Source organism: Rhinichthys klamathensis, unplaced genomic scaffold (assembly GCF_029890125.1).
Source record: "Rhinichthys klamathensis goyatoka isolate OS25496 unplaced genomic scaffold, OSU_Roscu_1.1 h1tg000032l_1, whole genome shotgun sequence".
In the NCBI taxonomy this organism is placed as follows: Eukaryota; Metazoa; Chordata; class Actinopteri; order Cypriniformes; family Leuciscidae; genus Rhinichthys; species Rhinichthys klamathensis.
In genome coordinates, this window is record NW_026606581.1 from 27,881 (window position 1) to 99,969 (window position 72,089).

Here is a 72,089-nt window from a genome sequence, read left to right on the forward strand (position 1 = left end):
TAGCGGCCGTGGCTTAATTACTTATTCAAAATAAGTACCTACTCAAGAATGTAAGAGATTTCGGACACAGCCTTCACAAATACTCTTTTATGTGTACTGTGAATTCTTCAGACACACTTCTTATGTCACATAGGCCTACTGTTTTTCGCCTACTATATAGTAGGGAAGTATGCGATTTTGGATGCAGCCTATATGCACGTATATTTTTTAGCCAGTTTTACCAAACTTTCTTTTTCCTTTCAGAATGCACTATTTCCAGAATAAAAACAGGTAAACTGCAGTCTAATCTCATTCACCTTGCATATGTGTTTTATTCTAAAGCAGCCTAATATTTTGTTGAATTTGTTCTGTAATTTGAACTGCCATGATCCGTTGGGTACAGTCATCTGTATAATGTTGCTAAAAGCTGCTGTTATTGGTTAATTCTGTATTTAGTCAATCACATGACTAAAGTGTATACTCGGAGTGGTTGATGTCATTGGGCATGAATGGTGTTGTCATGTGAATGGTAAAAATAAACTGACTTGCAAGTATCCACATGTCCACCATACATGTCCACACTCTGGAAACATCTCAAATCATATACCATACTGGATATAATCTCAGTTTTTGAATGTTTAGGAAATTCAACTGTCATTTGTTGGAAATGCATTAAGGAGATCACATGGAATTTGGAAGTAGGCCTGACTGTCAACAAAAATAATAAGACATTTTCTAAATATTTACATTTATATGAATATAGCAAATGATATAATAACTTTACGAAATGTAAGGGTCCAGTTCTCAGTTTGTATCAGACAAGAGCAGTAATAGACAAAACACTATTTTAAACAGCTGTGTTATTCTGCCACCTGCTGGTTATAAGTTGCGCTGCATGACTTGACTTGGTGTGCTGGACTGGTAACACTTTAGAATACGGTATCTTACTGCATGACTAATAAGGAATTATTAAAGAACTAGTAGGTAATTCTTCATTAACTACTTCTTCACTGTTGTTAACTACTACGGAAGATGTGTTAACTAATCAGTATGTAATAGAATGTTATGCTTGTGTTAAGTTACAGTTAGTTAATCAATAACTAATGAATTATGCCATACCTCCTGAAGAACTACTACTAATTATCTACTAATTAAGGTTCAAGAAAAATAACTAAGGAGTAACTAATGACCAGTTATACAAAACTAACCTTGCATCACCAAATCACTGTAAAATGTAGGCTACCGTGATTTTGCCGGAACTTGAATGGTGCAAAATAAGTTTAAAATGTATAAGAACTAAGTATAATAATATGCTTTTTACTTTTTAAGTACTTTAAAAATTAATTACCTTTGTACTTTTACTAAGGTAATTTTGAAAATGGCCTAATTATAATTTTACTGGAGTAATATTTTATTGTGGTATCTGTACTTTTACTCAAGCACTTGATTTGTGTACTTCTTCCACCACTACAATGCTAAAAAAAAGGATTATTGTAGTGACTACTGTGTATGACTGTTCATTAGTAGTTAATTAATTCATAGTTATTTTTCTTGAACCCTAATTAGTAGATAATTAGTAGTAGTTCTTCAGGAGGTATGACATAATTCATTAGTTACTGATTAACTAACTGTACTGATTAGTTAACACATCTTCCTTAGTAGTTAACAACAGTGAAGAAGTAGTTAATGAAGAATTACCTACTAGTTCTTTAATAATTCCTTATTAGTTATGCAGTAAGATACAGTACGGTATTCTAAAGTGTTACTGGTGTGCTTATAATAAACACAGTTTGCACAAAAATGTTGTTTATTTCTTTCTGAAACATTTTAGTTGGATGTTGATCTAAAGGTTTTTTATGTTACTACTTGTTTCAGAAAATATATTTATAAAAATAACATAATGTTTGCAAAATGATTAAATGGATGTTCCCTTAACGTTCGCATAACGTTTCTAACACATTTAAAAACGGATGTTTTGAACGTCCAGAGAACATTCAGAAATAACGTTTTCATAACTTACAGCCAACGTTAGCAAAACGTTGTTAGAATATTTTGGTAGATGGGTAGCAGGTTCATCTGATCTTGCCACACGTGGATGAAAAAAAAAGGTTTGAGGATTGTTTACAAATGTCATGCCGCACGTGACAGGGGCGTTTCCTTTGTGGAGCTCGACCCCCTTGTTTTTCCCCCTCCATTCATTTCTCATTCAGTACTTCCTGTGAAAGATAAACAAATGGCGCTCCGCACTTCAAACCAGAAAATGATTCAAAATGTAAGCCGAAAACGGAAATTTAAGAGTTCAAAATGCCCAGACAGAAGAAAAAATATAATGTTCGCTTTCCACCCGTGAGTATTTCTGTATTTCCAAGTTTTTATGCTTTGTGAATCCATAAACTCTGCTACTCAGATGAGCGTCACTGAACATCTCATCCTCCTGTTTTCCTCTTGGCCAGGGACGCATCAAGAAAATAATGCAAAAGGATACAGATGTCGGGCGAATCGCAACAGCTGTACCAGTCATCATATGTATCCTTTAAGCTCTAAATGTTGAATGCTGGTGGGTAATAATCGTTTGTTGTCAGGAGCCCTTTGCCAGTTGAATCGTTTGAAGCATGTATCCAAAAGAGTCGATTCCTCCACTCTGACTCTTCGATTCTTTTGTTCTAACGATTCCTCTTAGTTCATAATTATAGAACGTTGTGATTGGCTAAAAACAATGAAATAGCGTTCTAAGAACTAACCACAATACTTAGTTTAGTGGTTCCCAACATTTTTAGTCCAAATGCCACCGTAGATAAAATCGACTAAATCCTATCTAGTTTTATCATTACGGTTTGTTTTTTTTAAATGGCAATGAACCTAAAATAGGGCTCATTCTCTTTATATAAAATATCAAATCTGTTTTTATTTATTTATTTTGGGGCCTAAATTAGGCTGCATTTTCTTCATATAAAATATCCATCCCCTCCCCTCCCCTCCCATCACAATTCCTTCATTTTGCTGTTATGGTCCATAACTGCACATTTAGCTAAAGCTTTAGAAATGTTCCTCAGATCTCTTCTCAGCATGACCTGTAAAATAACCCAATCCAGGAAGAGCAGAGTGATGTCCATCAATCACATGTGAGGTTCAAAATAGGCATCCTCCTGTCTTAAATAACCATTCCTATGTACTGTCCACTGTTATGTGAGTATGTGTCCTCCTGTCCATCTGTTTCTGTTCTTTTATTATACTTGGATAATCATTGTAGGAAACAGTGCATCCATTCAGAGAGGTTGTTTGACTTCCTGAAGGATTTGGCAGATCAAGCCAACACTGCGTCAACATCAGAGTGCAAAACTAAGGGCAAATGGCAGTCACACAGGTACAGTATAATCTATTAAAATGTTCAGGTGCCCAGCAAATGAATGAAAGCAGATGCCATAGTTCAGGGCTGCCCAATCCTGTTCCTGGAGAAAGTTCAGCTTCAAACCTGATCCAACACAAAACTAAGATCTACAGACAGCAGGGTTAGATCTGAACTCGGCAGGATCTCCAGGAACAGGATTGGGCACACCTGCCATTGTCCATACAAGCAATCGATGACTAGGTACTTATTTTGAGTAAGTAATAACTTCACGACTGCTAAAAAATATGTTCTATATAGTATGAATGTGTGTAGTATGAATGTAATCTGGATGTACTACATTCAGCATGTGCCCTTATCATGTGACCTGCTACCAGCGTCAGTTACTTCACTTCACTGCCATTCATAAATCCTCTCCTGTGGCCTCATGGGATAGTAAAGTGTCCATCGTATGCACGAATTAGGTCATCTGGGTTATTTTTAACGCTTTTATGAGTACTGTGCATTCAGACACACTTCTTTTTGGACATACTGTTTTTCGCCTACTATATAGTAGGGAAGTATGTGATTGTGGATGCAGCCATTGTAATGAAATGATCTTCCTTTAGGAAACGGTGGCAAAGTGTGTCTATCAAGTCACCTGAGAGGGAGGAGCCACCCCAAAAAGCCACCAATGATCTGGTCATCAACAGTGATTCATCCAGTGTAAGTGACTGTGATGACATGTTACTGATACAAGGTTAAGAATTTTGATGAGAGATGTTTGTATTTTGAATGGGAGAATCTTTCATGGTGTGTTTTCTTGATCAGGAGTCTGAGCTGTTCATCTGCTTGGAAACTCATTCACCTTGACCGGGCTTCTGAAAAGGTGAGATTTATACCGATAAGTTCATGTGTATAACTAACATTTTAACTATATCAATCCAGTGATTAATTTTTCATTTTATTTTTTATTTAAGTTTCGCAAGACGCAACAATCTCTCACTGAAAACTGCAGTATTATTTTTGAAGACACAACAAGGTGTTAGTTATTCTTAGCATCTGACATAAATATTTAATTTTTAATTTGTGAAATTGCTCTGTTGTGGTATTATAATGACCATGAAATGAATTATATATTTTTTGTTTTCATACTTATTTCAAGGTTTCCAGGGAGTTTTAAATTCCGATAGGGAAGAAAATAATTTGTTTATTATATAATAGAGATTTTGTGATAGTGAGCAGCTCCACAATTTTTTTTTTTTCAGTTGGATTCACAATTAAAACTGTAGTTTGACCTGTCTTATGTTTATAATCTAACATGATTCTCTAAGCTGTGACTTATGTGTTACAATATTTATAGATCAAGGTAAATATTTATTATTTTCTTTTTCTACCATCTTTAAATGCAAGTCACTGGTTTTGTTAACCATTAATTATCCACAGTAGGTTGCAGGGTTCTTTAAGTGGCATATTGTATGACAAGGTCAATTGTATTTTATAGTGAATATTCTATAAAGTATATTTTAAGATGTCAATATTACACAATATTGTATAAATATGCATTTCTACTCTTAACCTAACTACTGTGATGAATGACAAAAGAGACAATATGTAGTAAAAAAAAAGTTTAAAACCAAGAATCTATTACAAATATTATTGCAAAATAATGGCTGAATAAAATATCTGAGGATGTTTCAAAGGTACTTTTATTTTAAGTAAATTATGTTCTTTGTATGGTCACAAAGTGTGATGCAGAACATATACAAGAAAATAAAAGTAAATAGGCTATAAACCTTTTTCTTGATCATAATTTGGGGCAATATATCCAATTTTTCTTCTGTTACTGAGGGCCTTTAAATTGTTTTGTTTTCCTTTTCAAGCATTTCAAACATAACAGCAGCTAAAACCAGGCAAGCCCTATAAAGGCTGAAATACAGTACTTTCAGTGATACAAAGCAAACAGAAAAGCAGTGATCTAAAAATATCCAGTTGTGCATTTGACATGATTTTCTTTTTAATATAGTCTGTTTGACAAAAGAAACAGGCTTTCCGCAGCTTGTTTTGTTTTATCAATGAATATAAATGGAGTAAAAATCAGATGTTCATAATACTATTAGATGAAATGACAAAAAAAAAAAACATGTACATGAATAATTCCGTTTCGATCAGAAAAAAAAACATTAAGTGGTCCGATATATATCTTTATTTTTCCTTATCCAAACCATCACGAAGATCCAATTTTTAATAACTGACAAAAGCCGCCCAGTGCATAAAAGGCACCATTCAACCCTGTGACCTTTGACAGAACAGGACAGAAGTGCCATCAGAGAGTTACCATGCTAAAACAAGTATTTTATATTACACACATACACAGATATTTCATATGACCCAAGTCTCCCCCCTTTAGCGCTCTTTTCATCTCGTTCAGTTCTGACTTTTTGATCTTTTTCTCTATTTCCTCTAAACTTCAAAATCATCCAAATAAAGAATCGTGACAATGGAACAATGTGATGCCTGCTGTTCAGTAGAGTCACACTTAGATCCTTCTCTTATTTGTAGGTGGAGCGAAATGAAAAATAAAAACAATAAAACAAAGAAAAGAGCCAAAAAGAGCGGCCGCTACATCCTGGCCTCAGCAGAGTCGTGCGCCGTAGCCAAATGTCTGTTTAATAGCGTGGCAGTAGTACCTCTGCCAGCCATCTCGTGTTCGTTCCTCTTCATTTTCAGGAACTGCCCGACACTCAATCTTTAACTCCGTCTCATTACCCTTGTCTGTGAAAGTCAATGTCACCGTCGCATAGTGCTCTGAAATGAAAAGGACAGACAGCGAAGGTGAATAACGTGCAGATGTTTCTCAAAGTCAACTGGCACACGGTAAATGAGAGAGCCGGTAAATATGATATTTATAATGTGACTTGCCAAAAAAAAAAAACTATGGAATTTCAGACTTAAACCACAATATACATGGTAAGAATTTCTTCTTCCGTCATATAGTGAACTAAACTACCTTTAAAAAGTTTGGGATCGGTAGAAGTCTATTCTGCTCACCAAAGCAGCATTTGTTTGATCAAAACAGTGATATTGTGAAATATTACAATTTAAAAATAGCAGCAAAGCTGAATTTTCATTATTCCAGTCTTCAGTGTCACATGTTCTTTCAGAAATCATTCTAATATGCTGATTTGGTGCTCAAGAAACATATTATAATTATCAATGTTGAAAATTCAAAAAGATGTTCGATAAAGGATTCGGTCTCTCTAAACTCCTCTTTCCAAAAGCCTCCTCTGCTCTGATCGGTTAAATGGTCCAGTCTGTTGTAATTGGTCTACTCTGCTCTGATTGGTCAAATGGCACAGTCTGTTGTGATTGGTCTACTCTGCTCTGATTGGTCAAATGGCACAGTCTGTTGTGATTGGTCTACTCTGCTCTGATTGGTCAAATGGCACAGTCTGTTGTGATTGGTCAGAAACCAAATGGCTGTTAGCATATCAGAATTTTAGCTCTTTCTCAGCATGTGCAGGGGTTAAAGTGGGCCGGAACGGTCCGGAACTGTGTTCCGGCACCTCAGATAAATAAATAAATAAATAAATAGATTCCTTAATCTCAACGAATCTCGCTGGTCCCGAGCTGGGCCGACCGACTGACCAACCTCCCTTCCTCCACGCTGAACGCGAGCGATTACAAATGCGTGAAATGCACTCACGGTGGTTGAGCGTGGTTAAGTTAGTTTTAGGTTCGATATTTCGCCTGACATTTGTTTTCCCTAGCCACTGTTCTATAGGGTCTTACAAAGATATCAATAGCAGGATTAGTTTTAACATTATGTAACCATTGTATATCGACATGAAATATTCTTTCAAAATCACCTACGTGCATTAATGCTGCATATTTATACCTGAGAATGCTTTGACGCGTTTGCACAGCGCATGATGAGGGAACGTCTGCCAATTCCACCAACTGCGTTAAACGTAGCCTATAATTTGTATTATTTAAAATTACTTTTCAAATTCCAAAGCTTGTAGAAGGTGGCAATACTGACCTGGTAGCCTTGAGTTAATTAACTTGTTTAAGAAAATGATTCATAAAACATATAAATATCAGTTAAGCCTATGTTTACTTTCTTCACTGACACAGACGAAAATGAAAAGACTATCAGTCAAAGTTCAGCTTTAGGGGGGGAAGAAATAAGCCAGGATAAGGAGACTGAGAGAAAAAGAAAGATGTAGATGAGGAGAGAGAAGGTATTGACAAAATAATCTAATGCCCACTCAATGACATGGTTTTAAAGCCATTTATTATCCATTTTTTGGGCCTCAAAAGTCTTAAATTGCACATTTGTAGGTCAGAGAAATCTAATTTTTCTTGTGGGGAGCGTGCCCCCGAACCCCACTAAATACCTTACATTTTAATGCACATGTCTGTGGGTGGGGCTGTGGATGATAATTATACCAAAAAGTATTGCTATACCACGATACTCAATATGTTGTCCCACGGTGAGCCATTTTTCCCTGTTGCACCTACACAAAATTTGAAGGATCCTCCACCTGCCAAATCCCACTTTAACCACTGAGCATGTGATACACAGTGATACCAACACCAACAATGGCTTTGGTTTTACCGTATCAATCTCATCCTTTGGAACGCATTAAAACAGTTGAAAACTTACTGACACCAAACTTTTAAATGTAGTGTATGTGACATTCTCACAAAATTTCCAGTGTTCAGTCTATTCTCTCCACACTAATAGCTCAGTTGCTGTATTTGAAAGTCTCTTAGCAGGCGAAAATTACATTGCTACTGTAGCAACCGATGTAGATAAACCAGATACTGAATACACAGTCTAAACAAATGTATCTGATTTCATAACTTGCAAAATGCCAGTGTGGACAGTCTATTGTCTGCAGTGAGAACAAAGCTGGTTTAACTTACCACAAGGCCATGTATTGTACCTCCATTTCATGACTATCTTCTGCTCAGGTACCTGTTAAATGCACAGTACGTGTTTTCAGAAATCAAATCATAAATCAACCATCACTGTCAATCATCAGTGAAAGTACTTTTATCTGAGATGTCATCATGTTTTGTAATTGGAAACTGAAGTCTCACCAGTTCCTGGAACTCTCCGTTCACGTTTCCGTCCAACAGGCGAAACTTCCCACCTTTTTCAGCCTCAACCATGGCACCACTGCGTGTGAAAGCCTGAACCATCTGTAACACACAATTTGGCATTCTTCTCAAACAAATGTAATCACTAATGAGAAGAGCTCTGTGCATTCAGTAATACGAGCCCAGGGAGTCTCACTATAGTGGAGATGCAACTAATGGCCTGTCAGCTGTGGTGGCGGCAGAAGACTCACCTCCTGATTGAGAAACACCCTGTAAAGCTCTTCTGGTGAGGTGAGGAAAGTGTCCTTTAACGAGAACTTGCAGGTGGGGATTTTTACCCCTGTGTTGGAAGGAGGAGGAGCAGCGCTACATGAGCCAATCTAAAAATACAATTACACACAAACGATGAGTTTTAGAATCAAATAGTTTGAGGAATCACTATGGTTGCATTTGATTGCCACATCGGAGCAGATCTGTCAAGCTACATTGAGCCCCACTGATAGTAAAAAAAAATTAACAAAGCCTATATTAAGGTGAGCAGATTTCTGAAAAAGAAACCAGGGGCATTTTCTAGTTCAGTGGTCAAAATGTAATTGAAATCTCACTTGTTATCTGTGAATTTAAAAACAGACAATACATTTTTGTATGTGTTTATTTTTTGGGTACCATATGCTGTTATTATAATTATGATCTTTCAAACTGACCCTAACTAGTTTTAAAACAATTCATCAAAAATCACATTATAGTTAGTAACCTTTTCAAATAGCAACAGATGTAAACATAACACAATTACAACTTTACACATTATAAAAATGAAAAAATACACATGATAAACTGTATTTAACTTTTTTATACATTTTATAATTGCATTTAATATTTCATGTTCACAAACTGTGAATATACAGTAGCCTATACAGCAGAGAGTATCTACAACAACACTATTTCTTGTAGATACAAGCCACTCATGATATCTAGTAGCCAGGACTTGTTTTCTGACATAAATACGCATGAACAAATGCCATAAGCCTGGATTTTCCTGTGAAATCCAAACTGACAGCTCAAACCATAAATCATTATTGTAGGCTTGATCGGATTGAATCAGGATAAAGAATATTTTTTTTATTAATTCCGTTCACTCTCAAGCACACTGTCTTCCATTAGTATTTTTAGCATTCCATTACATCATATAGCTGACATGATGATTTATCAAAAAACAATGGCACTAAAATATATCTGGACACTTAAGTATGTATAAACGTCTTAAAATACATTTTCAAATTGCATTATATATCAAAACAAATGCCATTTATATAATGAAAGACAGTAAATAATCTTTTTAATGATAAAACAATAGATTTAATGTTCAAAATTAGAGCTGACTTCATAAAGCCACCAAAAATTACATTTACTAATCATAGATTTTTTTTTAAATTGCATTAAAAGAGTTCAGAGAAAAGTTCCGGCATTATACATTTTAAGTATCTGTACTTTATCAGAGTATTTTTATTTTGGGAAACTTTTACTTTAGTGCATTGATGATATCATACTTTTTCCTACTCGTTCCTCTGTATTTTGAGCTGAAGAACTTGTCACTCACTCTGAGAAGCGTTAGCAGTGTCCGATTCTTTTCAATTAACCTGTTAAATCGGTTCGCAAATCGCACTGAACGATTTATTCGTGAATGGCAATTGTAAATGAAAGTCATATGTATGTCATGACTGTCATTATTAAAATATTTTTTTATACTAAATCTGCGGTAAAAGGGCGAGTTGTTTAAATCCATTGTATGAAATGCTTGAATGTGCACATGACCACATTTGTGTATCACCATCTGAACGGGGAAGATTTTAGGTAAAAACTAAACATAACGTTAAAATAAAGCAAATTAATGCCCATGCATCTTCCCCACTGCCGTAGCAGTTTCAAGTGATGTGAAACTAGTAAGGTTCGTCTTAAACTGGTAACATATTTTGCCCTATGTAATGTCCGTTTTATTTTGTATATTTATATTTGTCAACACATTTTGTTTTTCCTCATTTTTATATACTATATGGTATAGTGTTATTTTCACTTGTTCACACATGTGAATTATCAGTAGTAATTATCAGTGAATAACTTTGGTAATAATGTTTTCTTATTTGCAGATCAATACATTTAGTGTCTGCATAATCTTCCTTATTGACTAGTGCTGGTTACTTGACATCCACAATAATTCATAATGATTTCAGTCTGAGCAGTAAGCTATTTAAGCTATATTGAAGAAAATCGAGACACTTTAAGCCTCACCTGAGTTTTGCTTGTCTTAGTTGTTGCCTGGGCTGTTTGTTTCGTCACACCATTGGCTGTTGGCAGGATCATGCCCTGTGTGAACTCTACAACAGATAATAACAGATTATAGCAATCCACATCCAGCAGACAACGCTGCCACAGGATTGCCATCAGTTTTGACATCTCAGTGAGACGTACCTGTTTTGAGGAAGCCCACATAGCCGGCCAGCGCCGTGCGAATTTGATCGGCTCCCTCCCTCCTCATCAGAGAAAGCAGCGCCGTCTCAGGCTCATCTTTACAAAGACTCACACTGACCTGTGTGTGATCCCGAAAAAATACTCATTATCATCACTTACACAATCTATATACTCAGCATGGCTATTTAGTTATTCACATCTAGTAACAACTAGGGCTGTGCGATTAATCTTAATTTACTTTCGATTTCGGCTTCCAATGATTATGAAAACAAGATAATTGGTGTAAAACGATTATTGGACCACTGCAGCATTCCGTCTTAATAAATCTGCTGAAGTCTGTCATTAATGTTAATCAGACAACAAAAGATAAAGATAAAATCACTCACTGCTCTTGATTGAATCATTTTTGTAGTTGTAATAAGGATTAGGCCCCGTCCACACTACTGCGTTTTCATTTAAAAACGGAGACCTTTTGCTACGTTTGCACCTCCCGTCCACACTAAAAACGGCAAAAACGGAGACCCAAAACGGAGAAGTTTAGAAACGCTGCCGATCCGTTTTCCGTTTTGAATCTCCGGAGGGCGTTTTAGTGTAGACGGGTCAAAACGGAGGACTTTAGAAACGATGACGTAGTAGAGGCTCACGCTCGGCTCTATGATTGGGTGTCATCAGTCATGGCGTATATCTTTGCTAGCAGCTGTTGAACAAGTAAATTCTGCATTTTACAACGCTATAACTGCCTACATGCGCCGGAGTCAAGCTATTATTCGAGCGATCTGTGACCATTCCCGTGTGCAGCGGCGGCGTTGACCGTACATGGAGCGTCGGTTTGGGGTTAACCCAGAGCATGGTGGGATAATTTTATTAATGAAGTTGTGTTTACACCAGCACGCGCATGCCCAGTGTTGGTGAATGGTCACGTGATCCACGTTTTCAGTCATTTTAATGTGGACGGAGATCAATTCTAATACGCAGCTAAAACGCTGGTGTGGACGGAGATCGTATTCGTTTTAATTATCCGTTTCTAAACTAAAACGCAGTAGTGTGGATGGGGCCATAGTCTACAGTGTTTCCCCTAGGATATTTTCCAGGGGGGGTGGAAGACCCCCGTAACTGCTAGTGTCGTGGAGCGGGCGTGTTGGGACATATCTAAATTCTACTGTATAACAGTAAACCGAACTTTTATTTTGACGGGCTGCCGTGAAGACCTTTTGAGTTTCTGTGTTTATGACATGCTAGTTTTTCTCAAATTAAGCGGTTAAATGCTCACGAAGTGACTTTCAGAGCGCATCTAAAGTCTGAAGAGGACGTTCATGCATTTGTGTCCTCATATAGGCAAAAAAAAAACAATGCGAGCGTCACACGTGCTTCAGTGTGTGTGTTTGTGTGTGGTAAATAAAACTGCACGTCGGCTGCACCATTCATTCACACTGAACATGCAGGATTTGTATATAAATAGTCTTTGAGGTTTAATATATTCACACACTCTAGTCTATATCGCAATTTGATTTCAAGTGTACTGAACTGCTTTCTATTTATTCTTCAAAAAATGTACATAAGACTTTGATAATATCACCCACCAATAATTGTGTTAAATAATCATGATTATGATTTTTGCAATAATCGAGCAGCCCTAATAACAACAAAAATAACAACAACAAAAAAATAGATACTTTTGTTCCAGATACTTTAGATCAGTGGTTCTTAACCTTTTTGACTCCAAGGCCCCCCACTGTCCACAAGAATTTTCGAAGGCCCCATGACTTTTCCAGTTGTTTGTGATTTACTAAGGATTAAGGATAAGGCTTTTTTAAAAAATATTTTTACTCACAATTTCTAATACTTTGGAGCTTGGCTTAAAGGGTAAGTTCACCCAAAAATGAAAATTCTGTCAGTAATTACTCGCCCTCATGTTGTTCCTACCCCGTAAGACTTTCGTTCATCTTCGGAACACAAATTAAGATATTTTTGATGAAATCTGAGAGCTGGCTCACTCTGCCGGTCCAGAATAGTTAGTAAAGACATCGTTAAAATAGTCCGAGTGACTACAGTGGCTCAACCTTAAGTTTATCAAGCGACTAGAATACTTTTTGTGCACAAAAAAAACAAACTTTATTCAACTATTCATTTTCTTCTGTGTGGGCCTCTGATGTGAGTTTACGAGAGCACCACAACGCATGCGCGAGAACTGAGACAATGACGTTCACGATCATTTGATGGGAGAGTGTGAAAGGTAAGCCATTCATTTTTCGGCATTGGTAAGGCACTTTTACGTTTTCTCGTTGGTTTCTCACGATTCGGACATCCAGGAAATGCACACCTTAGAACCATTTTAAACACTACATCGAGACCCATCTGCGTCATCTTCTCAGTTCTCGTGAACTCGCGTCAAGAGGCCCACACAGAAGAAAATGAATAGTTGAATAAAGTCGTTATTTGTGTGCACAAAAAGTATTGTTCCAACCCCGTAAGACCTTCGTTCATCTTCGGAACACAAATTAAGATATTTTTGATGAAATCTGAGAGCTGGATCACTCCTCCATAGGCTTCTTCAGGGATTGAACTTGCCGGCCTCGAAAAATTATTAAAGACATTGTTAAAATAGTCCAAGTGACTACAGTGGCTCAATCTTAAGTTTATCAAGCGACGTGAATACTTTTTGTGCGCAAAAACAAACAAAAATAACGACTTTATTTCAACTATTCATGTCCATCTCCTTGGGCCTCGAGTCAGTTCACTAGTGTAATAGCGTAAGCTTCTGTTGTTGTACGTCACACGCATCACCCACATGACCAGCGTCGGCCAATAGTGAGCCTACGTGTGACGTAGCTCTACGGAATCACACTACGTTAACTGACTAGAGGCCCAAAGAGAAGGACATGAATAGTTGAAATAAAGTCGTTATTTTTGTTTGTTTTTGCGCACAAAAAGTATTCTCGTCGCTTGATAAACTTAAGATTGAGCCACTGTAGTCACTTGGACTATTTTAACGATGTCTTTAATAACTTTTCGAGGCCGGCAAGTTCAATCCCTGAAGAAGCCTATGGACTAGTATGGAGGAGTGATCCAGCTCTCAGATTTCATCAAAAATATCTTAATTCGTGTTCCGAAGATGAACGAAGGTCTTACGGGGTTGGAACAACATGAGGGTGAGTAATTACTGACAGCATTTTCATTTTTGGGTGAACTAACCCTTTAAGGTTGAGCCACTAGTCACTTGGACTATTTTAACAATGTTTTTACTAACTTTTCTTTCTGGACCGGCAGAATGAAATTGCCTAGAAGCCTATGAAGGAGTGATCCAGCTCTCAGATTTCATTAAAAATATCTTAATTTGTGTTCCGAAGATGAACGAAAGTCTTACGGGGTTGGAACAACATGAGGGTGAGAAATTACTGACAGAATTCTCATTTTTGGGTGAACTAACCCTTTAACTAGAAAATGTACAATCATTATAAAAGTGTAAATTTTATTTACATGACATTTCCAGGTCTAGAATTCAGACTTTAAAAATGAGGTCATATATCCAGGTCATCCAAGGGAATGGAAAAACTGGTTCTTTAAAAACAACAAATGAATTCAATTAAGAAATATCTTGATTTAAAATAATTTTAAGTCATCTGTCTTGAGGCCCCTCTGGAAGTTTGCTAAAGCCCCTTATCGGGCTCCGTCCGCTTAATTGAGAACCACTGCTGTGAACTGCAGCCAGCAACTTATTGCTTGTGCTCGCATTCCTGCGCATGTAACGTACAAGACTGAATGTGAATACTCACAACGATGTTCTTTTTCGCTCTTCGCTTAGAAGTAAAAAAAGAAATACCTTTGCAGCGATATACTTTTAACGAACATCCTGACACCGTCCACGTTACTGAGAGCAACGTTTCGATAAATATGTAAATATGTGCTGTGCGCTTTCCTTTTTTAATAAAAAAACAACAACAAAAATGACAGCTCTGAGAAAACAGTAGTTAAAGCATCTGATCATAGAGATGTGGATATGTTTGCACCAGCTCTGCGATTCACTGGCATCATGTCGACAGATGAGGTAAATAAAATTACACTGTTAGATTATAAATATGTTTGAGACTATAGACTATATAGATCTGACTATGTGAAACTATAGTTTGAAGTAAACCCTTTTCTTTGCAAGACACATTGACATTACAGTACAGAATGGCTCTTTCGGCATTATCCTGAACATTGTATAAGCATTTGCTCATGTGTCATTGAACAGACGAGAGGCTCTCGAAGAGCACGTTAACGGCACATCCTTTTGATTTTCCTGGCAAAAACGTCCCAAATCCTTCACATAAAAATCAGTCTACACTACAGGCTTTCATAGACAACCTAGTTTTGTTACAAGCTGTTCACACATTGGCAATAAAAAAGCAAGTAATACATGATAATTCTTACATATAGCCCCTTTAAATAAATTGACCATGTTTACAATACACACTGCTACTGTAGTCTTCTGTAAAACCTTCCGGTTGGTGATGCTACAATATATATATAAAATGCTACGTGAATGAGTTCACTTACATCAAGGTCGTCCATGTCATTTTCATCCGAAAGGTTTGGAACTTCAATGTTCCCCTTGTATTTGATGCCTGATTTTGATGTCCCTGTACAAACAGACAGCCCAAATCATGTACATGAATATTAAAGCCAAGTAAACTAAAGAACTTCTTTAATTAGATATTTACTTACAATTGCTCTCGGTCATATTCATCTTTAAGGCCTATTCACACCAAGAGCAAATAAAATGCATTCCTTCCTATAGATCTATTTACACCAGGGATGAACATCAGGCCAAAAAAACCTAGTACTTTGGGATTTTCCTTAAAGTGTGTTACAAATAAAATGTATTATTATTATTATTATACAAAAATGAATTATCATCTAGGTGGATTTTTCTTTCTTTGCCCAGTGAAACTAACTGGAAATAAGATATCCGTTTTCAGTTTCAGGTTGTGTGTTATCGGTATTCCCTTCAGCCAGCTGTTTACAGAGCAGACACTCCACTTAAATACATTTAAAAAAAGAAAACTATATACAGTATATATATTTCTGGGATTATTATAATTCGACACCTTGTATTTTGCATTAAAGTGCTTTTCCATGTTGTTCTTGGTGGGAGCAGACGTAAGTTAGCAATAGCTGATCCACAGTTATTCCACACATAATTCCTCACCTGTCCAGGTGGCCTTCAGATTCCACTCGTAGAAGAAAATCAGCTTCCCTTTGCGATTATTGATGGATGCTTCTCCCTCCACCTTGCTGACCTCTGTGATCTCACACTTGCCTTCTTCATTCTCCACCCACAATCCCATGAGCAGCTCCTTCAGCTTCTCCGATGACCAGTTTGTGGCGTCCCTCTCCGTCCTAGTAACACAAAGCACATCCACTGATATTACTCCCTTTTTTTTGCAGGACTTAATGCTAAGGATTTTTCTACTGGTCAGTGGTTCAGATCTTTACTTGCCCTGGCAAAATTTTCACTGGTCCCACTAAAGAAAAAAGAAAAGAAAAAAAAACAATTTTCTATGACTTATATCAGTTGTTTGTGATTCCTGCATACAGACTTATATGATAAAAAATATAATATGTATTTTTTTTTTATCATATCTATACAGCTCATTGATGTGATGTGGGTTTCCATGTCAGGTATATCATACATTAGAATTAATAGATTCAACTATTGGGTTATAACTATTAGTGTACAAAAGTCTCCAAGAAGACAATTATGTCCTGAGATTTGAATCCATTTAATGAGGAAACTGTTTTTCTCTTTTATGAGCAATACCTTTCTAATGGAATCTAACGTGAAAGTAACGTTTCTAGGCCTTTAAAAAAATAAATAATAATCACAATAGTAATATTTATTATTGATATTTCCAGGTTGACTGTGGAACCCTGAGAATAGTTCTTGACAAAACCTAGCTTTAATGTGACTGTCATGTTGAATAAATCATGGTTAAAACTAGGATCTATAGGGTTCGCTGTCAACAGTAAAAAGCCATTTAAACTTGTGTGGATGGAGATGCTGACTAACACCAAGAAATGGTTTAAATGCTTCCCCAATGAATTTGTTTCATCAATACACCTTCATAAGCAGTGTAAACCAAATTAACCACCCACTTCAACATTTAACTTGCTCTAACAAAACTGTCTGAGAGCATCCCTTACTCAGTAACATTCAATGTCCAAGCTGCCGAGACACTGCAAGAGCAGAACCGAATCGACTTGTCCGACAACAATAGCTGACAACCCAAGAAATAGAAGGGTAAACAAGATTTTCGTCAAATTATAGAAATATATCGACCAGAAAGCCGTCACATGAAAGATGCGGCGAAAGCATGGCATGAATAAACTTGCGACGACGCTAACGGCCCATTTTAGCCAGATATCAGAATAAACCCAAAAACAACAACTTTAACTTTCTCGGTTGCAGCTAAGTGTTCCGTTGCCAGAGAACTATGTTTTCTTCGGTCGAGAGTGTCCGTGAGGCACTTGATTCACAGACGACAGCTAGGCGGGTGTTCTTTAGCATGTTAGCATCAAGATGGCTTGAGTAATTGTGCGAATGTGCCGGTTGTCTCTCACCAGTGCCAGTTGTTGACGTTTGTGGCATCCGCTCTCTCCTCCACGATCCAGCGAGGGTCTCCTTCTCCCCACTTCGCCATGCTGATTTAATACAGATATTTTGAATTCAGAATGAATGAATGAAGCTACGGAGTCTGACACGAGCGTGCTCTCGCTTCTGGAAGCCTCTCGACTGCTGCCTCTGGTTTTGTTGCTCGTAGAAATTACTGGAAACGGAAGTCGCGCACAAACTAAGCACTCCGTGTTAAACACAAGGCTTGGAGATGATTCCGCATGAACTTGGAGAAATGTGTCTGTTTGTTGGTACTTCACTTGGTATTACACAGTTTTTTTTTTTTGTTTTTTTTTTAAATATAGAAATAAAGACATAATAGCATTGTATTATTTAAAATACCATTTAGAACCAAGTACATTCTGAAACGATTTAGTTGGCTGAATTCAATCTGAAATGTAGGCTACTATGCTAAATGTAAAATGGATACATAGGCCTCAGTGGCAGATCACTTGTCTGAAAATACGGTCCTTGTTGTTTTTGCAATAGCACAAATAGATGGGTCAAGACTTGCTTTTAGGTACATAAAAGAAGAATTTTGGGAACCAAACAGTTGATGGCATTGACTTCCATAACAGCTAGTAAAAAATACTATGGAAGTCAATGGGGTCCATCAAATCATGTTTGGTTACAAACATTCTTCAAAATATCTTCTTTTGTGTTCAGCAGAAGAAAACAATTCATGCAGTTTTGTAACTCAACTCAACTCAACTTTATTTATCTGAGCACTTTCAACACCACAAGTGGAACCAAAGTGCTGTACAGAAGGTATAAAAGAGAAAATAAAAACAAAGACATAAAACAATGCAAACATATGACATAGGCTACACAACTTACAAAGCATTATCAAATGCATTAACAACTTGAGGGAGAGTAAATAATGACAGATTGTGGGTAAACTACCCTTTTAATAGGCTACCTTTAAATGTTAATGTTGCTATTTACCGCGTTGGTTTAATTTCAAGTCAAGTCACCTCACTTTTATTAATTTAGCGCTTTTTACAATACAGATTGTTTCAAAGCAGCTTTACAGTGATAACAGGAAAATAATGCAACAAAGTTTGTTTCGGCTATACAGCAGATCTAGAAGAAAATAGTGTCATATTCCTGCTTAAGTAATTTGATTCATTTTTGTTGTAAAAAAAAAAAAATCGTATTCATTTAGTTAATTTATCTATAGCCACTTTCGAGAAAACAGTAATGTCATCGTCCAGGATTCGTCCATCGTCGTGGAATTAGAATGGAAGTGAATTAGGCACAGACAAAAAGCTGCGTTTTTGACCGAGATTGATTTTTGATCATTGTAGGTTTATTAATAATTTGCAAATTTTGCATATATCAAATACATATTGCATACAAATAATTTTAAACTAGACAAAGCCATATAAAAAGGTAATTAATGATTTTAAAAAATCTATAATTCATAATAATAAATAATATTAAATAAATTACTTAATTGCTGAACTGTAACAAGTAACCAGATAGTTCAGACAGACAGACAGACAGACAGACAGACAGACAGACAGACAGACAGACAGTAAACCACTATTGGCAGCACACAGATTTATAGATGACTGTTCTGTCATGAAGTTTGGCATCATTTCAGAAAAGCCAAGGACAAGAACTACTAATATTGCGACACAAAAATACACAAAACCAGATATTGCAAAGTGCTGTTTCTTTGGAACGACATTTAAAAACAGGAGAACAAATAGCAATTTCAAATGCGGCAGGTGAGTTTCAAAGAAAGGACATTATTTATCATGTGAAGTATGTGTGTGAGTTAGAGCAGTGTTTCTCAACCCTGGAGGACCCCCAACACTGCACATTTTGAAAGTGTCCTCTTCCTGACTCACCCAGTTTCTTCTAATGAGCCGATGAGTTGAATCAGGTGTGTTTGATTAGGGAGGCAAAGAAAATGTGCTGTGTTGGGGGTCCTTCAGGAGCAGGGTTGAGAGACACCGTGTTAGAGAAACGAATATCACATGATGATTTATTTACACATTTGTCTTTTCAATTTACAAAATTAATTATTACCAACGGATTACAATTTGAAGGTTTCTTGTACACAGATTGTGAGTCGGTGCAAGCAAGGACTACACTGCAAAAGCAACAGCACTTTAGATGTTTACTAGTTAGGTGAACCGTGGATGTTTCAGTATATGGACTCAATCATTGCATGTGTTTATGACACTGAGATCACTCACCCTGAGCTTTTTTCTTTTGCACAAAGGCACAATGAAGCTCCTGATTGTAGCTGTATTCGTTGGACTGTGTCTTGCCCAGCATAACCCAAACACTAAACCTAATAGGACCTCCATTGTTCATCTGTTTGAGTGGCGGTGGGCAGATATAGCTGACGAATGTGAGAGATACCTGGCACCAAATGGCTACAGAGGAGTTCAGGTATGGTTACAAATCTGCTTGAGTCCAGCACAAATGCACTTGCACTATTTTTAAGGAGCAGTAGGATAAGTCTGATGTTATGAACTTTGAGATTTTAGAGGAGTTGTTTACAGAAGGTTATGAATTATGAAAGAAAAATGGCCAAAAACATTTGTCTTTGATTTTACAGATTTCTCCCCCCAGTGAGAGCATTGTGGTGACTAATCCTTGGCACCCTTGGTGGCAGAGGTATCAGCCAATCAGCTACAACTTGTGCTCCAGATCAGGAACTGAGGAAGAGCTGAAAGACATGATCACACGCTGTAACAAAGTTGGGGTACTGCAAAACTACTGTAATTTTTACAGGAAAAAGAAACAAATCTGGCTGTTGTGGTTGCCAGAATAATTCTGTAAAAATACTGTAATGTAAACTTTTACAGACCAACAACGTGTACATTTTACAGTTTAAAACTGTAATTTATTAAAAAAAAAGTTAAATCCAATATCCCTTTTCTGCTGAACTAGCAAGGCCACGCTGCTATTAAAATCTATTTTTGTACATTTAACATACTGACAACCACGTAATAATGCTCCTTGTAAAGAGAAAGTCACACGAAGAGACGGCATCTCCTGTGTTTTACTTTGCAACAGGTGAATGTATATGTGGATGCAGTCATAAATCACATGTGTGGAGCCTCTGGTGGAGAAGGCAATCACTCCAGCTGTGGATCATACTTCAACGCCAACAAGGAGGACTTCCCCTCTGTCCCATACTCATCATGGGACTTCAATGATAACAAGTGTAGAACTGCCAATGAAGAGATTGAAAACTACAACAATGTTTTCCAGGTTAAAAAACCCCCTTAAAATTACCTTCTGCTTAAATGAGTCGATGAAGTCAAGATATGAAAATTCACCCTATTTATTGTCTAAATGCATGTTGTTATTCTTATTGTGAAGGAATAATTTGTGCATTTAATTTTTTTATTATTTATTTTGACCGCTTTGAACTTTTAAATTAAAGTGTCAAAACTTGATCTTCCAGTGAAATGACAGATTATCTGGTGACGTATGCTGGATTTTTCCAGCCATTTTGTTGGCGTAAACCCCTCCCTTTACATACAATCGACTGCAAGTTTACATTCAGATTAGCCTCAATCCAATCAATTACCAACAGATAGAACCAATCTCCTGCCCTAAATTGTTTTCTTCTTCAATACGTTGTTTCACTCACACGCCACAATACGGAAGAAAGATCTGTTGCTATAGTTCATTGCGACTTTAAAAATTTCTTTGATATTTGAAAATTAAAAACAAAACAAAAAAGTGTGGGCTGTTGTGCTGCTTAGTCCGATCCACTTTCAACAGCGTTTTTCAGAAATCACTTACTGCCCCTTTAATTTAGCTATAAAGTAGCTCTACAGAAGACAATGGTGTCTTTATTCAGCTCAGTTTAGTTCAATGATGATGATTCAATATCAGTGAAAATGTTGCAAAGTTCATCAGTTATAAAACAAATTCTATTTAGCTATAAAGCAGCTCTTCAAAAGACAATTGTATAATTCTGCTCAAGTCAGATTAGGAATCACATTATGGTGAAAGCTTATCACCCTCCATATATTTAAAGACTCATAGTTTCTTGTTTTCTGTTGTGTTGGTGCATGCTTTTCATTTAAAGGTTCATTATCATCCCTGACCCTGACTTTTAAGCAACACCAAGTAACTTTTCCTCTGCGGTGGCATAAGTGCATTTCACCATGTCACGACTTGATGAACCACTGAAACGATTTTGAAAACATTATTTTAAGGTAAAAAATCTTACTTAGTGTTGCTTTAATTACAATCCTCAGATTTGTTTACACACAAACTTCAATCCATGTAGTAACGCTTGCATCTGCAACTAGTCACAGTGTGCTTCATAGTTGTGTGCGCTATAGAACCCTGATTTCAATTCCCCTGCTAGCAGTTCAACGAGCTGTTTTTTGCTGCAGTGCTTGACCTGTTAATTTTGTGTTGACAGGTTAGAAATTGTCGCTTGGTGAGTCTCCTGGATTTGGCCCTGGAGAAGGACTATGTTAGAGGAAAAGTGGCTGAATACATGAACAAACTGATCGACATGGGTGTAGCTGGATTCAGAGTAGATGCTTGTAAGCACATGTGGCCTGGCGACCTTAGTAACGTCTTCGGCAGACTCAGGAGTCTGAATACCACTTGGTTTTTACCTGGCACCAAGCCCTTTATTTATCAAGAGGTATCACCATCCCTTGAGGACCAGAGTAACTTAAAATGGTTGTTAAACCACTAACACATTTATTTATTTTTCCTTCAGGTTATCGACCTTGGTGGGGAATCCATTAAAGCCAGTGAATATTTTGAACTCGGAAGAGTGACGGAGTTCAAGCACAGTGCAAAACTGGGAACAGTCATTCGTAAATGGGACAAAGAAAAGCTAAGCTATCTCAAGTATGCAATGGTAACTAACCTCTATTATTACAATGCTATCTGGAAAATTCGTTTCTGATTGGGCAATCATTGAGTGCTCATATATTTTATTGTACATGGCAACATATCGGTGCTTTTTTTAATGTCTCTCAATCATAACATTAATAATAAGTCTTAAAGTAACAACAGGTAACTTTTCAACCTTCATAATATATTTCCAAGTCTCTTGTGATGGTACATCGACTTACAATAGGTTGAATGACACGTCTGCCATAGCCTGACGGGGTCTGTAGCGTTTTTAATCGTACTTTTAAACTTCGGGTTTCGGGTAGTAACCGGCGAACAAAGAGAACTACAAAATTCGACTGCTTTACGGCATATACGTCACTTCCACCACCACCCCCACTTCCTTAAAATCGGACTTGCGAGCCAAATGTTATAGTCATGGCCGAAGCAGCACAGAAAAACAAGAAAGCAAAGGTTTTATCGGAGCAAAGCAAAAAGACAAAAAGAGAAAGTGATCGCGTTAAAGGCAGAACGAGGATCAACATTGCAGAGCTGCCAACTCTCACGCATTGGCCGTGAGACACCCGCATTTGATTGGTTTCACACGCTCACACGTACGCCACACCCCCGGTTTCTCACGCTAAATTGTCAACCCAGTCGGTCAAATCCCTGAAAGATGAGTTTATCTATAGATCTACCTGTTGAGCCACTCGTGATCGACAAGTTATACCGCAAATTAGTTCAAATCTCCCGGAATCTAGAGCGAGCGCGCACGCGAGACAGAGACTGTGCTCCAACGCGCGCGGACGGCAGAGAGAGAAAGCGAGCGAGAGACCTTGCGTGTGCACGGAGCATCGAACCCTCCATCGAAAAAAGAATGCCTCTCTCTAACCTCTCTAATTCGCTAGAGTAGTAGCGAATTATCAATCTGGTAGCTAGTAGACGATATTCTAGTTTTTGATGGTTAGCTATCGCTAGTATTCTCGTTCTGATTTGAACTTTGCAATCGATGAAATGCAAATAGCAAATGTTTGACCTAAAAAAGTGTAGTCTACTCAACATGTACAAAGAAAGGAGGAAGATTATTAATAAAATCATATTTTAGGATACCTAACATGTCTGTGATATTTGTTTATTTGTCTTGCCTCAAGCTATAATGCAAATCGATTTGTAAAATTTGCAGATTCATTTATGGTAGCTTGATATTATAATATTGACGATATATGGTTATTATCAACCACTCAAACATTGCATTGAAGTATCATATAGATCCAGTAAAACGGTAACCAATAGACTAGGCTACTATAATGACGCTGGCTTGTAAACGTGAGCATCGCGATCATTTGTCGTTAGAAAAAAAATAAAACCCATGAAATTATATTCATATGACATGCTGAAATATATGCCACTGTACCTGGGATGAAGACATTTCACACGCGACGCAAGCAGAACACCTGCATGTGACCTCCTCCTACAGTGTTCAGGGCTATCCTGGTTGTCAACAATTGCACGTGCATGTAGGATGACAGAGTTTACGACAGTAGTAGAGGACAATACTGTTTCCCAACTGTAGGGGGAGCCCGAGGGCAAAAAACTACCTGTTGTTACTTTAATTTCATTTTATGTCTCTTTACCAGCGCAAGTGAGAATAGTATATTTGGGGCCACTTAACAACTGTTGCGGTGTCAACTGCTAAAAAATAGCTATATAGTTCATGGAAAAACGAATCTGGATTCCAGATTAGTACTAATCTAATATCGTTATACTGTTTCAGTGTTTGACTTGTTGCTAGACAGTTTAAAAAAAAATCTATTTTATGGTCTCATTAGCCAATTGAGCATTAAGCAAATCTACAATTCCTTACATGGTCCTGATTACCGTGTATGGGTTTATTTAGCAATATTTACCATATTACTGTGGTAGACCATTTGTAGTGATATGTCAGGAAAATGTCACTCGTGCCTACAGATAACAAAAACATGTTCTAAGAACATTTTGCAAACATTATGGGAATGTTACTCTTGAATGTTCTTTGAACATTCTGAAATGAGTAGTAGCATTTAATTTTTTTTACAAAAATGTCCAACTAAAACGTTTCAGAAAAAAAACATTTCATGAATGATGTATAAATGTTTTGTGCTAATATTTTGAGAACATTATAAGAGACCAGATAACTTCAAACTAACTCTGTTAACTACTGGAAGAACATTTGTTCATAACTTAGGAAGAGCCTTGGCAGAACGTTAGACAAAGTTCTGAGAAAATTCCCTGTTAGCTGGATATAATCATGCTCTGCAATCTTTTGGCTTATAAGAGTTATTGAAGGAGTTGTAAACAGTGTTTTGTCTTAGGAGCTGGGGAGAGGGCTGGGGTTTAATGCCCTCTGATAAAGCCTTGGTGTTTGTGGACAATCATGATAATCAAAGAGGCCATGGCGCTGGTGGAGCTTCTGTTTTGACATTTTGGGACTCTAGGTAAAATATTTTGAAATATTTTCCAAGAACTCTGAGTGGTATGTTTTACATTGTGTGGTTTTTTTTTGTAGGCTTTATAAGATTGCTTCAGGGCTCATGTTGGCTCACCCATATGGTGTCACCAGAGTCATGTCTAGTTACCGTTGGGATCGACATCTGGTGAATGGAAAGGTGATGCTTCTAGTTGATGAAACCCATGTGCTTCACATTACATTAATGAATAGCTTACAACAGGGCTAATGGCGAACTAGGATAAATCCCCTCAATCACTAAATGGCACAATCTCACTACAGCACTTTCCTAAATATCCACGTTTTACTGTGCAGGTGGAAATTTGGCTGATCCATGAAGCAATTGCAGGCAGCAAAGCAAAATGCTTGATCAAATAATGAATGATTTTCAAAATGTTGTAGCTTTAGGTAGTAAATGATAATCTTAAAATTAGCAAATGCTTTTTAAGACAAAGGTCCTGTTAATGGTTTTGTTTTGTTCAAGGAAATAAATCAACAGATTTTCAATAACTGAAAATATGTAAACGTATGATATTAGAAGCATCCCTGGTTGGGGTTAGCACAATAATTGTAGTGAGAAGCATTTTCCTAAAGGTGTGCCTTTAGCCCGTAACACCCAATAGATTATTTCATACCACACTAAGTAAAACCTGAACAAATAATGTTCTTGTGAAATAAAACACAGGATCAGAATGACTGGATGGGCCCTCCAAGCAATGCCAATGGATCCACTAAGGCAGTACCCATCAACCCAGACTCCACCTGTGGGGACAAGTGGATATGTGAGCACAGATGGCGTCAAATCAGGTGGGTGTGTTTTTTTCTGGACACTTTTTCTTGATTTCAATGTCAAATCCCAGCAATTATCTTACTCTATTCCCCATACCAGGAATATGGTGATTTTTCGCAATGTGGTCAATGGCCAGCCTCTCTCCAACTGGTGGGACAACGGTAATAATCAGATCGCCTTTAGCCGCGGCAGCAAGGGATTCATTGTCATCAACAATGATGATTGGTGAGAAACTTGCAACACCTACCCAAGTATAGTTAACATGTGAAATGTGTAATAATAATACAAATTTAGCACTTGATTACTCCAAGTTGGCATGGAACGGGAGTTGTGACGGTATTTTCTTCCCTATTGTTATGTATATCAGAGTGATATCACGGCTTCTCGAACAAGGGCAACATTTAGGGTGGGACTTGATTTTGTCCAACGGAAATTGATTAGATGGTTGTGGTTTGCTATCGCTGTGATGTCATGCCAGTGATGGGTCACGCCCTCAAGGCAGTAAATCAGAGAAGAGATGTACGGAGCCCCTATGGGTCATGGTGATTAAAAAAATTGTGAAATGTGAGGAATTAATTGCTGCTTGCAGCTATATTTTTAATTACATTATCAATTAAACAATTCGTGAACATACTTTATCACATTTAAGAAATTTATCTTTATATAGAACCTTTTTGGCATTAATGGTTTATTTAAAATGGAGTCAAGAACCTATAGGGTTCTCTATAGAACCCCACTGAACCTTTTTTTCTACAAGTGCATAAAATAATAACAATTGTCAATTTTGATTCATGGTGACTAACTGGATTTGATTAATGCCCCAGGGAACTGAACGTGACGCTGGACACTGGCCTGCCCGTGGGCACATACTGTGATATCATCTCTGGAGACAAGAGTGGGGACAGTTGCACAGGGACACGGGTGTCAGTGGGTTCTGATGGACGTGCCACTTTCCACATCAGCCACACAGAGGAGGATCCATTCATTGCCCTCCATGCTGACTCGAAACTGTAGATTCATGATAATTATAATAAAGCAGGATCACTTAACTTTTCAGTGTGGTGGAAGAGCTTTTGTTTACATTCACATCATAAATCATATCATGAAAAAGTAAACCAAAGTGTCCACAGAACTACATTTTTCTGATTCCGTGAACAAGCATCCAAACTTTTATCTCCTGTAAGGCCGTCTAATTTGATCCAATGGCGGCATTCAAATTAGTGGTGAAGGTCTCACGCGTGTTCCGTCTCTTCCCATGGCAAAGGGATTTTTAATTAAATGCAATACATTTTATCTTATGTATTAACTCGTTTCATCTGACTCCATAAAATGAAAGGTTTTCAATGATATCTGTGCATCATTAAATATACGTTAATGTTTGACTATTCCTTTTAACTCCAATGAAAATAATGTCAAAGTCTGTTAGAATAATCAAATATAACAATTTATTATGTCAGGTAAAAGTATTATGCCAATTTCATAATCAGTTCAAAGATCATCAATACAGAACATCAAATGCTTTAGGATAAGAGAAATAGATGCAAACCCAAAATTTAAGAAATACATGAGCTAATCCTCACGGGAATACAGAAAGAGCCACGATTCCTTGCTGCATTCCATTAAATAGCCAGAACTTCTTTACAATGGTAATTTGCATTCAGGTTACACCTTATTGTGGGGGTAGGGGAGAAAGACCATTTGCCTAGAGTCCACTTTCCTTTGTGTGTCATCTCTAAACTTCTAAAAAACCTTATTAGCTTTTGTTTTACCAATTTGGAAATGAGACATCTGTACCCCTCACCCTGCAGTTTAAATTATACTAAACAAAATACTCAATGATAATCATTCACATTAAACCATATTCTTATGTGAGTTTTTATGCGTCACTGAGAGAGAATGAAATGTAGATGAGGTGAGACTTTTGTCTCCGGGGAAGAGGGGGGAAGCCAAATGTTCATTTCCAGCTTCAACCAGTTAGTTAACAAGTCTACATGTACTGTTGCTTTTAGGTGTTTCTTCTTGACTGTGAACTCCACTGTCTACATTTGGATGAGATAACATCTGAAATTACCAATGGAATGAAAAATTTAGGAGCGCATTTAGAAACTTTAGGGACACAACTAACTATTTCTGTATATGCACATGTATATACAGTATGTTTATACACATTTTTGTGTGTATTTGACCGTTTTAGAGCAACCAGCCATGAAAAAGAAATCAACTTGGCACTCGAAAGCTGTTTGAGAGGCAGCGTTGTGTGAGCGCACTTTGGATGTGATCACACGGGAATGAAAATTCAGACCAACCTTACTTATGTACTGTAACACTGTAATAAACTGATTTTGCCATACTAGTATTATTTTAATATCACTGTGATACTATTATAGATTTTGTTAATATTCTGAATTAAATTTGAATAACATTTATTTCAAGTAATAAATGTCTTGATGGTTTTAGTTTTTGTTAACTATCCAGTCAAGTCACCTTTATTTATACAGCGCGTTTTACAATACAGATTGTTTCAAAGCAGCTTTACAGAGATAACAGGAAAAAAATATATAATAACACTGATACCCGTGAAATATGTGTCAAGAAATTCAGTTCAGGCTTTAAAACGTGAAGCGCTCGTATTTATTTAATGAAATCATAGCCTTTTGAAGTTTAAAACTTTAGGCAGTATCACGATTTATGTTTGTCCATCGCCAAAATATTAGACGTTAAAATGATCAATAATGCAATTTAAGCCCCTTTACTGTCTATGCATTTAAAGCAGGGGTGAGGAACGTTGATCCTGGAGGGCCACTGTCCCGCAGAGTTTAGAACTACAAACAGAGTGAAAAGTGTTCAAAAACTACAGACATGGAGGACGCGCGAGTCCGACGGTTATGTAGAGAGGTTTAGATAAAGGGGTTTGAGTGATTAATTATCAGTATCTAACCTGACGAAAATGTATTTATTCAATGTTGTCCACATTATATTGCATCTGCAGCATTGTGAAATTTGTAAAGATACGTTTAGCCATTAACTTTTAAATGCATTATTATATTCAAATTCCAAACACATGAGGAGAGTCTCGGCATGAAAGACCCATGACTGGCAGATGAACGTGCGACAACAATTCTCTCCGAAATGGTAAGAAGTTATATTAGATTGAATGGAGGCAGGGCAGTTTACGGTGACAGGACGCACGCGACAGATCTGTCCGTTAAAGATGACGAAGTAGTATGTCCCAAGCTTGCCTACTCTTTTGCTACCCACTCAAAAGTATGTAGGCCTACTTTTTCTTCACAAAAAGAGTACATACTTTTAGGGCGTAGTGTAAGTAGGCGAATTGGGACGCAGCACAAGTAACTTTTTCTCTGCGGTCGCCCTACAGGTTGGAAGCGGAATTGTCCATTACCGCTGTCGTAAATAATTTACCGCATCCATACTGTCGCACCCACGCTATGTGTTTATCCAGGACCAGCACCGGATTTGGAATGAACGATGTCCACAGAGTATGTTGCATGATTTCATGAAAGTATGATCTATTGCGACATCAGAAACGAAGAAAAACAAAATAATGACTATTGTAACGCTTGACGTAAAGCAAGTCAAATTTGTAGTTTTCTTATGTCTCATTAGAACTACAGGAACTCTAACCTGGCCCTAGCCAGATGAATTTCGCTCCGCCTAGCTTCACTCACAGTGAATGAAACTAGTGAAGCTAGTGAGTGAAGCTAGGCGGAGCGAAATTCATCTGGCTAGGGCCAGGTTACAGGAACTCGACCCGATCTGGCAATCTTACATAGCGTGGTTATAGCAGATAAGAACCTTGCATAATGACAGATCATAAAGGAATATTCATAAGAATAAATATGGTGGTGAAAGATAAATCGGTCAAAAAAATTAATAGTTACTGGAAATTAAATAATAAATTGCTTGAAAGTGAATGCCTAAAGAAAAAAATCTCGATTGAAAAATATAGAACAATTGCAGCTATGGAAAAGACATATGGAAAGTACTGGAAATTAATGAAGTTTGATATCATAACGGCATCATTTAACCAAGGAAAATTGGAAGCAAAAAATAAAAAAAGGAAAGAAAATTAAATTATTGAGGAAATATTCAATTTGAATAAAAAGAAGAAAGAAGCATTGACTGATTCTGAATTAAGTAAATTAAATGTATTACATACTGAACTAGATCATATCTATGAGGATAAAGCAAAAGGAGCATTTATTCGATCTAGACTTAAATGGTTAGAAAAAGGGGAAAATATTTTTTTGGCCTTGAAAAAAGAAACAGTGATTTTGCCTCAGTCTCAAAACTAATGATTAACAACAAAATAGTAGATAATTCTTTAGATATTTCAAAATATGTTTCTCAGTTTTTTAGTAATTTGTATTCTTCCACAATGGCTACTTCCAATATTGATATTTTTTTAAATAACTTTATGAGTGATACCAAAAAAATAGATCAGAACTTCCAAAATGTGTGTGATAAAGAAATAGTTATTGAGGAGTTGAGAGAGTGCATTAACTTGCTAAAAAATAACAAATCTCCAGGCAATGACGGGCTAACAGGAGAGTTTTATAAGACATTTTCTAAAGAACTTTCACCCTTTTTATTATTAGTATATAGAAGCTATAGAAAAAGGTGAATTGCCTGCTTCATTAAAACAAGGGGTTATAACCCTGATTCCCAAACCTAGCAAGGACAAGTTACTTATTGAAAATTGGAGGTCTAGTTTGCTTAATAATGACAGTAAGTTGTTTGCAATGATTTTTGCTAGAAGAATGAAACAAGGTTTAGATCAAATCATTGATATGGAACAGTCTGGTTTTATGCAAGGCCGTCATATTAGGAATAATATTAGACTGATCTTAGATATGGTAGACTATAATAATTTTATTGAAGATGATAGTTTTATTTTATTTATTGATTTTTATAAAGCATTTGATACTGTAAATCATGATTTTATTTTCAAAGTTATTAAATTGTTAGGTTTTGGAGATGTATTTTTGAAAGCAGTCAAAACATTGTACAATGGTTGTAATAGTTCTGTCACACTTGCATTTGGTACTTCACAAAGGTTTGATATTCATTGTGGCATTAGGCAAGGATGCCCCCTCTCTCCTTCTTTATTTTTGTTGGTCACCCAGGTTTTGGCAATGCATGTAAAAAGAAATAAGTATAATGGTATCACAGCTTTAGGATTAGAATTTAAACTTAGCCAGTTTGCTGATGACACTGTAATTTTTTTGAAAAACAAATTCGAGGTACCAAAAATAATTAGATGTATTGAGGCATTCACTGCTGTATCTGGCCTTAAAATGAATTGTGATAAATCTGTATTGTTTCCCCTTAAATATTGCTCCTATACAGAAATAGAGAACATCCCAGTTAAACACCAATTAACATATCTAGGTATAGTAATTTGTAAAAATGAGAAACAAAGGAGTCAGTTAAATTTTGAACCAATTGTTGAGAGAACAAAAAATAAATTTAATTGGTGGTTAATGAGATATATATCAATAATTGGGAGGGTATTATTGTCAAAGGCGGAAGGTATATCTAGATCAGTATATACATCTTTATCATTAGATGTGCCTCCTAAGGTGATTAAGGGATAAGATACTTTATGACTTCATATGGAGAAAAAAAAACACATTATTTAAAAAAGGAGGTAATATGTAACACCAAAGAACAAGGGGGACTTGAGGTTTTAGATTATAATACACTTAATGACACTTTTAAAATTAAATGGTTGATAGAGTTTTTGAAGAATATAGAGAAAGTCTTTGGAACGTATTTCCAAATTATATATTTAAAACTCTTGGAGGCATAGATTTTTTGTTGAAATGTAATTTTTCTGCTGACAAAATTCCTGTAAAATTGGCCAGTTTTCACAGACAAGCCCTGCTAGCATGGAAATTGCTATATAAACACAATTTTTCACCACACAACTATTTCACATGGAATAACAAAGACATACTTTTTAAAAACAAATCACTATTCTATCACACTTGGTTCAATGAAGGGATTATATTAGTAAGACAATTGGTTAATATTTGTTATCATACTGAATTTCTACAAAAATTTAAATGACCAGTTAAACCAAGAGAGTTTGCTATTGTTCTTGACGCGATTCCAAAGAATGTGATTTTACTCTTAAAAAACGCTGATTCAGTGGAAATCAACATGGACAATATTTGTGGTAAAATTTTCATTGATAATGTTGATGTTTTACAACAAAAATGTAGCAATATGATTATAAGGAAAGCTCTTGGCTCGGTGTCTTTTCCTGCAGCAAGATTCTTTTGGTCTTCTTTATTTGGTGATATCTCTTGGGTTAAAGCATGGAAATTACCAAATAAGTTTTGTGTCAATAACAAAATTAAGGAAGTGTCTTACAAAATACTTCACAGAATTTATCCTGCTAAGCATGTCTTGGAAAGATTTAATCTTAATATTTCGTATACTTGTGAATTTTGTGCACTAGAGAAAGAAACAATTTTGCATCTGTTTTTTCACTGCATTTACTCAAGATTGTTTTGGAAAGATTTAGAAACCTTTATTAATAGAAAACTGAAGTGTATGATGGAAATTTGTGTTTTTGATGTGCTTTTTTATACTCAGAAAGACAATTTAGAATGTAAAGAACAGCATATTATACAGCTATTTATTTTATTAGGAAAATACCAAATACATAAGAATTTGATTTCCATTACACGAGAGTAGATGTTAAAACTTCATGCTGATTTGTACTCGGCTTTCGCCAAGATAAGCAAAACTAAGACGTAGCTTTACAGTAAACTATGCTTCTCCATCTATTTACGCTTCTTTCCATATGGTGGTGTGATTCCCCTTCTGTCCGGGGTTAACGACTGCAGTGTACTTGGCGCGTCAGCACACGCGACGGCTGCAACTACAGGACCAGCACGACAGCCGTCTGGATTGAGCCGAGTAGGGGACATCTCTAGGGTCTTCAAGTGGGCACCTTCCGTCCTCAGTGTTTCGTCGACTAGCCCACGACACCTCAAGAGGGCTCGACAGTGACTGGCGTCCCAGAGTCACCCCCCTCCGTCCCCCACTCAACTCAGTCCAGCTTACTGACCTCTACATCCCTCCTGCTGCTGAGACCTAACCACAATCTCACAATCTCTCCGCAACCCGACCATACGCGCCAACCCGTTTGACTAAAAAGCCTTGTTTAAACTCGACGCGTCCGCACGAGCGCGAGTCTCCGCTGACTGCGCGCGCACCTCTCCAAACGGACGAGGCGTTTATACTTGACGCGCTCGCCGTTGTGCTATTCTGTGAAACGACAGGGGGCGACTCGGAGTAATTCTCCTCTAAACCACCAGGAATCAGCAGTGAAGAAGTAGTTTGCCGTTTATTAGTAGTTTATTAATAGCTGATTCATATTAAAAGAGTAATAAATGCAGTAGGTGTATTGTACTTTCTTGTACAAACTCGTTAAACAACTGAAGCCTTATTGAAGAGTGTTTAAACCTTAATTTAATCAGCAGGGCTTACTTCTGCTATTGTAGGCTTATTTTATAAATGTAAGCAGTTATTTTAGACAAGTGCAAACTGGGTGCTTAATGCAAATGTGTTCCTATTCACAAAATGAGAGGCTTTTATGATCGCCCATCAATGCAAATGTCTCTGTGTATAGAAGGATCATAAACATGCTGGTACAGACGTAACAGTTCGGCCTGATTCGGCTCGAAGTCGTTCATCTTCGGATGCGGCGCCGCGCGCGATGTTACAAAAAGTGCCGTGCACACCGCCAGGCGAAATGGGGTCTTGCGCACCCAACGCGCACGACCGCCCATACCGCAATTGTGTCATTTTGCCGTGCGCACCTTCGCGCTCTTGCGGACGCGTCGAGTATAAACAAGGCTTAATTCACGCAATAACGTATACAAATAAATCAACAGACTCTTCAAGTTTTACGAAACCGTAGCGTGGCGGCCTGCACACAGCCAGCTAGAATCGAAAAGAATAGAATAGAAAAGAAGTGGGCTCAAGGTAAACCAAATTTTCCACATTTTATAAATGACTTTAAATTATATGTAGCCTACATCTTTTGGAACAAACTAAAAACAAAAAAGCAATGAAAACATGTAATGCTTTGCATTGCAATAACACTGGATTTTATGTAAAACATTATTATTATTATTATTATTATTTATTATTATTATTAATTCCTGGCAGTTAATGTAATATTGTGAATATGTGATACCTCTGTTCTTGTGGCATTGAATAAAAAAACCCTGTTACGACTTGAACCACTGAAACGATTATTTCATGATAACGCTCGTCACGTGACCCCCCCCCCCCCCCCCCCTCTTTCAGCCCCTCCTTCTAAAAAAAAAAAAACCGTTCCCGCTGCTACTTGAGGCGCGAAATTTTAAAACCAGGCGACCGTTAATCTGTTTGCTTCTGGAGGTGAGTAAAATGTATTTTTATACTAGATAAAATACTTAATTGTGTAAAGAATGGATGAATAAGTTTATAGTTAGGTAACACAAGTAACGTTAGCAATATTACAAAAGAAATGGATAGTTTATTCTAGGTAAATGCAGAGCAGGTGGTTAACTCACAGTAACAGCCGAGTGGTGAGAATCAAGTTACTTTTTATTAACAAATCCGTAAAAGCACTAAGTTACATAAAACATAAACAAGCTTTGTTATTGTACTTAATGTTTAACTATTTGTGTAAACTACTTAACGTTACCACAAAGGAGTCGAATTTGACGCCCTGGCGAATGTTACAGTGCCTATTTACATATAACAGCAAATCAACTCTGCTAGCAGCTAAGTTAGCACTACATGTTTAACGTTATAGCAAAGTAACTTAGTTCTAGAAGATCTTTACCTAACGTTACCTCAGTAAAAAAGTGTGTGTAAATCGCTCAAAGCAAATCATGTAAGTTATATTATACTTGTATGATGAACGTGATTTCCATCAGATTTGAGGGGCAAGTTTACAATTGTTATTAACTTTAGGCTTACAACAAGAGTTAGGTGCTATAGTGTATTTACTTTTTGTTGTTGTTATAATTTAAATATTATACTTAGCAATTTACTAATTTGCCAATAGTTACTTTGACCTAGGTAAATTTTTTTCTTTTTTCTTAATATTATTTTTTTTGAGTGGAAAGTGAAAGACATTAATTGAAACATCAGACATAGTGAAGACAGTCCACATTTTTCTTTTTACATTTTACAGCAAACAAAAGACCTAGGTTAATTTGGTTTATTTTCACAGTAATTATTGTTTTGTTGTATTATAAAGGCCTGTGAAAGCAGCCAGATGTTCTTCACTGAAGAGGTGACGCCGGGTTCGAGCTCTGAGCCCGGGCCGAGCAGCAGCACTCCAGGTAGGGTTTAACCACACTGACTTGCAATATTTATTTATGTCTCCAATAAAAGAGTGCAACAGCAAACTTTCACCGTGAATATATAAATACAAACAATAAATAAAAATGCATAGAGAGTACAAATGACCGCCAATAATGTTGGAGGGAACATATGGAGACAACAGTAAAAATCTAAATATTAATTTAATAATCTTTCTCCTTAGCTCAATGGCAGCTAAATATGAGAGGAAGAGCAGACAGGATCAGCTCTTCTGTGGGTTCATCTGGTGGTGGTTACAGTAACAGCCGAGCGGTGAGAATCCTTTACTTTTTTTTTTTAACTTTTTTTTTTTAACTTTTTTTTTTAACTTTTTTTTTATTTTAATTTTTTTATACAAATCCTTCATGTGTGATGCCCTGGCGAATGTAACAGTACCTACATTTAACCACTAGGTGGTGAAATAGCAAATCAACTCTAAATAGTAGATTATTATAGCAAAGTCCCTTTAAGTAGGATGGGGCAATTTGGAAAAATATCACGATTTTTTTCAGGAAAATCACTATTCATGATTTTATTACGATTCTTTTTTGTTTTTGTTTTACTATTTTGCAAGTGACTGAGCATTACAGCCAAACTAATTTCCCTATTTTAAAAACAATGCCTAGTCAGGGTATCCGCGGGGTCTTGAAAAGTATTAAAAGGTGATAAATCAATTTTGGGAAAATTAAGACCATTAAAAAGTATTAAAAAGTCTTATCACGGCTTTATAAAGTCTTAAATTTAAAAGTATTTTTTCTAGGGATGCACCGAATATTCGGCCGCCGAAAATAGCCCAAAAGTGCATTTTCGGTTTTCGGCCGAAAGACTTTTATCACCGAAACAATACGGCTGAAATGTTGTGATGACGCAAACAGAAACCGCGACCTGCACGTGCTTGTCTGAAGCAACATGTCTACGGTGTGGACGTATTTCAGTATATCTGAACCCGCGAGGAGACGGAAGCCTTGTTTATACTTTCGCCTGCCTCCGCAGCGCGAGTCTCCACAGACAGCGCGCGCACCTCTCCAAACGGTCGAGGCGTTTATACTTGACGCGCTCGCCGTTGTACTATTCTTTGAAACGACAGGGACGACTCAAGTAACTGTCCTCTAACCATCAGGAATCGGTGAGAAGAAGAAAGATAAACACGTGACAATGTTTATTTTTTAGTACCACCACCAATACAAAAATAATCATGTAAAACCCAGTAAACCCTGAGATTATTACTTGTGACATTACAACAAAATATGTATATGAATATGTACTAAATTAACGCTCTCTTAAATATTTTTTAATTTCACTAAACATATTTCATTAAGTTTCGTGTACATTTGTATTAAACATGGACCTTTGTTCATTAAAATGGCTTTTTATGCTAGTGTATGCTCATTTTTAAAATCTAATCAACTAATTTAGACGTGCAAACTGGGTGCTGGTGTGATGAGAAGTTCGTGCTCGGCTTTGTTTTTATGAGAGAACATTTCATTTTAAAACCTTTCTGCAGGCCAGCAGATTATTATTTAATGTACACATGAGTGGGGTCAAGTTAAACATTTTAGTTTGAATTTTATTTTATACTGTGCATTGTGCTAAATAAATATTTGCATAATTTGTAATTGATTTATTCTTTGAAAATGTTAATTTATGCAATTGCAATGCCTTGATTTTAGTAAAGTTTGTACACAGTCATAACCATAAATGCAATGGTACTTATAATTGGCATAATTTCTTTCGGTGTTTCGGTCTTCGTTTTTTCGGCCTTGGGTTCCTCTTTTTCGGTTTTCGGTTTCGGCCAAGAATTTTCATTTCTGTGCATCCCTATTTTTTTCTGAATTAGCTGTCCAACAGTTTGAGTCCCAAAAACATCGTAAAAGTGTGTGAATTTAGTCATTTTTATTTTATTTTTAAACGAAGAACTGAGGCACATGTCAGCATGATTGTTGTTGAGGGTGGAGCAAAGTTTTGTTTTGTTTTTTAATAAACTTTGCTTTGATTTACTATCCCAGCCTATTTGATTTTTTTTTTTTTTTATCAGAGTGGTCTATAGTCTTTATCACAAACTAAAACTGTTAAGTTAAAAGTATCACTGATGTAAATGGTTACAGCTTGAAGTGGCGGTGAGGTATTAAAAAATATTGAGAAGGTCTTGAAAAAGTCTTGAAAAGGTATTAAAATTAACTTCAAGATTCCTGCATATACCCTGAGTGGTGCGTTCACACCGGACGCGAATAGCGCGTCAGGCGCGAGTGATTTCAATGTTAAGTCAATGCTAAGACGCGTTACGCGCGTAAAAAATTCCTGCGGCGCGGTAGACGCGAATACGCCTCATTCGCGCGTCAAGTTCGCGCGAATGGCGCGAATTGAGCGTCTGGCGCGTTAAGCGCGTTACGCGCGAATGATTTAGTTAGTGCTATTTGTGCATTCACGCGTTTGACGCAAATTCGCGTCTGCCGCCCGAGTTGAAAAATCTGAACTTCTGCGTCAATTCGCGCCACGTTAACCAATCAGGAGCCTAGCTGCTTGCTGCTGTCACGTGGTGAAGTATCTGGATGCTTCAATAAATTATTTTGTAATATATGACTGTGGTTCTAATGCACAACAAAGCAAATATTTTATCACATAAAACTTGATTTCAATATATGAGACATACTCATTTTGTATTGAATGCTATTTATTCCATATCTAGATTATATGAAATATTATTATAATGTAAAGACAACCAACATATCAGTTCGTGTCTGGACAGTGATGTGTGAGAGAGAGAAAAAAATCACAGGACAGATTAATCACTTTTTGAGGCTGGCTTTATTTATTATCAAAACAAAAATAAATGACAGATTAGGTGGATGCGGGCGAAGGTAAACCTTGCGCCGGACTGTAGAGCGCGGGCTCGACAGGCATAGACCACTCGAGGCCGAGGGCTTATACGGCCTACGCTGTCCTCGTCAGCGTCCTCACCATTAGGTCCACCAAACCTAGCTCCTGGAGCAAATTGTGAAACTCCTGAAACCCTCCGGAGGCTCTGGTGGACCCGAGTACAGCGACGATGCCCCTACGCAGCTGTTTCTGCTCTCCAGAGCATATACGAGCGGTGACTCTCTCGAATAATGCTAATGCTAATGCTCGATAAACATCTAAAAAGATGGCCGCGAACGGGTTTCGAAACTTTCGCCTCTGGATTTCGCCTCTGACGCGCGTAAATTTCGCTTCAAACTTTTGTTTTTACGCGTGTCAATTTCGCCATTGACACGCGAATTAACACAAAGTGGTCAAGCGTCAAACTAGACGCGGTAGACGCGAATTTGACGCGCTATTCGCGTCCGGTGTGAACGCACAGTTACAAGGTATTAAAATATAAAATAAAAAAGAATGGCAGACATTTAGGCCAAAGTGACAGATAAAAAATCTTTGTCATTATTTTGTCTTAATTCAAAAATTAGAACAAAGATACACATTGCTGCAGCTCAGTATTTTTGCCACTTATTGGGCGTAACCGCAGTCACTCCGGCTGACGGTGACGTCACGCGCATACCCTCTAGTGTCTTTACTTTTTTTGTTAAATATTATTATATAATAATTTAATATTATACTTTTGTTGTTATAATTTAAATATTATACTTAGAAGTTTACTAATTTGCCAATAGTTACATTTACCTAGGTTAATTTGATTTATTTTCACAGTAATTATTGTTTTGTTGTATTATAAAGGCATGTGAAAGCAGCCAGATGTTCTTCACTGAAGAGGTGACGCCGGGTTCGAGCTCTGAGCCCGGGCCGAGCAGCAGCACTCCAGGTAGTGTTTACCCACACTGACTTGCAATATTTATTTATGTCTCCAATAAAGGAGTGCAACAGCAAACTTTCACCATGAATATATAAATACAAACAATAAATATCAATGCATAGAGAAATGACCGCCAATAATGTTGAAGGGGAACATATGGAGACAACATTAAAAATATAAATATTAAATTAATAATTTAATAATCTTTTTCCTTAGCTCAATGGCAGCTGAATACGAGAGGAAGAGCAGATAGGATCAGCTCTTCTGTGGGTTCATCTGGTGATGGTTACAGTAACAGCCGAGCGGTGAGAATCCTTTACTTTTTTTTTTACAAATCCATTTCAGGGTTTAACTATTTGTGTGAACTAATTATATTTTGCCATAAAGGAGTCGAATTTGATGCCCTGGCGAATGTTACAGTACCTACATTTAACCACTAGGTGGCGTAATAGCAAATCAACTCTAAATAGTAGATTATAGCAAAGTCCCTTTAAGTAGGATTGGGCAATTTGGAAAAAAAAAAATATCATGATTTTTTTTCAGGAAAATCACTATTCATGATTTTATTACGATTCTTTTTTGTGTTGGTTTTACTATTTTGCAAGTGACTGAGTATTACAGCCAAACTAATTTCCCTATTTTAAAAACAAAGCCTTACAAGGTATTAAAATATAAAATAAAAAAGAATGGCAGACATTTAGACCAAAGTGACAGATAAAAAATCTTTGTCATTATTTTGTCTTAGTTAAAAAATTAGAACAAAGATACACATTGCTGCAGCTCAGTATTTTTGCCACTTATTGGGCGTAACCGCAGTCACTCCGGCTGACGGTGACGTCACGCGCATACCCTCTAGTGTCTTTACTTTTTTTATTAAATATTATTATATAATAATTTAATATTATACTTTTGTTGTTATAATGTAAATATTATACTTAGAAGTTTGCTAATTTGCCAATAGTTACATTGACCTAGGTTAATTTGGTTTATTTTCACAGTAATTATTTTTTTGTTGTATTATAAAGGCCTGTGAAAGCAGCCAGATGTTCTTCACTGAAGAGGTGACCCCGGGTTCGAGCTCTGAGCCCGGGGCGAGCAGCAGCACTCCAGGTAGTGTTTAACCACACTGACTTGCAATATTTATTTATGTCTCCAATAAAGGAGTGCAACAGCAAACTTTCACCGTGAATATATAAATGCAAACAATAAACAGCTATGTATAAAGTACAAATTAAATGACTGCAAATAATTTTGGAGGGAACATATGGAGACATTAAAAATATAAATATTAATTTAATAATGTATCACTTATTTATCAATTTATATTAAGTGTTTCTGATAAAGTTAAAAAAATTGTACTAATAAATCTCACCTCACGCACACTGATTTGATTGGTATACATTGTAATACATCACATTGAGCGTATCACATACAATGTAGTCGCCTCGTAGTAAACCCTCTGGTCCATCAGCTGCCGTTTGTTGTGTGCAGTGGAAAGGCACCTTCAGACTCTTGGGCCTCACAGCATATAGATCATCTGCAATACTGATCAGTAGTTAAGATGTGTGCATGAAAACCCACATCAGTTAGATAGTCCTACTCTTTCTCCTTAGCTCAATGGCAGATGCAAATCAGTGGAAGAGCAAACAGGATCAGCTCTTCTGTGGGTTCATCTGCCCACTCCACACCTGCACTCTCACACCCTGGCCGAACCCCTCAGCGAGACCTCAACAGTATGCAACTAACTAATTAACTAACTTATACATTTTTCTGAATGGATGTCACTAGTCCTGATTAATTCCTTTGATTAGAATGAATGTGCTAAATCAACTGATAACTCACTGTGCAACTCTTTTAATCTAGTGACAACGTCTTCATCTGCATCTGCGTCTCATGCGTCCTCTGTGATAGTGGCTGTGGTGGAGGGACGTGGTTTAGCTCGGGGGGAGATTGGCATGGCCAGTATCAATGTCAAATGCCCAGAGCTGGTGCTCTCACAGTTTGCAGACACTGGAACTTATGCTAAGGTAAAGATGCATCCTTTCTCTAAACCACTTGTCCTCTGTAGGGTCACTGTTAAGGTAAAGATGAAATCAGTTATTGTGAAAGCAACAAACATTATGAAAGCAATATTTTATTGAGTGATTAAAATAAGAAAAAATATGTTAAAAAAAGCAAAGAAAATGTTAGTAAACCATTTTACTTGTTATTTTATTATCAAACAATTTCATCTGCGCTGGTTTCTTTTTTCTTTTCTTTTTTACTTTGTAATATTTAATTAAAAAAATTTTTTTTTTAAACAATAGACCCACTATTTTAAGAGAATTTGCTCTTTGCTTAGCATTTTACTTTCATTTTAATTAATTACATTTTTAGTGTAATTATAATATATATATATATATATACAGTATATATCTCTGCGTGCGACTGAAAAATATTTAGGCGCACTGGTGCGAGTGACCCGATCGATTCTCATGAATATAAGTAATACAATTGGAATAGAAAGTACAACTCCCAAAATGCATCTACACTGAGCAACAGTTAAGTTTCGTACTGCGATCGGCTGCTTTTCATGCCTACAGTCAAAGACTTTGCTTCAGTCTGCAGAGCAAGTGCAAAAAACGTGTGCGACGGACTTGCAAAGCTAAGATAATGAGTTTTTGACAATTTAATGCAGTAGAACTAGTGCCGTCAAACGATTAAAATATTTAATCGCGATTAATCGCATTAATGTCATAGTTAACTCGCGATTAATCACACATTTTTATCTATTCTAAATGTCTCTTGATTTCTTTTTGTCCCATTATTTTTTCTCATTTTAATGCTCTTATCAACATGGAAAAGTGGATCGGCTTGCTTTGTGCAAATGTTTTTTATTGAAAACAACATTGACAATACTGTGTTCAATTTCACACTAACATTCTCACTTGGAGCAAATAATCTCTCAATGTAACAATGTCCATCAATAAAAGGGTGAAAGAAATACTGACGAGGGGGCGGAGAATTCGCATCAGCTGTGTGTGATCTCACGATAAAAAATTAACGCCGTTAAAATGGGTTTGCGTTAACGCCGTTAATAACGCGTTTAACTGACAGCCCTAAGTAGAACACTATGCACTTTGTAAAACTGACACCAATGATTTTAAATGTTTATACAGGTAATTACTAAGCTGCATAACTTGATGCCTCTGGAGATTCTGATGCCAGACACTGCTAGTGTGAAAGGACAAGGAACAAAACTCTACAACCTCATCACTGAGAGCTTCCCGGTATCATACTTGTTTTTTTTACCTCTATCTCGTCAATAAATCAGGGCTGGGTGACTCATACCATAGAGACTGTAAATTAGCACTATTGTCAGAGATTTTGCACACCGAGTTTTAGAATTAGAATCGTATGACTGAGTGCAGAATATTTCCTTGTTTACCTGTGCAGTCAGTCACATTCACTCCTGTTCTGAGGAAGTACTTCAATGAGAAGAAGGGCCTGGAGTACACACTGCAGCTCTGTGTCCCTGAGTTCAACACTGTGCTGATGGAGGTGCAAACCAAGTAAGCCCTCCATCTTTATGATAAACTTGGGTTTTATGCATTTCAAGGGATCTGTTTCATGTTTTTGTTTTAGTTCCAGGATTTTGCATGTACGATAAGATAAGATGTACGTGATAAGAAGTGATTCACTAGTATAAGAACTCCAACTATATGGACTCAAGATAGACATTATCTCAGATGTGACCTTTCACTGTGACAGTGGGAAATATTTGCCTGTTTCAGTTCCATTTCGAGAGATATGAATGTATTTCCATAAATATAATAATTAACATATGTAAGACAGTGGTGCAAAACTCAGTTCCTTGATGGTCACACAGAGATTAGTTCCAACCCTGCTCCAACACACGTACCTGTAGTTTTCAAATAAGCCTGAAGGACTTGATTAGCTGGATCAGGTGTGTTTAAATAGGGTTGAAGCTAAACTCTGCAGGGCTATGGCCCTCCAGGAACTGAATTTTGCACCCCTGATTGTAAGACATATCATATATGATGAATATGACTAAAACAATGACAAATAAAACATGTTGTCTGTCTATAGATACTACTGCCTGGCATCTGCATCTGCCCTACTAAAATACTTTGAGTTTGTTCAGAACTCAATATATGCTCCTAAGTCACTGAAAGTGGTCTTCACTGGCAGTGAGCAGACAGCCATGATTGACGCGATATCAGCCAGCAACTTGGAACTAGTTGTGAACCAAAGAGATCACAGGTTAGAAGTTAAAGACACAGAGCATTATGTGTCTGCAGTTTTAGTTCAATAGAATTTGAACACCTGTCATCCACAAAGATCCTATGCCCCAAGATCAGCTCCATTTCACACAGTTTATAATATTTAAATACACACAAAGAATGTAAAAAAGCACACAGATTTCATTTTGGTGTGACAGAAGTGTCAGGTCCTTTTTTTTCTGCTTTTAAAGCTTTGCCTAAACTTTGTAAATATAACTATGAGCACATATTTGTTTGTTTTTTTAATTCATGTGCTCTTAATAATCTTTAATTAAAATAACTTCCTCTCTCCCTCTTGCTACGACGTCTCTTCTCGGCCCTGTTTACACCTGGTATTAAGATGTGTTTTGGTCGATTGGATCACAAGTAGACGTAGACAAGGAAGACACACTCGTTTAGACCTAGCAGTGTTTCCCCTAGGATTTTTTTTCAGGGGGGGGGGGGGGGGGGGACTGCTAGTGTTGCGGAGCGGGCGTGTTACGGATACGTGGTGTAAATTTTTTAGCAATCAAAAAGCATGTCTAATTAATTGAAATAGTGTATTATGAATTATTAAACGTATACAACATTTAAAAAAAAGAAAAAGAAAAATTTCACACTAATTCTGTGTTGTGTTTTTTCTGGTAATAAAATGAAGACATAAAACACAAATTTTATAATTTATCATCAATTTTAATCATATGAAATTAAATAAACTTTTTGTCAAATAACGTGCTGCACAATGAGCTTTACTGTTAAAATTAAAACATGGATTATTCCTTAAATTCAGTTTTGATGATAATTTATTTGGATTAGTGTTAGTATTATTACATTGGGACATATCTAAATTCTACTGTACAACAGTAATATATTTCTGTCAAGTTAAAACGAACTTTTATTTTGACGGGTTGCCGTGAAGACCTTTTGAGTTTGTGTGTTTGTCATGATGATAGTTTTTCTCAAATGAAGCGGTTAAATGATCACGAAGTGACTTTCAGAGTGGATCTAGAGCCTGGAGAGGAAGTTTATGCATTTGTGTCTTCATATAGGCCAAAAAACAGCGCAAGCGTCACACGTGCTTCAGTGTGTGTGTGTGTGGTAAATTAAACTGCGCGTCGGCTGCACCATTCATTCACACAGAACATGCAGGATTCGTATTTAAATTGTCTTTGTGGTTTAATATCCACACACACTTGTCTACATCGCGATTTGATTTCAAGTGTACACTGAACTGCTTTCTATTTATTCCTCAAAAGATTGACAAATTCCATGAAATTCCGCGTTATACAGTAAATTTCTTTTTTATGACTGGATTTCGTCAGCAATTTAGGGGGGGCGGGGGGGCGTTTTGGGGGGGCGGGCCGCCCCCCTAAAACAATGGTAGGGGAAACACTGCCTAGTATTTTAATTAATCTCTTTTGTCCACTTTCAACCACCTCTGTTCTGATTTCTTCGAGGGGAGGGTCTATGGGTTGGTAAATGTCTGGGCTTTTTTGGATCTTTCGATTTAATGGACAAGGTTAGGATTAATGGACCCTAAGCTCGTACAAATATGAACGCGTCCGGAGACGATGGAAAAACATATGGAGAGCAGCAGCTTTCATTTCTGCTCTGAGCCACAAGACCACACCAAACACTGTGAGTGTGTGTTAGAAATCAGGAATGGTGAGAGAACATCGTGCTTGTTACGTTTATCATCTTCAAACCAAATTTGAGTCTGCAGCTGACAAAGTTTGAATCCCGTCTGGCTAGCGTGCTTCCCATAATATTTATGCATTAGCTCAGTAGGCGGAGAGTAGATGGTCTTTTGTGGCTGTTCGAACACATTCGACCACATGAGCGTTTACACTACGAAACCAACCCGTTCGAATGCGTTTTCGACTACCTCTGGAAGTGGTCGAAAGTGGAGAAGCTCAAAACGTTTTAGACCCGTTTACACCTGTATTTCGATCGACAAAACACATCTTAATACCAGGTGTAAACAGGGCCCTCTTCTCTGATGATGTGTTTACTGGCGTGAGGGCCCTACATTTTTCTTGCCATTTCACTCAGATATATGTCATTATAAGGAAGAAAAGGCTATCAAAACTTCTGTTTCATGCAGACTTTAATGTCAGTAACCGACCCGTATGCTGTTATTTGCAGGAGTGAGCACACTCTGTTTGGGGTCTTAAACTACACTAAGACTGCCGGTGGGGAGCGGCGGTTACGCTCCAATATTCTTGAGCCCCTGCTGGATGAGGTCACTATCAACTCACGTTTGGACACCATAGAGGTGATCACCTGTTATCTGTATGTTTTTTTCTTTTTCTTTCACTCAGTTATTTCTCTCACTCATTAATTAAATAATCTTCTCTTTGATTCATTTCCAGGAGCTGTTGCAGAATGAAGAGCTCTTCTTTGGTCTGAAGAATGGTAAATACTTCATTTTATTTGTCAGTTTAAGAGACTTTGTTTCAGGCTGTTTTTCCTACTGGTTTTACCCTTCGAAGCTGCAGTTTCAGACGATTAAGTGTTTATTAGGTCTGTAGACCAATTTTCAGTTGGTAAACATGGTGACATTTTTATGTGGGCGGAGCTTAGGTGGTGGCAGAACGATCCCTCTGGCCGCTTCACTAACGTAAAGTCTGCAAGTTATGTTAGCTTGTTTTTAACAATGACTGGAGAAAATCCGATTTTATCTTAATGTGCATGGTCACTCAGTGCCCAGGACCGCGATTGTTATTTGCAAAAGTTAATTTTAACGGACAGAAATTGACCCGTACTGTATACACTAGGGATGGCTCGATACCACAATTTTGGCTTCGGTACGATACCAGAACCTAATACCTCGGTATCGATACTAAATCGATACCACAGGTAAAAATAAAAAAAACGGTCTCAAAATTTAAGTGACACTTGAAAAACACTGCTTGAAACTCTCCGCTACCAAATGTGCAAAGAAAAGGTATCAAAATGTAAAAAATAAAATAAAAAATTCAGTCAGGGAACATACAGTAGGTTACATTTTTATTTTATTTTTAAACCTTGCAATTATACATTTAAAATAGGTTCATATCTATAATAATAGATTAACATATAATAATAATAATAGAATAATGAAATGACATGTAAACCATTAGCTGTCATGCATCAACAGAGAATTATCAACATTTATTGCATTTATTCATCTTGGTTTGGTTACTGTTTGGGTTCATATTAATGCATTGCATAAAGTAATGTTAACATGCTAAACATGTATTAGTATATTTAATTTTCTAGGTAATTTAATTACTGATTTATATAGATTAATAAATGCTATAATACTGTTAGGTCAGGTGGTTACCTAATGAATGCTGACAAATGTAGCTTAATTTGTAATATTAGTAATATTCATATTAATACTTCTCTATCTCTCTCTCGCGCCAGAGCGGCACTAATATGCCATTCATTTTACTATCACTATCATTAATACTAAAATTAATATTATTCAAATTTGTATTCTTTATTCATTCAAATTCAATTAATATATGTTTGTTTGAAAGTGCAAAAATGATGAGAGAGACCTAAACTGAATTGGTTCTAGTGTGTCATGCAAGCAGATTTTGAGCTTTCGTGTTTACCACCGTATCCAGAGCCGGATAAACGCAAAGGCAAACTAGGCACGTGCCTAGGGCCCGACTGGCGGGATGGGGCCCAGACAGAGGGATACATTTTTTTTTTTTTTTTTTTTGTATTTTTTTTTTACAAATGTCCTATCTACAATTTATTTCAATATTTATTAATTAACTAAAAATAGTGACGATGTTTATCTTAACCATAGACTGTTACATTACGTCACATTAACGCCAGCCCATCAGGTGCTGCGAAGCAAAAGCCTAAATAGGCACGCAAAGAAGCACAGCTCTAATGCAGGTGTGTGCGTTGTCGTCATCTATTTTGGAGTGATTGCAATGTATTCTAAATATAAACTTGTACTGTAGATCAGCGTCATTTCTGGAAAAATCATTCACCGCTTTATTACGAGTTTAAAAGAGCGCGAGCGTCATTAACGTGCCCAGACGCGACGCTTTGAATTTGCGCGTACAACAATGAATAACATCGCGTCGGGAGCTGACTAAAAACACTACAAAAGTAAAAGACAAGACGTTTGTATTCAAAGTTAAAAAGCCAACACACTACAACATTTTTAAATGTTTCAAATAAAGGATCTCGGGTCTATCTTCTAAATTCTGCTGATGATTAGATTATACCCTGTCTGACATCAGCCTACTTACGCCAATAATATCAGTTTAGAATTTTTTTTCTAATCAGTAGCGATCGTGTCTTTCTCTTCCACTTCATTTGTGTATAGCATATTTAAGCTAGCAATGCAATGCATAATATCATATTAGGCCTACTTATATTAATAATATGACAATATCTGCAGTCAATATTGATTAAATGGGAGGGGAAAATCCTGCCCATACCAGCTATGAAAAAAATGATAAAAGCATATATCACTGAAGTGGTATTCTGGAACTGTGAATAAATTGAATAAAACAGCAAAATAACAATAAAATCTTCATTAAACAAAAAAGAGATTACCTCTTACCAATTACTATTTTTAATGTTTTTGAAAGAATGTTTTTATTATGCTCTACAAGCCTGCATTTATTTGATCAAAAATACAAAAAAGAAAAACAGGAATATTCAGCAAGGATGTGTTAAATATATAAAAAGTGATAGTGAAGACTTTTTTTAAACAACTTTTTAATAATAAAAAAAAAATCCTGAAAAAAAGTATCACAGGTTATAAAATAAATATTAAGCACCATTTCTAACATTTGATAATAAATCAGAATATTATAAAGTTTTCTGAAGGATCACATTACACTAAATTCAGCTTTGCATCACATAAATATATTTTAAAGTAGTAAAATAGCCAAACTATTTAATAATATTTCACTATTATTTATCTGTATTTTTGATCAAATAAATCCAGGCTTGATTAGCATAAGAGACTTCTTTCAAAAACATTAAAAATAGTAATGTGTCCAAACTTATGTACTGTGTAAGTAAAAACATTTAAAATTAAATGTTGTATAAATTAAAAGGTTAGGAATCATATTTGTTTCAAGAGTTTTTTATTGGGGGTGGGGGGCCTCCAACATGAATATTGCCTAGGGCCTCCAAATGTCTAGAACCGGCCCTGACCGTATCATATATAATTGATAAGCTCTTATGTATGTGCGCTGTTCAGTGTTCAATAAAAGTCTAAATTAAATCAGTTGAATGATGGACTAACCTGTCGATCTCTGAACTCTCTGAACAAGTCAAGATGAACAACTGACAAGTGCTTCGGCAGATTTGATGTGTTGCCTCCCCGTTTGCAGAGTGGTGCATTGAGATATGTTTCCTTACTTTTCTCATTACTTTTGTAGGCAAAGTAATGCCTTATTTCACTCATACTGCTCTCTCTATTTATTAATTTCGGGCGTGTAGAAATTCGAATGAGCTTTGTTTGATCCATCGCGTTCCTCCGTTGTCACCGCGTGCCGGTTTCGCGTGACCCGTGTCAGTTTAGGTAGCGCACTGCCGCCTAGCGGTGAACTTCGAAACAGCAGCGCATCAAATACCGAATTGAACAAAATTATGATATTGTACCGTTTGAAATATAATATATACCGGTATTTTTGCAGTACCGGTATACCGCGCATCCCTAGTATACACGCTGGACGTTCTGACAGGATTAACGCTAACGCTACCTCCGGTTGAGTGGCCTGACTTCTACACCTACCTGATAGAGAAACGGAGGGCATGTAAATCTTTAGATGCCTATAACTATGTGCTGAATGGTCAAGTACAAGACTTGTGTGGTACGATCCGCAATTCTGCCTAGCCAGCGCCATGAAGACGACAATGTAAAGAGTGACATTAAGGTGCAATCTTAATGAGGTGAATATTTTTTAGAAATAAAAAATTGCAGATAAAGCATATTAATTTTTCATTGATTCTTGCACCCAACAACACAACAAGATGACATTTAATAATAAGAATAATTTAACCATGGTTATCAGAAGTGGTCCACTGAGAATTGTGGCAAACTTGATCGTCATGAAATCTAATTTACATGAGGAGGGAGCCATATTTACATTCAGGTATTAGCCAAATTACAAACCCAAACTCTACCATTTTTGTAGTCAAGTATTGAGTATTGACACACACAAAAAAAACACACAAGAAAAACAGGTTCTGTACCAAAACTTTACAGCTTATACTGCAAACTGTAAACATGGTTGCCAAAATAATATGCACTGCACTGCTTACTTGCTGCTTATGTGTGCAGTGTGAAACAGGCCTTACTTGTTATTGAGCAATTTTTTGGTGATCTTAATAGCTCTTAATTTCTTGGATCAGACCTACCTAGAATTGCACCCACAATCATAATGTATTAATGTTTACCAGATGCCTAAATATTTGCCTGGCACCACTCCATGGTGGGACATTATTGATGTTGTGCTTTTATTCACAGCCATTGCACAGTTCCCGGATATAGATGAGCTGCTGTCTGCTCTTGTTCAGGTCCCAAAGCAAGAGACGGTAGGCATAGGAAACACATTTTTTTCCAGAGTACTAAACTTAAAGAGGTTGCTTTCTTATGAGGGCGATGGGGTGGGTAATTTTAATTTATTTTAATTAATTTTAATTTAGAATATCATTGGTGAGAGAATTTTACACTGTCTTACAGGTCTACACTGAAAAAAAAGTAACCTACAAATGGAAACATCTAAATTAACTGGTTTTAAGTCAAAAATAATATTTGACATCACTGAACCAACCTAGATAAATTAATTTATACTAGGGATGTCAATTTTCACAAATTCCCATGATCGATCGTCGTTTAAATTAACGATCAATTAATCGATTAATCGTTAGCCTTAATACTGCAATATGCGTCTGCTGCAGTGCATATGGCCAACAGCATGACAGCGTCTGCAAATGCTGCTCAAACCGCTATGTTCCTCACCAAATTAATGAGAATGGTTTTAATCTAAATAAAGGGCTAGTAGGATTGTAAAATGTTTCGATGTGATTGATAATTAAATTACAGGGCTCGAATTTCGGCGCGGGATTGCGCATAATTCTAATAATTCCCACAGGTCTCCCATTTATAATGCAGGAAATTCCCGCAATCGTAATCCACACAGATTATAAAATCAAATAATTCTTTTAACAACTATCCGCCAGACGCAATTTCACAAACAGCGTGAGTGTTCAGCGGTGCCGCGTCTTCTATCTCTTCTCTCAAAATGTGTTGTGCAAGGCAAGCATCAAGCGCTGCGGCGACACACTCGCGTTTAGGAGTCGGGACATGACGGAATATTCACTTGCACAATCGGCCCAGCAGTGCATCGTGCCTGAAGTTTACCATTTGCACGTCTTTTTAAGTCTTACCAGTTTAAACATTCAAGCGATTTTAAACTAGGCTAATCAGTGCTCGCGCGCTCTCTAAGAGATTATTTTCTATGCGCACATTCATAGAGAATCCGCCTCAAAAACAGCTGGCCAGTAACAAAAGTTATTTTTCGCGGATTATATTGCTTTAACACGCAAAATTGTGTCAATTTCGGTCTTCGTGAGTATACTCTAAACATAGTCGGTTTTGTCTTTTAATAAGCATAAAACGCATGCCAGTATAATGAACGCAGGATCCGTGCACTAGCTCATTAATTTAGTTGTCAAAAAAACAAAATATAGCTTTAAGTTAAAGGAATCAGGATTAATAGCCTATATATATTTAATTTATTCAGGACTAAAATACTACCCAGTGTTATTTTCCATTTGATTACTTTATTCAGTTTCTGTAGGCCTATATGAAGTTAGACCCATTGAAAAACTTTTCTCTTTATTTGTCTTTATTTGTATCTTTATTCTATTGTATTTGTGCTACTTTTTTCAATTTAATTAAACAATTTAAATCAAGCTTCCTTGTGTTGTGTAAACTCTTAACAACAATATTACCCCATTGTAAAAATGCAATGAGCGCAAACATTTAGGCAAGATAAATGTAATTTTTGTTTGGAAAAAATGCCCCCCGCCCTTCTCCCCCTCAAAAAAACAAATCCCCCCGATTTCCCCCCCATTTTCCAAAACGAAATTCAGGCCCTGAATTAAATTAAATATTTAATAATCAAATATAACGACTAATACAACGTGTCACCAACGCCGCCTCAGATGCGCTTGTCAGAATGTGTGACTTGTGGACGCGTGCTCTTCCTGGAACAACGCACTTAAAACGGCAACTAAACCCAATGAATTCACACCGATTTAATAAAATAGTGTTCTCATGTTATGTAATATGAAAGTCCCAAATTAATCCTCGTTATTAGTCGTGCATTCTGCTTGAGCGGCGCGCGCTGAATGAATAACTTAACTGTTGAGCACTTTGCTAGCACGTTATTTAACTCAAAGAAACGCATCCTATGAGATTAATCAGATATATACAAAATAAACATAATATTACAAATTATATCTGCACAAAATGACGTGAATGCACAAGTGAACTTGAACTAAGTTACGTGCCATTCAGAATGACTCATGTTGTGGACGCGCTCTTCCTGGAACAACGCGACACGGCAACTAAACCAAAAGAATTCACAATGTTTTATTACAATATTGTTCTCTTTATAATGTTATATAATATGACAGTCCCAATAGTCGTTATTAGTCGTGCATTGCCATTTGAGCTGCGCGCGCTAAAGATCACGCTGCGTCAATTCTTAACCAACTGCATCCAATATGAGATAAATCAGATATAGATAAGCACACACAAAATAAACTATTACAACTTACATTTGCACAAAACAAAAGGCAGCGAATGCACACGCAAACTTATAGTCATGATGAAGGTGTAAAATAGTCCCAAACATAACTCCGGCGCGCTCGCTTACATGTTTCGCGGTTGAGCAGCACGCACGCGCATGAACCTGCTTAATCGATGATCGATAAGGTTTATCGATTAAACGTGTTATCGACAATTAATCGATCATCGATTAATCGTTGACATCCCTAATTTATACCAATAAAACTATTTTTATGAGATAAATCAGGTAAAAATATCTCTTTAAGATTTAACAATTGCAGGTTACAATTTTTTACATGATAGTTAAGTAGCAGGCACAATTCAGTAGATATAGACTTCATCCTTTAGCGAGAGAGACATTTGGCTTATAAATTCAAACTTTTCATCTTCAAAAAGACTTTTAAACCATTGTTTGAATTAGTGACCCTCAATAGTTTAGCAGTTAATAATCTTTTTTATGTTTTTCCATGTAGGTACCGGTGGCTGAAGCAAAAATAACGCAAATAATTAAGCTAAAGCACATTCTAGAACTGGTCCCATCACTGAAGGTAACTTGGGCATTTTTAAAAAATACTGTAAGACTCCAAATCATTAAAAGGACTGTACATAATCTGCAAAGAACCCATATTTTAACTAAACCTTTTATGTTTTCATCTATTAATAAGAGCAGTAGCCATCTCACCTCAGTGTAAAGTCAACATTAAATCAAAATTGACATTATTTAGACATAAAATCTAATTTTTAACATTTTGGTCAGTATAAGTAACGATGTTAATGTAAACAAGTAAATTTCTCCCTGATAAGGCGATGCTGCAACATTCCAAAACACCCTTGTTGGAAGCATATTATACCTCACTTGATGACAGCAGGTAATACGTTTTACACACTTAGCTATGTGAACTTTAAAGGAGAACTCCGGTCAATTTTAACATTGAGCTCATTTTTTTGTAAATTTGGAGTGCTGTCAGTACAGAGAACAACGACAAAAATCGGTGTTGCCTACACTGTGTTATCCTCTTTTTAAAATTTGCACCCTGTTAACTTAAACGGGGCAAGTTTTAAACCTGCTTTTAGCCTCTTAACATCCTTGATGTGTCATTACAAGTGCACAGCCACGTGAGTGACTTTATTCAGAGTGAACACGGTAAATCTGCGCACATACCGTATTTACTTCCTGTTTTGGCACTTAAGTCCACAGTAGTCGATTGTCGAGTTCACGCGCACGATCATTGGTTACTAAGCAATTCAAGAGAACGCGCGTGAACTCGACAATCGACTACTGTGGACTTCGACCGATAAAAGGAAGTAAATACGGTATGTGCGCTGGCTAATAAAACATCACTTTTATTCATATCTTTCACATCTACTGCAGTCAGATTCACCGTGTTCACTCTGAATAAAGTCACTCACGTGGCTGTGCACTTGTAATGACACATCAAGGATGTTAAGAGGCTAAAAGCAGGTTTAAAACTTGCCCCATTTAAGTCAACAGGGTGTAAATTTTAAAAAGAGGATAACACGGTGTAGGCAACACCGGTTTTTGTCGTTGGTCTCTGGACTGACAGCACTCCAAATTTACAAAAAAATGAGCTCAATGTTAAAATTGACCGGACTTCTCCGTTAACACAGGAGGCACAAAGAATCCCATGTTTGAGTACAGAGTTCAATCAGCACTTTCATATGTGCATTTGATGGTTTAGTTCTAGTTCTAGAATGCAGCCCATCAGGTTTTACTATTTTATCTTTAACATTTCTCATTTGTGTTGGGTTAGGTTTAACAGCATTCTGGATCAGATCAAATCGCTGATTAATGATGACACCAGCTATATGAAAGGCAGTTTGACCATGCGCACACAAAAGTGCTATGCTGTACGGCCCAACGTCAGCGAATTCTTAGATATTGCACGACGAGCCTACACAGAGGTGATAGATGACATAGCAGGTGAGCTCCTTAAAGTGTAAATTGCAGGTTAACCACCACAACCAATTAATGTGTAAATTAAAGTACTCAATGTGTATTTATGTAAAAATTTCTGTCTTAAAATGCGTTAAAATAACATTGATTGGGGTTTCTTCAAAGGTAGCATGTTTTTTACGTAACTGGGTGATGACGTCATAACAGGGAGCGCGGGCGGTAATGCACTCACTCTGTGTGTGCCGGTTGAGGGAGAATAAAACGATTCGCGGGACTCCCGCAAACTAGAAATATCTATGAATAAAACATAAAAACGAATACATTTTTATTCATCTGTTGCAGAAAAGCAATAAGAACAACTAAAACAAAATAGAAACGGTTTACAGGCAGAGTTTCTATTTCTAACATGTCTGCAGCGTTGAGCGATGTAGCCAATCACAGACATATGTGTTGATTTCTTGAACGCAATAATGGCCAATCAGAAGCATTTACGATGGACTCCCCTCACCGCTCAAAACGGACTTTTTGTTCAGTGCTGAATTCTGTATGCTGGCAAATCCTCTAATTATAACAAACATAGTGTATGAAAGCTTCATTGATAATAACAGAGATGTGTGAGATCGCGATGAACTGATGTCAGCTTTTTAGGAATTATTAAGGGAGCGCACTTTGCGCGCAGTCATGCCAGACTATGCACGCAGTAACGTTAGCCCGCTTGCTTTTATGTTATAACAGTGATCAGGAGCATGTATGCTGATGTGTATGGTGGCGACACGTAGGCTAACTTGAAAGTATTTGGAGGTACAGAAAAAAAGTCTTTTTGCGGGCGGGAGCGGGACAAAACATAAATGTTGCGGGCGGGAGAAAGTAATATAGAAAGTATGAGAACGTCAGTTATAACGACCCACGTATTAAAAAATAGTCGGGTTTAAACCGGGCTCATAATTACAGTTAATGTGTCGGGCAGGGCCGGACCGGGCTCGGACACAGCGGGCTCGGGTAGGGTCTTGTTTGAATTTTTTGGGCCCGATGTAAGCTCTACCTCGGGTATGCTAACACTTACAGGCACGAATCAGCCGTTTGTCCTTGGGGAACTTGTGGAGCCTCTCCCCAGTTTTTGATGTATTCGTACATCCCGCACAAACACAATATTTAACCATTTTTGCTAGCTAGGTCTCCAATATAACTCAACTCCAGGCCTGAAGCATAGAGAGTATAAGCTTGGAGTACCTTTTATGACGTCACGCCCAGCTAGTGGAAGGGAGGGGGCGTGCTTAAAACCACTGTAAACTTTTCATATTATATTCAGCATTTTGGTATAAAAAACATAAAAAAAAAATGGTGGGCGGTTCTTATCTTTATGTTTAGTAAGCACATTGCATTATCTTCGTGAAAATTTTTACCTGCAATTTACACTTTAACTTTAGTGGACTATGAAAAGGATGAATATGTAGGTTATTGTGAATTACTAATTCATCTGCAATAACCACACCGCCACATGTTAAATTACCATTAAATGCATTAAATTTATTATTGAATTTTGGTTCCTGAGGTCAACTCTTAAAGGAGTCATGAACTGGCTTTTTAAATGTTTTTATATTGTTGTCTGAGGTCAACTTATGATGTTCGCTTGGTTTTTACATTCAAAAACATCAAAATGAATAAGTAATAGGCTATTTTCTACCCTAGTTTTGAGCCTAGCTCAAAAACGCTCGTTTTTTTTATGGGCGTCTCGCATTGAAGACTTAGAAATAAACGCCCACTGCTGTGAGTGGATAACAGTTTTGCATATTATAATGAGTTTAACGTGTAATGCGCGAATCGGTGGGCGGGGCTAAACCGTCCATGTTGAAGTAGGCGTTGATCTTCTTCTGCGGGGGTGGTGTTTTATCCTCTTTGTCGTCATAGTTCCCCACTTTGAAAAACGAGTCGTTTGCTAAGCCTGGTGTCAATAAAAGCTTTTATTGGACTAACAAGGACGTTTTCAGTTCTGAAACTTACAGGATATTCTTATAATATGATGACCTCTTAGATGTCAAAAGCTCAAGGAAAATTTGATTTCTCAGTTCATCACCCCTTTAATGTTCATTAAATTCATAATTTAATAAAAAGTTTGTACGTTTGGTGTTGTAAATGTGGTTGGCCATGTGTGCATATGTTTAAATGAAATGCCACAGTCGGTTATGCAGTCCATATAGTTTGTGATTAATCAGATCTTTCCAAATTCCATCCTGTTTATATGTTAGTCATGAACATTAGCATTATTGACGTGTTTGTGTTGTTGATGATCAGAACTGGTGGCTCAGCTTGGAGAGAAGTACAGCCTACCCCTCCGAACAAGTTTCAGCAACACACGTGGCTTCTTCATTCAGATGAGGCTGGAGGGTGTGGTCTTACCTGCGGGGAAGTTACCAGAGGGGTTCATCAGAGTGAGCAAAGACATCAACTTAAAAAAAATTACTGAACGTTTTCATAAGTGTTTAATGTAACATAAAAATTAAATACACAATCTGTGTGCATGTAAGATAAAAATCTTCTTAAATAGACAATAAATATTGCACTTTCCTGGCTATAGGTTAACCCTATAAAGCCTGTATCATATTTGATAAGGAAATTTATAATGCCTTTAAATGATCAACACTGCTGAAAAACCTGTTGGGGGCAATGTAACCAAAATATTAATTAGTAATATAGAGTATATATATAAACTTACCTGCCACTTTATTAGGTTCATCTTGCTAGTACCGCCGGTTGGACCGCCTTTTGCCTTCAGAGCTGCTTTAATTATTCGTGGCATTGATTCAACAAGGTGCTCAAATATTTTGCAGAGATTTTGGTTCATATTGTCATGATAGCATCAGACAGTTGCTCCCGCTGTTCTAACACATCCCAAAGGTGCTCTATTGGATTGAGGTCTGGTGACTGTGGAGGCCAGTTGAGTTTAGTGAAATGATTGTCATGTTCAAGAAACCAGTTTGAGTTCTGTGATGTGGCATGTTATCCTGCTGTAAGTAGCCATCAGAATATGGGTACACTGTGGTCATAAAGGGACATGGAACGAAGCTCAGATGGTATTACGGGGCCAAGAAAATGTCCAACACCAGAAGCCTGAACCGTTGAGACAAGGCAGGATGGATCCATGCTTTCCTGTTGTTTATTCCAAATTCTTTCCCTACCATCTGAATGTCACCGCAGAAATCTAGCCTCATCAGACCAGGCAATGTTATTCCAATCTTTGGTGAGCCCGTGTGAATTGTATTTAGGGGTGGGCGATATAGCCTCAAAATTATATCACGATATTTTAAGAATATTTGCGATAATGATATTTATGACGATATAGAAAATCTTTTTCTTTTTTTTTTCTCATTACGTTTATCTCGCCTACATGTTTGCTCACTCATTGTGTTTTTACAATGGGGTAATTTTGTTGTGTTTACACAACACAAGGAAGCTTGATTTCAATCTTTGAATTAAATTGAAAAAAGTAACAAAAATCTATACAAAAAAAAAAATAAAGATACAAATAAAGACAAAAGTTTTTGGGTAGGTCTAACACTAGTATTCAGAAATACTACAGAAACTGAATAAAGTAATCACATGTAAAATAACAGTCTTTTAGTTCTGATTCCTGACTAAACGAAATAAATAGGCTATTAATTCTCATTCCTTACAATTAAAGCTATCTTTTGTTGTTTTGACGACAACATTAATGACAGACAGATGTGGCTGCTGTCACTTTTACTGCTAGTGCACTGATCCATTGCTATTTTTATTATACTGTTTGTCACATGCGTTTTATACATAACCGACTGTGTTTACGAGTATACTTAGCAAGACCGGAATTTTGAACCCCCCATTAAAGCGATATAATCCAGGGGAAAATTACTTTTGTTACTCGCGAGCTGTTTGTGAGGCGGCTTTACTGTATGTATGCACGCAGAGAAACGCTCAGAGTCTCTCAGAGAGCGCGCGAGTAGCCTACTGGATAGTTTAAAATCGCTTGAATGTTTAAACTGATAAGACTTAAGAAGACGTGAAAATTATAAACTTTAGTTGTGATGCACTGATGGCCCAATTGTGCAAGTGACAATTCAGTTATGTCCCGACTCCTAAACGCGAGAGTGTGGTATCGCCGCCTGCAGCACTTGACTCTTGCCTTGTGCAACACATTTTGAGAGACGAGAAAGAGAAGACGCGGCAGCACCGCTGAACACTCAAGCTGTTTTTTAAATTGCGTCTCGGAGAAAGTTTGGTTGTACTCGACGGTGTGTTTTTGCTTGTTGTGTTTCCACCTAGCAGTAACAGTTTTTTTTGTTGCATATTTTGCAAAATATTGTGCTTTGTTGGAGGTCTGACCTCTTGTAACCAAACCTCTTCCATTCTATTGAAGTAGCTCCCTTTTTATGTACTAAATTGTCATCAGAGGCTGACAGGCTGCTCTTACTCTCAGACAGGTGATGTTGTTGTGCACGCTAGAAAAAGTAAATGCGCCATACGTCATCGCGTCGCTATATCATTGATATCGCGATATGACACTTTTTTATCATGTCAAAATTTATACCGGTATTATCGTGAACGGTATGATATGGCACACCCCTAATTGTAGCCTCAGTTTCCGGTTCTTATCTGACAGGAGTGGCACCAGTATTTCTTCTGCTGCTGTTGCTCTTCTGCTTCAAGGTTCGATGTGTTGTGCGTTCAGAGATGCTCTTCTGCAGACCTCGGTCGAAATGAGTGATTCGAGTTACTGTTGCCTTTCTATCAGCTGAAACCAGTCTGGCCATTCTCCTCTGATGAAAATGCATCAACAAGGCATTTTCACCTTCACAAAGAGCCCATTTTTCTTATGCATATTATAGTTTCCCAGGAAAATTATTAACTGCGCTATGTATTTCACTATTATACTTTAATATATTTATACAATATATCTTTATTCATTTCTTTTATATCTTTAAAATAAAAAATACACAAAAGACACATTTTTATCAAACACCCTCAATAAGTCTCTACATCCTTCCAAAAATATTTAAATCTTCCAGAACATGCTTGACATAAAAACAAAAACTATGTTGCAGATATATGTTATATAACATATGTTACATATAACATATGTCGCACTGTGTAGCCCTGTTTAATTATCCATAAATATTTATTTATTTTAGAAAAATCATGTTAAAATTTGAGTATCAAATATGACGTCTATGTCTGTTTAGCTTCATCGTGTTTTGGTTTAGCTTTCCCTCATCCCATTTTGCCTGTGTTCCTTGGTCAATAGTTTCTGATTAATCCCACTCCTGTTTCTGGTCTGGTTAATTAAATCTCAATGTGTATATAAGCCTTTGGTTTCCTCGGCTGTTTGTTTGGTCTCGTTTGTGTTCTGTTCTTATTCTTCTGTGAATTTTTTATGCTTATTAAAAGTCCTGTTTCTATTTGGAATTTTTTTGTGTTTTTTTTGTGTTTTTAACTACATTTATATGTAGTTCAATTAATTATATTTTTCAGACTATTATTTCATATGTCAGGCTTTACAGGATTATAGTGTTGAATAGCAAGTGCTAATGGGCTTAACCTCAACACTATAGGTGACCAGACAGAAGAACAACTGCTCGTTCACCACTGTAGACCTCATGAAAATGAATGACCACTGTGAGGAGGCTTTGAAAGACATTTTTCACATGTCTTATGTGTGAGTATATGGTAGCTCAAAGTAAGATGACTAGTGCAAGAATCATTTTAGTCATAGATGGTATTTATGTGCACTGCAGGGTTGTGTCCAAGTTACTGAATGAGGTCTATGAACAAATCTACTGCCTGTACAAACTGTCTGATGCTGTGTCAATGCTGGACATGCTGCTCTCTTTGGCTCACGCCTGCACTGTCTCAGATTACGGTAATGTTAAGCGCCATATAGGCGTAATGTAGATTATTACATTTATGTGATGAGGACATACATTTTTCCTTCTTTAGATACTGACAGCATTGATTTTCTTTTTAATTACTTAATAACTTAAGTATTTGTTTCCTTCAGTGCGTCCTGAGTTCACTGATACATTGGCAATAAAGAAGGGTCGCCACCCCATCCTGGAGCGCATTTCTGGGCAAGAACCCATCTCCAACAACATCTACATCTCTGAGGGAAGCAATTTTGTGATCCTAACAGGCCCCAACATGAGTGGCAAGTCCACCTACCTTAAGCAGGTGGCCCTCTGCCAGATAATGGCTCAGATAGGTACACAGAGTTGCTATTATAAAAATAATAATATTTGTTTGTTACTTGTTTACTACTCTTTTGGTCACTAGATCACTCTATTATTCCCATACGCGCAAACACCACTAGTATAGAGTAAGTGTGGGTAATGATGAGCAGGTTTGTGGTAGGGTCTAAGATAATGGATTCATTTGCATGATTTAGCACCAGCTGTCTAGTCCTGTGGGATCAAAACAACCTTATTCAGAATGTCGTCTTTTTCCCAGGATCCTTTCTGCCCGCGGAGTACGCCTCTGTTCGTATTGCGGATCAGATATTCACCAGGATAGGAGTAGACGATGACTTTGAGACCAACTCTTCCACATTTATGGTTGAGATGAAAGAGGTAAATTGTGGAAGAAACGGTTTTAAACAGCTAATCAAGAACATTTTATTGAAATTTCATCAATGAAACCTTAAAGTATAGTATCAAGTCTTAAAATTTTTATTTACACATGTATTTTTGTGTTCATTCTGATATTTCCATGTAATTTTCTACTACACATGGTCTTGGTATGTATCAATAAATAGCTATATACACAGTACTTTTATATAGAGGCATATACAGATAGGTCTGAAGCTTGTCTCACATGCAGTTAAAAAAGTATTTTCTCATTTAAATACTTAACTGCACTCCTAGGTGTCTTACATCATCCACAATGCAAGCAACAAGTCACTTATCATTATTGATGAGCTGGGCCGAGGCACCAGTCCAGAGGAAGGCATTGGTATCTGCCACAGTATCTGCGAATTCTTCATCAATATTAAGGTGCTGTATTTATTTTATCAAGAGTATATTTTATACAGTAAAGAGGCATATAGAAAACAAATAAGTATTCACATATACCAAACATACTTGATTGGTTATTCTAACATTGCTCTACTCACAGTATTTCCGTAAGTAACTAACAAAACTTGTGCTGTACTAGGCCTTCACGCTCTTTGCAACGCACTTTCTTGAACTGTGCCAGTTGGAAACTCTTTACCCCAACGTGGAGAACCAGCACATGCAGGTTCAGCACGTCCGCGCAGGAGATGGTAGAGCAGAGAAGGTGGTCTACACATACCAGCTCAGCCGAGGACATTCAGAGGAGCGCAACTATGGTGGGTTAAGACTATTCCAAGCTTTTCTAAACTATTTAATCTATTCTATGACAATTTATTGTATGGTGGTATAGTATTATATAAGTCACATTTGCATATCTGTTGAACGTGTGGAATAAGTGAAGCCAACACATTTGCTGCGTTCCAATTCGCATACTATCTGTTCTAAATAGTATTCGAAATTAGAATTAGTGTGTTCCAAATCGTAGTATTTTGAATCGAGTATTCCAAAGATACCCGGATGGTCTACGCTCTAATGGCTAATATTGCCCACAACCCATTGCGCGTTAGACGAGGATTCGATTAGAACTACAAACATGGATTTTTTTTTAAAAGTGTTAAACTACAAACATGGCTGATGTGTGAGAACGATGGTTAAGTAGAGATCTTTTGAAGTGTTTTGAGTGATTAATAATTAGTATCTAACCTGACGAAAATATATTTATTCAATGTAATCCATAAGAAATTTCATCAGCAACAACATTGTGAACTTTAATAAAGATACGTTTGGTCATTAACTTTTAAATGCATCATTATGCAAAAACATGAGGAGAGTTCTTTGCATGAAAGACCCACGATTGGCAGATCAACGTGCTACTGCATTTCTCTCCGATATGGTAGGAAATTCAATTGTATGTGGAGGATTTTAACTGTGACAAGATGATTGTCAGGGCAGTTTAGTTTAAATGGTGACAGGATGCACATAACTAAGCAACAGAGTGGTCCGTTAAAGACGCAATCATGACTAAGTGGTGTGTTCTTTTCTTCTGCTACACACTCAAAAGTATGTACTTTTTTCACAGAAACTTTTAGGTACAAACATACTTTTAGGGCATAGTATAAGTATGCTGTCTGCTGTTTTTGTTTAGGTATAAGAGCAGCAGAGATGACCAATTTACCACCAGAAGTTATTCAGGAGGCCAAAACTGTCTCAGCTAAAATCAGCCAAAAGCTGTGGGTATGTTAAGATTCATGAATTATATATTCTAGAGGTACAGGAGAAAAATCATATACAGATAGCCTGCAGAGTTAGTTACCTTATATCTCCATTGTCTTGTCCACAGGCCAAGCATTATAGTGACCCTGCCACTCGGAAACAGAGGGCAGACTATCGTCTAGCCACCAGACTGCTGCAGACGGCCCGTAACTCACGGTTGGACCCAGAGAGCCTACGTCACTACCTGAAGGCCTTGAAAAGACAGTATGAGGCTGAAATTCACAATGCTACTGAGTCAGTAGAGATAGAGGAGTGAGGTCTGGCGTGTGAAATGGGTTGGTGGGGTAGGAACATTACTAATCAAATAAAATGTTATTTTAAACTGAGACCAAAACCATATGAGTCCATGTGTTCCACTTTGAGGTGATATAAACCAATGGTTCTCAACTGGTTTGACCATGATGCACCTCTTGATCTCTCTTTGATCACAAAAACTATGCATTTATATCCTCTTACTAAGACATATTATTGAGAGATATAGGCCTGGTTTCACAGACAGGGCTTAGATTAAGCCAGGATTAGACCTTAGTTCAATTAGGATATTGAAGTAGCTATTATAAGTTAGAAAAAAAAACATTACTGGTGTGCATCTTGAGACAAAACAAGAGAGGCTGCTGACTGCAGAGAAAATGGTTGGAGTTTATGTCTATCTCCTCCTCGTCGCTAGACGTCCAGCCTGGAGAGGTAAATGTAATTTGAGCCTAATGGGTGGAGCTGAATATCCAACTGTACCCTAACCCAGGGGTGTCAAAACTCGGTCCTGGAGGGCCACTGTTATAAAGATCTCATTGACTTACAAAATTTCAAATTATTTTCTGGCCATATAAATATCCACCAAATTGCTTGCTCAGTTTGGTTCTCAATGAAACTGAGGTGGGTTTTTTTCCTTTTCAAGAATGAGCTCCAAATTCTCATATTATAATATAGGTCATAAAAGCCTGATGTATTAATCATTGTAGGATAAAACATAAAACACATGCAATTTTTAGATTTTCTTTTTTAAATTAGACTTTTCTGACTATTATTGTACGTCAAGCTTAACAGGGTTAAAATAAAAGAAATAAAGTTCTGTAGCTGTGCTGTTCTGACTGAGCTCCCTCAAGAGCCCAACCCATTCACCAACAGCAAGACCTGCTCTTCTCGCGAGATTTCCGTAACCCGTCACCCCCGGTCTCTCTGGCAGAGTTCCGTCTTCTTCCCTCACTGTGCGTTTCATTCCACACTGACCTGACCCTGCCAAAGCGAAACCAGCAGACGTGCCGCCTACAACCGGGCCGGAGCCGCAGTCCACAGCGCTTCCCCTTCAGGAACGCCTTTACATCCTGACAATAACAATAACCGCGAGGACACCACCGCAGGTACGTGAAGCAGCGGCTTTATACACAGATAGTGAAGTGAAGCGCGAGTGAATGGAGCAGATCACACGGGGCCTAGCGCACTTCTCGCTCCGCAGATCCTTCATGCCATGCCGACGGAACACAGGCACCCTTGCTCAGGACAAGGGTGTGGATTTAAACCGTGAAGACCTGAGATTCTAGCTGTCGGTCGACCGTAAATATGTGCTTCGCATGGGGGTTTTAAACCTGCTGAACAAGCTGATGATGTCCAATCAATCCACGGCACGCCTCTCTATATACAGCTAAGCTAAGCTAGTAATACTAATCAGTGCGATAGAGCTGAAGATATGTTCTCATTTCCCTGCTGTTTTTCACATTACATGCTTGACTGGGCAGTCTCATGCTTCTGCTGCTGGTTATTTGGTCAGTCATATGAGGTGTCAGTCAGTTCCTTATTAAACGTCACGACCAACTTTAAATCTTTACTGGCATGAAGTAATTTCAGCGAGGGACTTTGCTCCTTGCCCCCACTTTATGTTGTCTTATCGTAGATCTCACAATGAAAATAATATATTGGTTTGTTTGAACTTGTCGCTGCCATTAGAGCCTGGTTTGATTTAAGTAGCCCTTCAGGGTTGCACACTTCCCTTGATGAAGCTAACGGAAAGGATTATCTGTCAGTAGTAGATGGGTGGCTTTAAATAGTCGCCATAAGTTAGCGCATGCGCACTGACCTGTCTTCTAAGAAACAGAAGGAAGCCTATATGCATCCCAGTCGTTAAAAGACCTCATGAAATCAGCAAATTGTTGCTTTTTAATCCGTCTTTTATCTATAGCATTTCTAAAAGTTCTACTATTTAGCAGGTTTAAAGTATACAGTAATTTATGATGAAAAAAATAACCCTAAAATATCTCTGACTCATTTAGACAGCAACTTTCAGGTTCCAGGAAGTAAAAACCCCATTCATTTTCTCCATAGGGGAATTGATTTTGAATGATAACATATAAACCTTTAAAGTCCTCAGGAATTGATTGGATCATTCTCATTAGCTATTGGTCTATGCCATGTGAGTGACAGGTTGTCCCGCCCTCGTGCCAGTAAACGCATCATCAGAGAAGAGATGAGCTGCAAGAGGGGAGGGGTTTTATTTTCATTAAAGATAACCAGGGCACATGAATTATAAAATAATGATAAATCATTTATAATAGATACGGTGATGTTTCATTAAAAAAAAATAAGAATTGTCCATTTTGATTTCATTGTGACTTTAAAGACAGACCTACTCCGTTAATTGATGTTATATCTTTCTGTTGAAGCAACTAGTCCTAATTATTTCAATTTATTTTTTAAATCATGTTTAACAGTGGAATTCCTGGACATACATTAGCCATTATTCTGCTAAAAAACTGAATCGAAACAAGTAAATCACATCAAAATAACTCTTCAATGCCCGCCCCACTGCTATGAAGCACTGCGAATAGCTTAATCAACCTACGCTATTATTCTACTGAAATGTTTTAGGGATGCACGATATGTCGGCCACCATATCGATATCGGCCGATATATGTTAATTTTTAATGTTATTGTTATCGGCCGATATATTAAAGCCTATAAATAATGGATTATTCCCTTCAGCTGAAACACTTCAGATACGCACTGGTGTTCGCCATGATGGTTTTGAATCACTTGAAAATATAATTGCATTCACTTAAAAAAGGAAAATACATTTAAGTGCAACTTGTGAAAGTGAATGAATGAAAGTCTGTCATATAGGCTACATAAAATTATAATGAGAAAATAATTATAATTGTGTGCTTGGGACATGGATTTAATGGTGAGACTTTTGTTTTTGTAATCAGGCTCTGAAAAAATTATATAAAAATTTGGATTTAGATTAATCTGCCAATATATTAGTTATCAGCTTTCAAATATAAATAATTATCGGTTATCGTATCGCCTAAAATGTTCATATCGGTGCATGCCATAGATCACACTATTTAATTTGAAGATAGCAAAAACATACTTGGCATTTACTGCAATTATATTTGGTTTGTTACATCATATTTACTAAATTAGAAATAAATAATTTGAAAATGAATTCTATGAACAATTGAACTTGATAAAAAAAGTTATACTTTAGATGGCAAATACTTGTTTCTGTTTCTATAATATTAACGCTATAATACTTTTTCGTTAAGAGAGATATTGTTTCTATATACATTACATCTTCAATAGTTTTATATATATATTTATCCATCATTTTATTTTGATTGTCGTTTGCAATCCTTCATTAAGGCCATTCGGGTTTGTCAGGTTGTGAAATGCTTTGTTGCCTCAGATCAACGTTTTTATGTTGTGATTCACCTCGTAGCTTGATTGGTTTGGTTTAAGGATATAACTCTGCAACAGACTTCTTTTTTTATCCCAATGTGAAAAGTACTTTTCTAACCAAGGCTACTGAAAAAGTGGGCAACACTATTGCACCCAGGGGTGTGTACACATTTCTGTCCTATCAGATGCTCTTAAGAATGAGAATGCCCCTCCCACTATTACCACTAGACAAGTATCTAATCATGGTCCTTCGCTGTGATGTTATTAAAAAGTATGATTTATGATGTTATTAAAACAAAAAGTATACACTCACCGGCCACTTTATTAGGTACACCTGTCCAACTGCTCGTTAACACTTAATTTCTAAGCAGCCAATCACATGGCGGCAACTCAGTGCATTTAGGCATGTAGACATGGTCAAGACAATCTCCTGCAGTTCAAACCGAGCATCAGTATGGGGAAGAAAGTTGATTTGAGTGACTTTGAACGTGGCATGATTGTTGGTGCCAGAAGGGCTGGTCTGAGTATTTCAGAAACTGCTAATCTACTGGGATTTTCACGCACAACCATCTCTAGGGTTTACAGAGAATGGTCCGAAAAAGAAAAAACATCCAGTGAGCGGCAGTTCTGTGGGCGGAAATGCCTTGTTGATGCCAGAGGTCAGAGGAGAATGGCCAGACTGGTTCGAGCTGATAGAAGGGCAACAGTGACTGAAATAACCACTCGTTACAACCGAGGTATGCAGCAAAGCATTTGTGAAGCCACAACACGCACAACCTTGAGGCGGATGGGCTACAACAGCAGAAGACTCCACCGGGTACCACTCATCTCCACTACAAATAGGAAAAAGAGGCTACAATTTGCAAGAGCTCACCAAAATTGAACAGTTGAAGACTGGAAAAATGTTGCCTGGTCTGATGAGTCTCGATTTCTGTTGAGACATTCAGATGTTAGAGTCAGAATTTGGCGTAAACAGAATGAGAACATGGAACCATCATGCCTTGTTACCACTGTGCAGGCTGGTGGTGGTGGTGTAATGGTGTGGGGGATGTTTTCCTGGCACACTTTAGGCCCCTTAGTGCCAATTGGGCATCGTTTAAATGCCACGGCCTACCTGAGCATTGTTTCTGACCATGTTCATCCCTTTATGGCCACCATGTACCCATCCTCTGATGGCTACTTCCACCATGTCACAAAGCTCTAATCATTTCAAATTGGTTTCTTGAACATGACAATGAGTTCACTGTACTAAAATGGCCTCCACAGTCACCAGATCTCAACCCAATAGAACATCTTTGGGATGTGGTGGAACGGGAGATTCGCATCATGGATGTGCAGCCGACAAATCTGCGGCAACTGTGTGATGCCATCATGTCAATATGGACCAAACTCCCTGAGGAATGCTTCCAGCACCTTGTTGAATCTATGCCACGAAGAATTGAGGCAGTTCTGAAGGCAAAAGGGGGTCCAACCCGTTACTAGCATGGGGTACCTAATAAAGTGGCCGGTGAGTGTATGTCCAGCCCCAACTTCCTTATACAAAATGTTATTACAGTAAAGAAAATAGTGTTCTTGGGGCATTTTGTAGATACTGTTAGAGAACTTTGTTTATATTGGTGTGGAGCTGCTCTTTTCACGCCATGTTGCCTTTGCAGCCAGCAATATAGTTTCCTCTCTTTGTCTGAATCATTGTTCTTAGTAGTGTGTGTATTTAAACAAAGAGAGGAGTTTATGTAATAAGACTAGTAGATGACTTCATTTTAACTTCCTGTGCCTCCTGACTTACAAACAAAGGGGTTTCTTTTTCTTACATGGGTCTGAGAGACTGTTTGATTGTTTTAAATTGTTCAGAACAAATTATAGTAAAGCTGGATTAGTGGCCGACCAATATACATTTTTTGATGGCCGATATCTTGGAGAGCTGGGTGACCGATGGCTGACATCAAACTATTTAATTTGAAGATAGCAAAAACATACTTGGCATTTACTGCAATTATATTTGGTTTGTTACATCATATTTACTAAATTAGAAATAATTTGAAAATGAATTCTATGAACAATTGAACTTGATAAAAAAAAGTTATACTTTAGATGGCAACTACTTGTTTCTGTTTCTATAATATTAACGCTATAATACTTTTTCGTTAAGAGAGACCGTCACCTAATGAAGTGGGAAAATGCTGTCGTTCATATCATATCAGCATATGATACATATCATATCAGCCGATTCTGATAATTAAAAAAATGGCCAATATCGGCTTTGGCGATATATATCAGTCAACCACTAAATGAAACCGTTACCTTGATGTTAAACCACCATAAAAATTCCTGATGGTTAATATTACCGTTTCATATTTTACTTATCATTTAAACCATATTTGATTTTCGTGATTTGAAATACTCACTTACATTTATTAATTTAACTGATGCTTTTTTCCAAAGTGACTTACAATTGCTATATATGTTAGAGGTCGCACGCCTCTGGAGCAACTAGGGGTTAAGTGTCTTGCTCAGGGACACATTGGTGTCTCACAGTGGATTCGAACCCGGATCTCTCACACCAAAGGTTTGTGTCTTATCCACTGCGCCATCACCACCCCATGTTCAGCATAATAGTCTAAATTAATTCTATGAACATGTAAGAGGGAACCGACTGTCTTTAGAAAAGTTTCAATGGCATTTGCTTTTCATCTTCGCTCTGTGTAATGCCTAAATAAACAAAGACATTATATATAGGGAGACGGTGCACTCTGATTACTTATGAATGAGAGAATGTGAATAGCGAATAAGCCCCGCCTTCTAAATGAAAGAGCCAATCGATGATTAGTAAAGTCATTGTGTCACTGCAGCTGCTGTTAGAAGCTCTGGTTGCTATAGCAACAGGCAGTGTTCTGAGATGCTCTACTGCGCATCTGCTTCGTCCAGGCTAAAAAATTCAGGACAGTTTTTTTTTTTTTTCTGATTCGAGCCTTTAGAAACCAAATTTGTTAAGAGACCAGATTTCATTGGTGATTTAAAATTTAATCGTAAGCTTGGCGAACGGTTTTGGAAAATTTGATGTTTTCCTTTCAAAGAGATAGGAGATGGTCGAAATGTTGCAACAACACAGTCGTGTCCTTTATAATGTCTCCTCAAATAATGTCTACGGCACGCTGCCGTCCGCGACACAGTATCTATTTTCTTTACGTCCGCTTTCCCGTGAGATCACGTGAGGTGCTAAATCTGGCATGATAATCTTGAAGTCCCCCTGTAGTCAATCATTTTATCCCTTAAAACTCATCGTTGATCACCAAAATTACATATTTAAACTTTTTTGCCTTCATGCCTTAAAATAGCTTAAATTTAACTCTACATACTTGCCTCATTTAGTATACGCGGTTCTATGAATTCGCAAATTAGTCCCGCCTCCACTCACTCACACCGGGTCAGAGATCCGCGTGTTGATGTGATTGGTTACAAGGTAGTTTGTGACGACAGAAACACCAGCGATTTCAAACCGCGTTTTTGGGACTGTCTTTGGTTCACTGCAGTTTTAAGGATAAAATACTCATGAATTTGCACATGCTTTGTCCTAAAGCACATTAAAAACACCTCATAGGCATATAAACAACTTTAAAAGCTTGATTTTCACCACAGGGGGACTTTAAGAATATCTTGTAGTGTAAGATGTGCCATGATTTTCAAATCTTGTAGTGTGTGCAGGTTTGAGATTTAAAAGAAGAAAATCTGTGGAGATTCTCCTTTATGTGCGTGATTTCACTTTCGGTTAATTTTTAAAAACTCCTGTTATCTGAGCCCGGCTTAAACTCAGGTTTACACATTGGAAAATGTAGGCCAACCGGATATTCCATGCATGCAGACAGTTCGCATACTGTACTATAGCAGAACTAGTGAGAGTGGTAAGCCATTCTGAACATAGCCAGGCGAAGTGTTTACGGATCCAGATTAGAGACACGCATAGGCCTGGTTTCACAGACAGGGTTTAGATTAAACCAGGATTAGGCCTTAGTTCAATTGGGATATTTAGTAGCTTTTATAAACATGCCTTAAAAAAAACATTACTGGTGTGCATCTTGACAAAACAATGACATATTTCAAGATATGTCAGAGGCTTTAAGCCTTGTCTTTGAAACCGGGGATAGTGTTGTTGACCAGATACAAGGCCACAGGTCCAGTGTGCTGCATAACGCAACAGTCTCTCACAGATCTGCCGAAACACCTCATCCTGTGGCCGCGTTCAGACACACCGCTTCTCAGTGATTCTCAGCTTTGTTTTGGCTTTCCTCTCGGCAGGACAAAGAAAAGCACACGCAGTTCAGAGCAAGTGAGCGCACCACACCCATTTCCACTTTGTTCTCTGTGCACAGGGATGTGTGAAGCCAAAGAAATGTTTCCACTTACTTAACTAGGAATATGCAAGTAAGGGCAATGAGCAGATTGTGCTTGCACCTCAACAGCTGCTTGTCCCGTCTTGCATGTTTCCGAAATTCCTTTCCTTCATTTCCCTTAGCTTTCACGCAAGTATTTTCTTTTTTATTATCATATTTGATTATAGATTTTAAAATATAATTTATTCCCCGCGATGCAAGCTGGATTTTCCGTATCATTGCTAATCTTCTTTAAAAATCTTTTAAATATGCTGATTTATTAAACATCTCTTTTTTTATTATTAGTGTTGTGCTGCTTAAGATTTTTGTGGAAGACCATGATACGTTTTTTCAGGATTATTTGATGAACTGAACGTTCAAAAGAACAGCGTTTATTTTTGTAATGTCTTTATCAATTTTGAGCAATTTAATGCATTCTTGCTGAATAAAAGAATTCATAATAAAAAAAAAATAAAAAAAATGAAGTTACCCCACACATGGTAAGATAACATGATAGTGCTGGTTTGAAATGTACCTATATTGAAATGTGAAGAAATGCAATGCAAGTCATAATATTTATAGTTTAATGGAGTATTACTGATTAATGTAGATTAGTCCCTTACATTAGTTCATTAAAGGAAAGGTAACTGCAGCCCCAGACATTTAGGCTCTTGTCCATGCATGTACACAGAGATGATTAGTTGTGTCCCAAAGGATGCACAACACACTATGAACTCAACTGTGTAGTGTATGAATTTAGTTAATTTGTCATTCAACATCAGAGTCTGATAGCGTCTCGCCTCAGCTAAAATAAACATGAATCAAAAATAAAACATGAATTTAGAATATTTTACTATTAATAATGAATTTAATTGTTATTTATGTCATTGTTTATGCAAAACAAAAATTTCTTCACAACTTTAGTTTTATCTTTGTCTTTTCTCTCTTTTTTTGCAATCTGATTGTTGAACTAAACATTTAAAAAGTTGTGTAATTGTCCAAGCAATATATTAAAGTTGTATATTAAGATACTTTGCCTGTGAATGCAGTTTTAGGTACTCACTCACTACACACCACATGCTCCCATGTATTGATAGACCCAATAATCAATATACCAATTATGTAAAAAAAAATATTGGTAGAAAATATTTCTCAAGCCCATTATCGTTATATTTCTTATTTTATGCATCATTATCATTATGATGATAAATCAGAGAAATTCTGCAGAATAAATTTTAAAATGTTTTAGATGCTGACATCCTGGTAGCTGAAAGTATAAACGAATTAGAAAAAATATTTACCGTAATGTGCATGAACGTATTTAGTAAATGACAAGCATTCCAGTTCCACCCTAATTCTCTCGGTCTGCCTTGGGACTAATTGCTTTTTAAGAGAATGACATAGCCAACAAGAGACTATTTCCAAGAAATAAAGTTGCATGTGAACTCTTTTATTTATGTGCACTAAGTAACGTTGTGAGATGTGAGTGGAAAATGGAGTGTGTTAGACTGATGGCCTCTTTAAGGACTCCTGGGAAATTGTAATAGAATGGTGCTCCTAAATGTATTCATAATGTAATCGGCTTATCCAGATTCCCAGCACAGTGGATCTCTCGGACACGCTGAACCGAACAGACTTTTGCTTTTGCTCTCAGACAGAGAGCCAGGCCGTTCCAGGACCTGGTGCTTCTTGTCGTTGGTTTTCCTCACTGTCCTGAAGGCAGAACTCAGTCATGCGTGTCATCCAGCACAACAGGGCACTGTTTCTGTTTGCTTTGGATTCTGTACGAAAGCACTCAACCAAACGTCCACTTTTATGGCTTCCATCAGGAGGCTGTCTTTTCCTTGTTGCCTAGTCGTAATTATACATCAGACGAAACATTGAT

General features: G+C 37.2%; 5 protein-coding genes across 9 annotated transcripts in view; 4 read left to right on the plus strand and 1 right to left on the minus strand.

Annotated features, from left to right (window-relative positions):
• The first annotated feature begins 2,161 nt into the window (after positions 1–2,161).
• LOC130080177 (dr1-associated corepressor) lies at positions 2,162–4,607 on the plus strand. The gene is made up of 7 exons (XM_056245477.1): positions 2,162–2,325; positions 2,433–2,505; positions 3,008–3,101; positions 3,230–3,343; positions 3,934–4,030; positions 4,136–4,193; positions 4,285–4,607. The coding sequence occupies exons 1-6, from the start codon at positions 2,284–2,286 to the stop codon at positions 4,175–4,177; spliced, it is 462 nt and encodes a 153-aa protein (XP_056101452.1). The 5' UTR covers positions 2,162–2,283; the 3' UTR covers positions 4,178–4,193; positions 4,285–4,607.
• A 1,119-nt stretch (positions 4,608–5,726) lies between these two features.
• Positions 5,727–17,640, minus strand: ahsa1b (AHA1, activator of heat shock protein ATPase homolog 1b). The gene is made up of 9 exons (XM_056245476.1): positions 17,483–17,640; positions 16,071–16,261; positions 15,419–15,501; positions 10,880–10,997; positions 10,700–10,785; positions 8,665–8,793; positions 8,414–8,515; positions 8,237–8,288; positions 5,727–6,112 (listed from the first exon to the last, which is right to left on the minus strand). Exons 1-9 carry the CDS (start codon positions 17,560–17,562, stop codon positions 5,940–5,942), a joined length of 1,014 nt encoding a protein of 337 aa, XP_056101451.1. The 5' UTR covers positions 17,563–17,640; the 3' UTR covers positions 5,727–5,939.
• A 2,113-nt stretch (positions 17,641–19,753) lies between these two features.
• On the plus strand, positions 19,754–26,696 carry amy2al1 (amylase alpha 2A-like 1). Its single transcript, XM_056245474.1, has 10 exons — positions 19,754–19,940; positions 20,110–20,256; positions 20,571–20,768; positions 21,940–22,170; positions 22,249–22,382; positions 24,719–24,841; positions 24,913–25,012; positions 25,538–25,659; positions 25,742–25,867; positions 26,467–26,696. Exons 1-10 carry the CDS (start codon positions 19,773–19,775, stop codon positions 26,654–26,656), a joined length of 1,539 nt encoding a protein of 512 aa, XP_056101449.1. The 5' UTR covers positions 19,754–19,772; the 3' UTR covers positions 26,657–26,696.
• An 8,228-nt stretch (positions 26,697–34,924) lies between these two features.
• msh4 (mutS homolog 4) lies at positions 34,925–62,457 on the plus strand. The gene is made up of 25 exons (XM_056245478.1): positions 34,925–35,016; positions 35,220–35,308; positions 38,744–38,828; positions 39,036–39,124; positions 39,845–39,929; positions 40,433–40,552; positions 40,683–40,846; positions 41,978–42,088; positions 42,255–42,370; positions 42,909–43,082; positions 45,227–45,356; positions 45,454–45,496; positions 49,575–49,642; positions 52,379–52,453; positions 52,710–52,774; positions 53,678–53,847; positions 56,113–56,249; positions 59,403–59,506; positions 59,586–59,710; positions 59,849–60,049; positions 60,295–60,413; positions 60,708–60,836; positions 60,997–61,171; positions 62,041–62,129; positions 62,236–62,457. The coding sequence occupies exons 1-25, from the start codon at positions 34,950–34,952 to the stop codon at positions 62,422–62,424; spliced, it is 2,919 nt and encodes a 972-aa protein (XP_056101453.1). The 5' UTR covers positions 34,925–34,949; the 3' UTR covers positions 62,425–62,457.
• Positions 62,458–63,358: 901 nt separating this feature from the next.
• ktn1 (kinectin 1) overlaps positions 63,359–72,089 on the plus strand; it is a 73,661-nt gene continuing 64,930 nt past the window's right edge. For 4 of the 5 annotated variants that reach the window (XM_056245466.1, XM_056245467.1, XM_056245470.1 and 1 more), the window contains exon 1: positions 63,359–63,526. The gene's annotated coding sequence lies outside the window, so the exon portion shown is untranslated. The remainder of the gene's footprint in view (positions 63,527–72,089) is intronic. The other variant, XM_056245469.1, reaches the window with a different exon arrangement.

What these genes read in the sequence shown, in the direction of transcription:
- amy2al1 (XM_056245474.1), top strand. Translation starts at nt 19,773, where the DNA reads ATGAAGCTCCTGATTGTAGCTGTATTCGTTGGACTGTGTCTTGCCCAG. An exon ending in ACTACAACAATGTTTTCCAG is followed by an intron (nt 20,769 to 21,939) that starts GTTAAAAAACCC and finishes TTGTGTTGACAG; the next exon opens with GTTAGAAATTGTCGCTTGGT. An exon ending in GACATCTGGTGAATGGAAAG is followed by an intron (nt 25,013 to 25,537) that starts GTGATGCTTCTA and finishes AATAAAACACAG; the next exon opens with GATCAGAATGACTGGATGGG.
- msh4 (XM_056245478.1), top strand. Translation starts at nt 34,950, where the DNA reads ATGTTCTTCACTGAAGAGGTGACGCCGGGTTCGAGCTCTGAGCCCGGG. An exon ending in ACACTGGAACTTATGCTAAG is followed by an intron (nt 40,847 to 41,977) that starts GTAAAGATGCAT and finishes ATGTTTATACAG; the next exon opens with GTAATTACTAAGCTGCATAA. An exon ending in TCATCACTGAGAGCTTCCCG is followed by an intron (nt 42,089 to 42,254) that starts GTATCATACTTG and finishes TTACCTGTGCAG; the next exon opens with TCAGTCACATTCACTCCTGT.
- LOC130080177 (XM_056245477.1), top strand. Translation starts at nt 2,284, where the DNA reads ATGCCCAGACAGAAGAAAAAATATAATGTTCGCTTTCCACCC. An exon ending in ATAATGTTCGCTTTCCACCC is followed by an intron (nt 2,326 to 2,432) that starts GTGAGTATTTCT and finishes CCTCTTGGCCAG; the next exon opens with GGACGCATCAAGAAAATAAT. An exon ending in AGCTGTACCAGTCATCATAT is followed by an intron (nt 2,506 to 3,007) that starts GTATCCTTTAAG and finishes CTGCACATTTAG; the next exon opens with CTAAAGCTTTAGAAATGTTC.
- ahsa1b (XM_056245476.1), bottom strand. Translation starts at nt 17,562, where the DNA reads ATGGCGAAGTGGGGAGAAGGAGACCCTCGCTGGATCGTGGAGGAGAGA. An exon ending in TCTGAAGGCCACCTGGACAG is followed by an intron (nt 15,502 to 16,070) that starts GTGAGGAATTAT and finishes CTGTTTGTACAG; the next exon opens with GGACATCAAAATCAGGCATC. An exon ending in GTACAATACATGGCCTTGTG is followed by an intron (nt 6,113 to 8,236) that starts GTAAGTTAAACC and finishes TTTTCATTTCAG; the next exon opens with AGCACTATGCGACGGTGACA.